Here is a 72,089-nt window from a genome sequence, read left to right as displayed (position 1 = left end):
GAGGAATAGGATGTGAAACGGGACGGGTGTCAACTTTTGGTTGCACCAGTTCACTCTCTTCATTGGACATACTCACTTGATTGTCCATAATTCTCCCACTTCTTAAGGTTGTCACCGCATTGACATGTTCAATTGTGTGACCTTTCGATGAAGAATGAGTCTCCACAACATATTGTTGCTTTGGTGGTGCATTCAAAGGCATCTTCCCTTTCTCTCTAGCATTCAAAGTACTAGCTATTTGCCCGACTTGAGTTTCTAGCTTAGCAATGGATTGGGAATAGGAATGAAGCAATTGAGTGTTCGCTTCTAAAGTGCCTAGAGCGGTCAACACTTTTTCCTCAAACGCGGGACTCCTAGAATTTTCTTGGGAATACGATGATTGGTTAGGGAAATGAGAATTAGAGAATTGATTTCCATGTCATGATTGAAAAGAAGATCTAAAACCTTGGGAACCTTAGCTTTGCATCGGTGGTGGAACATACTTGTTTTGAAAACCACTTTGGGGAGGGTTTGAGCCTTCACCTTGGCTTTTCCAAGAGAAGTTTGGATGGTTCCTCCAACTTGAATTGTAATGAGTGCCATAGGGATTATTCCCTTGGTTGACAAATGTAGCATTGACTTGCTCATGGTTTTCACTTGGCACATGTCCATGGGGACAATTGGAAGTAGAATGTAAAACACTTGAACAAGTTATGCAACATTCATTAGATGCATAATGAGAATGGTTAGGGGAGGAAGACATTTGATTCGCCAAAGTTTGATTAATCAAAAATTGATCAAACCTTTAAGATAAGGATTTTATCTCGGCGGCTATATTGTTGGAATTGTCAACTTGATATATGCCGGCATTCTTCCTTCCACCTAGATTTTTACCATTTTTAGAGGATAAAGATCTATGCATTGAATTCTGACTCATATTTTCATACAATTGCCACACATCATCCTCATGCTTATCAAGATAAGAACCAACCATAGATGCATCAACCATACCCTAGTGACTATCCGGTAAACTTTTAAAGAAATATTAAACTAGTTACCACTTAGGTATGTCATGATGTGGGCACTTCCTAAACAAGTGATTAAACCTTTCCCATGCATCATGAAACATTTCCCCATCCCCTTGAGAAAATTCACGAATGGAAGTTCTCATGGCATTGGTCTTCGAAACCGGATAGTACTTCTTCAAGAACTCTTGTTGCATTTCTGCCCAAGAAGTTATTGAAAAAGGTCTAAGATTGTCGAACCAATATTTTGCCTTGTCTTTAAGGGTAAAAGGAAAAAGTTTGAGTCTTAACACTTCTTCTGGCAAGTCCGTGTATTTCACGGTGGAACACACTTTAAGAAACTCATTCAAATGCTTATAAGGTTCTTCACTTGGAAGTCCTAGATATTTGGGAAGCATTTGAATGGTTTGTGGTTTAATCTCATAGTGATGTGCTCTAAATAGGGGCAATTGAATGCAAGTGGGTGCATTATATTCATTAGGCACATAATGGACTCTTAAAGCAATGGGAGGATTCACAACTGGTAGTGCTACTCAAACACCTTGATTAACTTGAACCATGGGAGGTTGTGGAGCAAAAATTAGCCAAGACATTCCCAATGGAATTTGGCCTTGTTGTTGTGGTGGGATGAATGGTCTTGGCATGCCTAATGGTACTTGAATATTTTCATGATGCACATTAGGGTGGAGGATGCCTTGTTATCTATGTGACTAAGGTCCTCCACGTGGTCGTCATTCAATTCCTCCATTGGTGAAATAGAGTGATATGAACTACCTCTTCCCCTAGGATTACAACAACTGATTCAAGATACAAATTAAAGAGAACAAGAGTAGGATTCAACGACCTATGACCATGTATGCACTAGAAAAACAAATAACAAGCAAATAACAATCACTTCGCCCCCACAACAAATCAATCAACAAACATTCTCCACATACATTGGTCCAATACTCCCATATTTGAACAATATGCAAAGTAAAAGTAAATTGCCACCACGTGGGCCGATGATTTAACTAGAGATTGAGTTAGAAAGATCTCACAAAGGGTCCTTAAGCAACTTCAATTCATTTTCAATTTCCAAGCCTTGCAATGCTGTGCAAATTTTTAGATTTCAGCTCCTTTTTGCTTTTGCTTAGCTTCACTTGGCTTCCTTGCTTCCTTTACTCTTTAATTCTCTTTGCTTGACTCTCTTAGCTCAATGCACCTAGCCAATCAAGAACAAACACAATAAGTAACAAAAAAGAAAATAAAGTAAAGACATGATCAAAAGAGTACTAATTCTTATTTGCTTCAAAAACACGGCGCTGCCAATTGAATCCCCGGCAACGGCGCCAAAAACTTGGTGGTTATCGCGGGCACCAACATTTAAAGATGCACTAAGAATGTAAGTGTACAATGTAGCCAAGTTTTAAAATTATAAAAGCCACTACTACCTCTAACTAAAAATATAGATAGGGTGAGTAGGGATCGTCCGAAGGGATTGTGGGCGTGCTTGTAATGGAAACAATGTATAGGGTTGGTAGGTCAAATGATCAAAAGATGGTTTGTTTGGTTGATTAAACTACAATGCAATTGAAATTAAAGCAAGTAAAAGGTAACAATTTAGAATGTAGGGAAAAATATATAGAGGAGAGGACTTGGGGTACTAGAGCTCACCACTAAGCTTGACTTCACTAGACACTAGCAATTATTGATCAATGGGGGAAATTGAATTGTAACTTTTGTGTGTGTGTGACATTAATTGAAACTAGGCATAGATGGCAAATAAGTATAGATTGTCTAGCCAATTCAAATGGAAAGCATAACCTATCAAATGAGACCAAAATCCATTCAATGAAACCATAATTTATGCACACACTACTATCTAAAAGCATGCACCATTTGCATTCATAAGTATAGAACACCAAGGAACAAGAATAGATTGTCCATCTATCTATGAATCTAAAGCCACTACACTACATCTACACTAAAGATATGGAAATTAAACTAAGTAAGCTAAAGGTGTGGGATAATGCATCAAGAAACAAGTGTGAACCATCAAATAAATTACAAGAATATTCAATTAAGCACTATGTTATGACCATCTCTAGATTAATTTCATCCATACATATAAACATACATAAACTCCATTAAATCTAGAGAAAAGCACATGAATCATCCATTCTAGCATACATAGACATATGGTTAGAAGTCAATTAAAAGAATTAATCCACACATATTAAGTAAAAACTACAAGATATATATATAAATCTAAGATCAAAACATTTATTATAAGTAAATCCCCAAAAATATACAAAACACTAGGTCTAGGAAGCAAACTTAGGGGCTACTCTAGCCCCAAGTAGATGTCTAGTCACTCATTGAAGTAGTCATCTAACCCTTAAAGGTTATCTCCATGGTAGGCATAACCTCCTTCTTGATGGAAACCCTAGAAGAATGAAAGAACTCCCAAAGATGGGTAAAAGCTCTCTAGTCTCTAGCCTCCTCTCTAAGATATGAGATATGATATGTGTCTTGAAGATATGTTCAATCTTTCAAGATATGTGTAAAAATGGCTCAAAATCCTTATATATGAGGCTCAAGTGTCACACCCAATGGTCTGGATTCGTGCACTAAGGTCCTTGCAACGATTGCACTATGAGCCAACTTCTAATGAGCTAGAATTTATTTTATTCCAGACTTGAGGAGGTTCGATCGATCGAACTGTGTTGAGATCGATCGAACATTGGTGAGATCCATCGAATGCTACAGAGATCGATCATCCTTGGCGTGCCTTTTTGAATAAAGACAAATCTCTGAGATATTTGGGATATTTTAGGACAGAGACAAGATTGGTAGGTGGGGTGGTAGGTATGGATAAGATCGAATAATTTTGATTTATCTGAGAAATGTTGGATCGATCGAAGATGGTGAGATCTTTTGGATAAAAACAAAGGCTTGAATCCATCTTGATATGTTTAGATAGATGTTGCTCTGATCGATCGAAGGAATGTTGAGATCGATCGAACTTGCTGATTTTTCACACTTTGCTTCTTTTTGCTTCCACTTTGCTCTTTTCTTCCATTCAGTTTGAGATAACTTCTTTTAAGCTCTTATTTAGCTGAATTAACTTATTTTTGGGATAAGTACCTAAAAAGGGCAATAACATGAAATTAGTCTATGACCGAAAAATGTGATAGATAAAGGTCCTAGAATACCTAAGCTTAAGGGATTTAATTGCGCACGTTTTAGAATTAATCAATTATGCTTATGCTTAATGGGTTGTTTTACAATTTAATTCATGCTTGTAGGTAGGTAGACAATCTATGCTTGATTTGATATTCCATGGCTTATTATTGCAAATTCCATGATTCTCTAGATTTATGTGTATTACAATTGTTACTAATTTGATGGATCATGCTTAGAATTGATGGGTTGTGCTACACTTAGTTTATTCATTGGTTAGGTAGACAATTTATTCTTGAATTTGATGGTCCATGCTTAATATAACAATTGGTAGTCGCATTTTGTTCACAATAATGTTTTCCCCAAATAGTTGAAAGTGTGTGATTTGGTGAACGAGCTTGGTGGCAATTCCAATGCACCCCAAGACCTCACTTCCCATCTCTTAAATCCCTAACTCAACTTTGTTTATTTTAATTGCATTTTAATTAATTGAATTTTAGTGTAATCAAAAATCAACTCTCCTTTGCAATCATTTGATACATTAGAGTCAAAGTTAAATTCCAACACGTATACTCTCTTGGGACGATCCTTTCTCACTCATACTATATAGTATAGGTATTAAGAGGTTTATAAATTAATTTCCAAACTTAAAGTGTTGTACATTATTTTGTGCACACGGTCGGGTCACATCAATACTTGATTTGATATTCCATGGCTTATTATTGCAAATTCTATGATTCCCTAGATTGATTTGTGCTATAATTGTTATTAGTTTGATGGGTCATGCTTATAATTGATGGGTTGTTCTACAATTGGTTTAATTGTTGGTTAGGTAAACAATTCATACTTGAATTTGATGGTCCATGCTTAATATTGTAATTGGTAGTCGCATTTTGTTCATAAGAAGGTTTTCCCCAATTAGTAGAAAGTGTGTGACTTGGTGAACGAGCTTGGTGGCGATTCCAATGCACCCCAAGACCTTACTTCTCATCTTTTAAATCTCTATCTCACTTTAGCTTAATTTTATTGCATTTTAATTAATTGTATCTTAGTGTAATCAAACAACCAACCCTCCTCTGCAAACATTTGGTACATTAGAGTCGAAATTAAATTCCAACACGTATAATCTCTTAGGACGATCCCTTTTCACTCATAATACATAGTATATGTGTTAAGCAGTTTATAAATTTAAAGTATGATGCCCACTTGACATTAATTTCCAAACTCAAAGTGTTATGCATTATTTTGTGCACACGCTCGGGCCGTATCAACACACTTACAACACTCAGTGCATTTACAAGGAAAACCATCTCAATAAGGAAAAACCTTAGTTCTTAGCCTTAGCCAATAAAATCTCTACTTGTTGGATGCAAATAGTTATACACTCACCTATCTCAATGTCATGCCCCTAGACCGTAGTCCGGATTGTGAACACAACACACAAACAATCATAGTCTCAAAATAATAATAATAAACTATCCTTGTAACCTATCTCAACCACACATCCACCTATTTATTTCCTTTTACATAAACAAGACTGAAAATTAATAGATAAGATGCAAATATTACAACATCAAAGTTTTAAAGTCCGAAATAACACTTATTACATGCCAGAAATATTCTTAAGAAATATAAGACAAAACATAAACTATTATACGGAATATAACAAAACAATACAAGCCTCGACTCTGTCTACAGCTGAGGAGGAACACCCTCCACACCATCCTTGCTATGCCCTGAAAAGATGTGAATAAAATAGGAATGAGCAACCACAGCTCAGCAGGAATTACTTAAAGCACACTCCTTAATACCTCCGTGAATCCAAACAAAGAACGGAAAAAAGATAAAGGGATCATACAAGCTCAAGAGAAGGCAATATATCATATGAGATAATAAAATGAAATGTCATGTAATGCTAATGCCAATGCTAATGCCACTGACACCTCTCACCTCCCAAAATCCCATTTTCATCACAAATAGTTAATGTAATCCTTCCAAGGCTGCTCCCCAGTACCGCGAGAAGAGAGTTGGTCATCTATCACTGATACAAGGCCACTCCTTGTGATCATTTTAGGGCTCTAGTGACACAACTACGCGTAGAGCCACTCCCTACGTCTCCTCTAGATTCCCATTAACTGTACAGAGAAGGCAACTCCTTATCCGGTTTTTGAAGTCATTAATTCAATTCCTTTTTCTTTTCCAAACCCACGGATACAAGGCACCTCCCTGTTATCCGATTTTTAAAACCATTTAATGAAACATTTGCACTTTCCTTTTCCTTCCAACATCACCCCCATGCTCATGTGAGATGCATATACATTTATATAATATGATATACATATAATGAAATAAATATGGAAATCTCAACTCATATACAATATCATGGTATTGCATTTTAATCCACACCCAAGCATGGTAAATTAACAGGCTAAGTAATCCATGGTTGTATAAAATAAGAAGCATGCCTTCTAACTCACATTTACCACATAACAACATATACAGTGCTTAATAACATTTCAAAAATCAAATACTAAACTTCCCATATCATAACAACCAATATTCTAATTTTCAAGTAGCAGCCTATGTTTACAAGGTCATAACTTTTTCCACAACTGGAATCTGAGGCTGAAATTGGTATCATTGGACATCTTGTTTCAAGGTAGTCAATTTAGACTCAAAAATCACTCAATTTGGATTTAAAATGAGGAATTTGTGGTCAGTTGAAGTTCAGGTCGCTGTGTAGGAAATTCTACAGATTACAGTGCAAAACTGGCAGCCTATGTTTATAGGGTCATAACTTTTTTCCACAGTCGGAATCTTAGGCTGAAATTGGTATCGTTGGAAATCTTGTTTCGAGCTAGTCAATTTAGACTCAAAAATCGCTCAATTTGGATTTCAAATGAGGACGTTATGATCCTTTGAAGTTCAGGTTGCTATGATTCCAGAATTGCGAAAAATAAGTAGCAGCCTATGTTTTAAACACAAAACACATAGAATTGATTCCTTAAAGGTAAAGGGTGTGAGAGTTAAGTAATCCTACCTCAAAGAAGCTTGAAACTCAGCAACAACCACATCTTTAAGCAACCTAAACGATGGATCAAAGCTTTCCAAGATAAAAAAAAAAAAAATGAAGAACACTTCCTTCATTGTTTGCAACCAAAACCCTCTTCTTTTAACACCACTTTCCAAACCCAGCAATAAATGAATGGACTTAATTTTGATATCAAAAGAACCGTCACTACCCAATGAACATTTTTCCTTCACAAAGCCCCATCAAAATCCCAGCACAAAGCTTCCAAAATTTAGCTTAAAAAGTATTACTATGGAAAGGAAATAGAAAGCACAAAAATTTGATTTTATAGAACTGTTTCTAGGAACAAAACAATAGTCATACTATATGTTATAAAATGATTGGATATGGTGCAACCACATACACCGACACATGTCATCCCCTCCATGGATTAAACCCAAAATCATATGAAATGACTCAAAAGTCCTTTAATTTCCTACTAAATACCATTGATGCCATTTCCATGATAAAAGTTAAGAATACCCTTTCACAACTAACCAAATGCCAATTATGCATTTTGCATAGTAAAAATCTACTTTGCCCTTTATAAAATTATCAAATACCATGTATTCCATTTGTAAAACAAAAAGTCCATAATGCCCTTTATGAAATAAACAAATGACATTTAATTAAAATTAAACTCATTTGCAAAATAAATCATAATTTTTGACAGTAAAATAAAATGCATGAATGCCAACATGTCCGAAAAATGATTAAAATGCCAAAAATGCAAGTCCTCACAGTCTCCCCAACATACAAGGATTTCGTCCCCGAAATCAAGTCGTACCTGGGGAAGAAAACAAACTCGGATACGCAGAACGAACATCCTGTTCCCATTCCCATGTAGCCTCTTCAACACCGTGATGTCGCCACAAAACCTTCACAAGAGTCATCGTTTTACCCCTTAACACTTTGTCCCGAGTGTCAAGAATCTAAACGGGTCCCTCCTCGTAAGAAACATCCTCATCAATATCAGCATCAACCCAACTCAATACATGTGATGAATCCGGCTCATACTTCCGTAACATCGAAACATAAAACACATTATGGACCCTGTCCATTTGTGGTGGCAATGCCAATCCGTAAGCCACCTCGCCCACTCGATCCAAAATCTCAAATGGCCCAATGAAACGAGGTGACAACTTGCCACTCTTTCCAAACCATAGCAATCCTTTTTGCAGAGAAACCTTAAGAAACACGTGGTCTCCCACCTCAAAGGACAATAGTCGTTTCCATCTAGCTATGTAACTTTTCTGTCGGCTCTGAGCAGTCAACAACTGCTGCCGAATCACTTAATCTTTTCAGTGGTTTCCAAGACAATGTCTGGCCTTAAAGCGGCTGTCTCCCCCACCTCAGTCCAACAAACAGGAGAACGACAAGGCCTACTATACAATGCCTCGAAAGGAGACATCTCAATGCTCGACTGATAGCTATTGTTGTAGGCAAACTCAACAAGAGGTAAGTGGTCCTCCCAACTACCACCAAAATCAAGTACATAGGCCCGAAGCATATCTTCCAAGATTTGGATAGTACGCTCCGACTGGCCGTCCGTCTGCGGATGGAATTCCGTACTAAAATGCAACGGTGAACCAAATGCTGCATGAAGCCCTTCCCAGAACTTCGATGTGAACTTGGCATCCCTGTCCGAAACAATGGACAATGGAACCCCATGCAATCTGACAATCTCTCTGACATACAATCTGCCAAGTGCCTCAGCAGAATCTGTCACCTTAACAGGCAAAAAGTGAGCGGTCTTAGTCAACCTATCAATAATGACCCAAACAGACTCATTACCTCTCTTTGACCTCAGAAGTCCTATCATAAAATCCATAGCAATACATTCCTATTTCCACTATGCTACTGGCAATGTTTGCAACAAACCTGCAGGTCTCTGATGCTCTGCCTTTACCTGCTGACAAGTAAGACATCTAGCAACAAACTGAGCTACATCTGCCTTTATCCCATTCCACCAATACTGGCGTTTCAAATTATGATACATTTTAGTACCACCTGGATGCACCGTAAAATGAGAAGTGTGAAACTCCCGTAACACATCCTCCCGACAAACCGTAGGAACCACAAGCAAACCTCTGAACCATAAACCACCATCTGTGTGTAAAGTCCAGTCCTTTACTGTGTCCCCACCTGAAATCAACTGATGAATGGCAGCTAAATCTAAGTCATGTCTCTGTGCCTCAATCACCCATGTAACAAGAGTAGGTTGAACCACAAGACTAAACAGAAAAGTTGTCTCATAACCAATACTATCATCACAACACTATAATCCCATCTTTGCTAGATCCTCCAACATCTTCCATTTCTGAATAGCCAACCCAGCCAAAACTCCATGAGATTTCCGGCTTAAGGCATCTGCTACCACATTCGCCTTACCCGGATGATACTGCAAATTAAAATCATAATCTTCCAAATACTCAACCCATCGCCTCTGTCTGTTATTCAAGTCCTTCTGAGAGAAAAGGTACTGGAACTCTTGTGATCCGAGAAAACCTCGAATCTCTCACCGTACAAATAATGCCTCCAGCTTTTCAAAGCAAAGACAATTGCTGCCAACTCCAAGTCATGAGTGAGATATTTAAGCTCGTGAATCTTCAACTGTCTAGATCCATAAGCCACTACCTTACCACCTTGCATCAACACACAACCCAAACCATCCCGAGATGCATCACAAAAGACAACATAACCCAAGCCACGCTCAAGTATCACTAATACTAGAGCTGTAGTCAATCTAGTCTTCAACTCCTGAAAAGACGACTCACAAGCTTCAGTCCAATCAAATCTGATCCCCTTTTGGGTCATCCGAGTCATAGAAGTAGCTAAGTGAGAGAAGTCCCTCACAAACTTACAGTAATAACCTGCTAAGTCAAGAAAACTCTGAATCTCATACACATTCTTGGGACGTTCCCAATCCAGAACTGCTTCTATCTTCGAAGGATCAACTGAAACCCCACTGCCTGAAATAACATGTCCTAAAAACTTCACCTCTTGTAGCCAAAATTCACACTTTGAATACTTGGCATACAAATGGTGCTCTCTTTGCATCTGTAACACTATCCTCAAATGAATCTCGTTATCCTCCCGAGATCATGAATACACAAGAATGTCATCCACAAACACTACCACAAACTGATCCAGATATTTGTGAAAGACACGGTGCATCAGATCCATGAATGTCATTAGCGCATTCGTCAAACCAAAAGGCATCACAAGGAACTCATAATGACCATACTACGTATGAAAAACTGTCTTCAGAATATCCTCATCCCGAACTCGTAACTGGTAGTAACCAAATCTCAAATCAATCTTGGAAAAGCAAATAACTCCCCTCAACTGATCAAACAAATCGTCAATCCTTGGTAAAGGATACTTGTTCTTGATGGTTGCCTGATTCAATTTCCGGTAATCAATGCACAACCTCATAGAACCATCCTTTTTCTTTGCAAACAACACTGGAGCGCCCCATGGTGAAACACTAGGCCGAATAAAACCCTTCAGCCTCAAATCATCCAATTGTTTCTTTAATTCTTCTAGCTCTGCTGATGCCATATGATACGGAGCCATAGAAATTGGCGCAGTACCAGGCATCAAGTCAATCACCAACTCAACCTCTCTTCTAGGTGGTAAATCTGGTAAGTCACCCGAAAACACATCCAATAAGTCACAAACAACTGACAGATTAATTGTCCCCATATTACCATCTTCTTCAGATAAAATGTTAGCTAAGAAGAAAGCACAACGGTCCCAACCACGAACACCATAACAAGCTGAAACTAGGGAATCACCCCGATCTCCCACAAACACAAAACAATCTCCCTCCAGCGTACACACTGAAACTCTACCACTAAAGCAATCAATTATGGCATGAAAATGATGATAACCAATCCATTCCAAGAATGACGTCAACCCCGTCATCTCAAGAATGATAAGATCAAAACAAAATCCTACTTTCGAGGCAACTGTGAAGCGTCCCGAACAACAAGTATCACTCAAGCTACAACCAATCCCCTTTTCTGTCAATGTCCTGACATTGTACATTTGGGCTGGATATGATCCAAAATGTTCGGCTGGTCCATATGGCCATCCTATGCCCAAACAACAATAACAATATCACTAGCCCCCCTTAAATCGAAGCATAAGTCACTAAGACTCACTTCCAACATGAATTTTAATTGAAAACTTCTCTAACATCATAATCCAACTCTAGACTCCCTAATCATTAATCACAACTAAACATTCCACCATTATGTACGCAAACGCTCACATGTGCCAAACACTAATCACTGCACCCCTAAACTATGCCGCATTGGTATCACCTCATAATATAAACCCAACAAAGTCCAATGAGGATATCTGACCACTATAGAGGTACCACGCTACTCAAAACCCATAAACCACTAATCGTCTTATCCCTATAACACTCAGTCCAGAAAACTGATCTCTAGTCCCGATGCAAAAACAAATGTACCCTTCACCATTAAAGGTCCCGAAAATGACTCAAGAACAACTACAAACATACAACCCTGGGATACTTCTTGGCCTGTGAACTTCCAGCCTGAACCCCAGGCTGTTGCCTCGATCGTTGAGAAGACATAGCTGCTGCGGTGGTGGTGGTGGTCTACATCCAAACTGTGCTATGGCCGACCTAGACGGCTTTTACTATGCACCTCGACCACTACCCAAAACCCCAGCTCTCCTCAGATAATCTCTAATTTGTGGCCTTGCTGACCACACTCAAAGCAAACTCCAGTATGAAATGACTACGGATACTCCATCTTATAGTGCCCAAGCTATTGGCATCGAAAACAGACAACTTCACTCCTACCCAATCCCGATAGCACAGGAGTCAAAGGAATAGGTCGCATTGGCTGCTACCCTCCAGACTGAGATAGACCACTTCTCTGTCTTTTACTAGACTAGCCTTCTGTCACTGAACCACTACCTATTAAACAGGTCGTTCACCCTCCTTTACAGGTGATGGTACATCCTCTAGTCTCATGGGAAAAGACGTTAAACTCTCCCCAACATATCTAACACTAGGCTTCTCTCCGAGGCCTTCCAATGCCTGACCCTTCTAACGAGGCGGCATACTCAAATGAAATTCAAGTCAATAATATGTCACTATCCACAGTCCCAAACTGACTTATAGGAATCAAAACCTTTAAACACATAGCATGCTTTATCATAATCATATAAACACGTAATCACATATACACAGAAGCATGCTTGCAAGGCTAACAGATAAACAAGTAAGCATATAAGACAATGCAAACCCCTATACACACAGCTGTAGACAGACCTCTACCCGTCGTCCCTAGGTTATAGGAACCATGCTCTAATACCATAACTATCACGCCCCTAGACCGTACTCCGAATTGTGAACACAACACACAAACAATCACACTATCAAAATAATAATAAATAAATAAATAAAACTATCCCTGTAACCTGCCTCATTTATACATCCACCTATTTATTTCCCTTTACAAAAACAAGACTGAAAATTAATAGATAACATGCAAATATTACAACATCAAAGTTTAAAGTCCGAAATAACACTTATTACATGCCATAAATATTCTAAAAAAATATAAGACAAAACATAAACTATTATACGGAATATAACACAACAACACTAACCTCGACTCTCTCTACAGCTGAGGAGGAACACCCTCCACACCATCCATGCTATGACCTGAAAAGATGTGAATAAAATAGGAATGAGCAACCACAGCTCAACAGGAATTACTTAAAGCGCACTCCTTAATACCTCCGTGAATCCAAACAAAGAACGGAAAAAAGATAAAGGGATCATATAAGCTCAAGAGAAGGCAATATATCATATGAGATAATAAAATGAAATGTCATGTAATGCTAATGCTAATGCTAATGCCACTGACACCTCTCACCTCCCAAAATCCCATTTTCATCACAAATAGTTAATGTAATCCTTCCAGGGCTGCTCCCCAGTACCACGAGAAGAGAGTTGGTCATCTATCACTGATACAAGGCCACTCCTTGTGATCATTTTAGGGCTCTAGTGACACAACTACGCGTAGAGCCACTCCCTACGTCTCCTCTAGATTCCCATTAACTGTACAGAGAAGGCAACTCCTTATCCTGTTTTTGAAGTCATTAATTCAATTCCTTTTTTTTTTCCAAACCCACGGATACAAGGCACCTCCCTGTTATCCGATTTTGAAAACCATTTAATGAAACATTTGCACTTTCCTTTTCCTTCCAACATCACCCCCATGCTCATGTGAGATGCATATACATTTATATAACATGATATACAGATAATGAAATAAATATGGAAATCTCAACTCATATACAATATCATGGTATTGCATTTTAATCCACACCCAAGCATGGTAAATTAACAGGCTAAGTAATCCATGGTTGTATAAAATAAGAAGCATGCCTTCTAACTCACATTTACCACATAACAACATATACAGTGCTTAATAACATTTAGAAAATCAAGTACAAAACTTCCCATATCAAACAACCAATATTCTAATTTTCAAGTAGCAGCCTATGTTTTAAGGTCATAACTTTTTCCACAGTTGGAATCTAGGGCTGAAATTGGTATCGTTGGAAAGCTTGTTTTGAGCTAGTCAATTTAGACTCAAAAATTGCTCAATTTGGATTTAAAATGAGGAAGTTGTGGTCAGTTGAAGTTCCAATCGCTGTGTAGGAAATTCTGCAAATTACAGTGCAAAACTGGCAGCCTATGTTTACAGGGTCATCACTTTTTCCACAGTTGGAATGTTAGGCTGAAATTGGTATTGTTGGAAATCTTGTTTCGAGCTAGTCAATTTAGACTCAAAAATCGCTCGATTTAGATTTAAAATGAGGATATTATGATCCTTTGAAGTTCAGGTTGCTGTGATTCCAGAATTGCGAAAAATAAGTAGCAGCCTATGTTTTAAGCACAAAACACATAGAATTGATTCCTTAAAGGTAAAGGGTGTGAGAGTTAAGTTATCCTACCTCAAAGAGGCTTGAAACTCAGCAACAACCCCAACTTTAAACAACCCAAACGATGGATCAAAGCTTTCCAAGATAAAAAAAAATGATGAACACTTCCTTCATTGTTTGCAACCAAAACCCTCTTCTTTTAACACCACTTTCCAAAACCAGCAACAAAATAATGGACTTAAGTTTGATATCAAAAGAACCCTCACTACCCAAGGAACATTTTTCCTTCACAAAGCCCCATCAAAATCCCAACACAAAGCTTCCAAAATTTAGCTTAGAAAGTATTGCTATGGAAAGGAAGTAGAAAGCACGAAAATTGGATTTTACAGAACTATTTCTAGGAACAAAACAATAGTCATACTATATGTTATAAAATGAATGGATATGGTGCAACCACATACACCCACACATGTCATCCCCTCCATGGATTAAAACCAAAATCATATGAAATGACTCAAAAGTCCTTTTATTTCCTACTAAATACCATTCATGCCATTTAAATGATAAAAATCAAGAATACCCTTTCACAACTAACCAAATACCAATTATGCATTTTGCATAGTAAAAGTCTACTTTACCCTTTATAAAATTATCAAATACCATATATTCCATTTGTAAAACAAAAAGTCCATAATGCCCTTTATGAAATAAACAAATGACGTTTAATTAAAATTAAACTCATTTGCAAAATAAATCATAATTTTTGACAATAAAATAAAATGCATGAATGCCAACATGTCCAAAAAATGATAAAAATGCCAAAAAATGCAAGTCCTCACACTCACTCTCTGACACACCTTTGTACAAGATGAAACACTAACTTTCACAGCCTCTACACACACACTAGTAACACTAAATGCATACTACACTCCCCTCTTCCACAACACCCGTGCTTGGACCAAATGAGCACTCACAGCTCACAACCAATACATAAAAAGGTAAAAAAAAAAAAATTAATAATAATTAAGCTATAATACAATATCAGAGTGAGAAATAGGCTTAAAGTATCAACACAGGCACCCTGTTATCATTGTGCTGAAACTAGTGTTTGAGGGGTAGAATAGGAATTTCATGTCCCACAAACTCAGTGATGGAATCCATAACCTTGTATCTTCATTTCAGTCATGCTTAAAAGATAATGAAGGTGAATATAGTATATATATACAAATACTGCTCAACAACAGGCTCTGTTCTGTCGAAACTTCAAAACTATGGTTTCACAAGGTTAAAAATTGTATTAACCTTAATATTATGCAAACCTCAACTTTAACAGCCTTGATTCAGCTATAGAAACTTTTAAGATGATAATAATGGAACTCACTGCAAGATATAGTGATAATAAGTTCATATCAACAAGTTAAACCAGAAAATAAGCTGATACACAGGTCTAAGACATCAAAATCAAATGCAGCTAAAAGATGGTCATAAACATGCTTTCTATAGATGTAAGATGTGAAGTTACACTAGTCTTAACCTTGTACAAGCACCGCAACAAGCTCAAACCAAACTTAGGCCTCTAACACAGCTTTCGCACCAACAAAAATCACATCTATAGGCCTCCATTTGATCCTCTATACTTGTGAATTCTCTGAATGGATTTCTGAGCTTTAATTAATCTTTCATCATAACATATAATCTCAAAAAAGTGTGTTTATATTCAGCTGTTTAATTCACTTTCACTGCAGCTCGCTTTTAGGGTTCACTCAAAAGTTTAAACCCTAGAATGCCTATAGCAGCATATATATAGTACTTTATCAATACGAATCATATCTCAAAGAGGAAATGTATGTGCCACAATTATCCAATCATTAGCCATAGATAATATGTAATTCCCTTGTGAATGTACTATTATACCTCTGCCACCTTTACAGAAAATATCTTCAATATGCATGCTCATTGACAGCCTTGTAAAAGTATATGTGACGGCCTAAGTTTTCCAACCTTGTGCATCAACGACGAATTGAAAGTTGACCCGATAACGGATCCGAAATGCGGAAGCAAAACATAAATGAGGTCTATAGAGATATCAATCATCCCTAAGACACCCAAGTGACTTTCCATGAAGTCACGAAACTCAAAGAGAATGAAAGTGGAAACAAAGGTCAAAACGGGCAAAATCCGTTAACTAAGGGGCAAAATGGTCAATTCACAAATGAGAAGAGAGATTTGACTCTAACCAAGTCAAATGAGGTCCATACAACCTAATCCAATCATTTCACAATATTCTAAAAGATCTAAGAACTTTGGCCAAGAATCCCACAAAAAAACCCTTTCCCGGTTTAAGTGAAAACTGACACTATCTCACTAAAATATGAATAACTCCCATTGTGTTTTTAATATGAGAATGGCATTGGTACCATTAGAAAGATGACTCAAAATCCTTGACTTTAGGCTCAAGAATCACCCCATTTGAATTAGAAATGAAGAAGTTATTACCATTTGAAGTCGTAACAATAATGTTGAATGAAAATCTGGAAGGCTGGTGTAGGAGGGCTATTTCAGTCAACTAAAATGGAGTTTCGGACGACCTAACTGGATAAAAAATTTTCTAAAAAATATTTTTGAGGGGAGGTTACTTCGGTAGACTGAAATAAGGCATCGGTCGACCGAAATAGGCCCAAATAGTGAAAATGGCTACTAGAACAAGTGTTTTACTGTGCAATGAAATTTCCAAAAGCCATCAGTTGACCGAACTAGCATTTTGGATGACCAAAATGACTCAAGATGGTGCTGAATGACCTGTTATGCATAAGAAATGTTAAGGCTTCACCCAAGCCTCAAACCCTAACACGAAATTGGTCTAAAAACAAGATTTTAAGCTATGTAAGTATGCCAACAAGTGTACTTTAAGTATTGAAGTGTGTTACAATGGCCCATGGCCTCATTACATAATGTTTACTCCAACTCACATGCCAAACCTCAAAATTAGGAAAATTACATTTCAAATATAAGACATGGAATTTAAATGCATACACTTGAACTTTAAAGTTTATGGCCTTCGGCCTCAAATCATAGATATCAAATAAATTACAAAAGGTGTACTTATGTACACTTTACATATATGGAATCAAATATACACATTTTGACATACAAGGTTACGAGTGGTATTTCGAGTCAATCTTTACAAGAATGGAAGTCTTCAAGTCCACAAATCATCCAAGCATAATGAGAGTCTCAACTTTAATTTCTGTACCTAAAAATTTTCCCCACTACGTGGGTGAGTAACATAAAGCTACTCATAGGAAATGTGCATGCATAAACCTAGCATTTTACTGTTCATTAAATTGATGTAAATCAATACATATGGTCCATGCAACCTAGCGTCTACATCAAAGGTGAGACTCAGGGAGCATCCTAAGCTACCTTAGATCATTTCTAGCATTAAACACATCATTCATGTAATTTCAATAACATAGGAGCATGTTATACAAAGCAACATGATGTGGATTCTCAAAATTATCAACTTGAAATCTAAAGTGCGAAAACAACTAAATATAACAATTTAGTATGATTAGAATTTCTAACACAATACATCAAGACATAGATTCTCAAAGTTAACAACTTGAAATCTAAAGTGCGAAAACAACTAAATATAACAATTTAATATGATTAGAATTTCTAACACAATGTATCAAGACATAGATTCTCAAAGTTATCAACTTGAAATCTAACACTACAAGAAAATTAACTTTTTACCACGGTGGAAAACACTTTCTACCACGGTTTTGAACCGTGGTAGAAACAGCCGTGATAGTAAGTCCTCTTTCTACCACAGTTTCTCACCGTGGTAGTAAGTCCTCTTTCTACCATGGTGCGGAACTGTGGTAGAAAGTCCTTTTCCAACCGTGAAGTCATTCTTTCTACCATGGTTTTGTATCGTGGTAGAAATTAAATTTTCTACCATAGTGCAGAACTGTGGTTGAAAAAGAGTTTTCTACCACGGTTCAAAACCGTGGTTAAAAGTGTTATATAATTTAAAAAATATATATAAAATAGTGCAGCCCTCACGAGGCCTTTTTTTTCCCTACTACCAGCCTTGCAAGGATTCTAGAAACAACCACTAAATAAATTAAAAATAGCGTCATAACCAAAATAACTTATAACTAACCATTAACATCTTATATATATATATAAATATATATATATAACCAATTCCAAAACATTGTTTTATACAAAAATTAACCATATACAAATTTCTAGCTTCTTATGCCACACCAAAATAAAACAAAAATTCTTATATTTTCTTGCTCTGTTTTAGTCTCTTTCTTCCATTACATATATGCAACTTCTTCATGAGCCATACAAAAAATATAACGCCAACAAAAAATGTAATGGCAACTGCAATCCTAACTTTGACCTACAAAGATGTAATAGCTGAAGTTAGAGAATATAAAGCAAGTTGTAAAGTTGTCAAAATTAAACCTAGCAAATCAAGCATTATAATAAAGGTACGTTGAAAGATCTACTCTTTGTATTAACTCAATATCTTGGGTCATTGACATCCCGTCACCAAAAGAAATCATGACACCATATTCAAACATTTAAAATGAAGAAGACTGATTTTATTTCTTTCTTTCAGAACATATATATTATTTTAGTTAATTAAATATTTATGTTTGGCCTCCCTAGGCCCTGCACATACCCAGGAGTCAGAACCCATATTTTACTAAGCCAGGTGTTGGTACCTTAGCTATGGTTTGAGGTTTGAACTCTATAAAATTCACATTGTATTTTCATTTTTCTTCTCTTTTGGTTGCTTAGCAACTAACATACATAGCTAGGAAAGAAAAAGAACTCATAACTGGTGACCATTAAGTTTGCAAGCTTAGTACTATGCCTTCTCTTTGTTTTGCATGCCCTCTGGAACTCCTCTGCACATGTTCATCAAGGTAGGCAGTTTAATTTCTTCTCCAACAACTCTTTTTTTTTTTTTTTTGTGTGTGTACATAAAACAAGCAGACTATGACAGGTTCAGGTGTATAATTGCTCTTTTCACCTCTTTTTGCAGGTATGATGATTGATGGAGTTGGGTTAACGGCGACTACTAAAAATTTTGCATCTGCTCAAAAGGTACCTAGTCTTGTTATTATATGTGTGTGTGTGTGTGTGTGTGTGTGTGTTTTAGTATGCTAAAAGTTACATATCTTTTATAAACTTTGATAACCAAGTGTAAATGTGATTGAACAGGAATTTTTGGACAGAATTCCTGCTGCTGCCGCTAGGAAAATGGGGATTGGAGGAAGGAAAATGGTAGTAGATAAAGAGACTACAAAGATATCAGGTGCAACCTATTCTTCCATAAAATGTTATGATCTTGAAAGGAAGGAAGATTTGGATGTGAAATGTATAGTCGGTGACAAAAGTAATATTCTCAAAAAGTTCAAATTGGATGGTTTTGTAGCTTCAAGTGCTGATTACCATTTACCAAAACACCACCCTCCTAAGAATAACTGATTGAGGAAAAAAAATTGAAAAGAAAAGAAAAGCAATTACTATGCTTGGAAGATCCCCTTTTGTTATTAGAAATGTTCTAATTAGAGCACAGTATATGGGAAATATCAAACTTGTATATATGTAATGCAAGTATCTCAATTTCTAGAGGAATTGACTCACTATAATGCTAAAGGTGCTCTGTTTTAATTCCATTCTTCAGTTTCATTTCTAAACCTAGTAGTGTGCTACTTGGTAACATATATATATATACCAACTCAATCAAGATGTTTGTTTTCGGACAAGGTCCATTCGCTAGCTTATGTTTCCAACTTTTTTATTTGGTTAATTAGATGCAGCAACGGATACAAATGCTTCAAATACATCACTTAAAGACCTCAATATGGCTCGATTGATCAAGTCTCTCTCTCCCTCTCTCTTACTATTTGTCTCTTGATCTTACACACGCACTTGCACTCGTTCACATAGGTCTGCAACTCAATTTATTTTTCGTACTCAAACTGAGGGTGTTGCAAATAGATGTTTTATGCTTCTAAACATCAAAATCTTTCTTAAGAAGATGGATGCATTTGTTATGTGACCTCACTAACATTGAAATCAATGTTAATGTTTTAATGACAGAACAATAGCCACATGTTGGAGCCAAAGACATCGAAATCTGCAAGCTTGGGAATTCCAGGGACTGAGCCAGTCCATTTCCGAAATACCAAGACATACTACTCTCAAGTTTCAACTAAAGCCGGTCATGGAAGTTCTTCAAAGAAACAAGTCTCTCGAGAGCCTATTGATGGTATTACTCATACGGATGAAGCACAGAGACTTCTAAAGGCCACCCATGAGATTGTGACACTGATACATATAGCCTTTTACATATTAACTGTAATGTAGAAAATGGTCCTTATTAGCAAAACTGGAGAGAAATGAAGTACATAAGGAGATTTAGGAACTTAACGCTAAAAAGTTGACTAAGGAATTCACACCTGCAACACCAGAGTTGGGTTATGTATTCGGGACTCATGATTCTACCTTACTGGTTCTCTTTTGTTTGCAATAATTACCAAACCATAAATAGCCATCGTCATGATCTCTCCATCTGCGATTTCTAGTAAGAGTTTTGGAGATCATTCCTAACAGATGGGGTTGATGAGAAAATTTGGAGTAGTTTATTTTTATTTTTTATTTTTATTGATTTGAATAGACTAAAATTTGGATTTGAACAAAACTTTAGTTAGAATACAAGTTTTGGAAACTTAATTAATTTTTTTGTTCTGTCAATTGAGAATGTTTTGGAAACTTAATTAATTTTTCATAGGATTTACAAGTTTTTGAATTCTAAATTTCAATTATTCTTGGTGGGTGTTTTAGATAGAATATAAACATGAATTAAAAAAGCATTAACTAATAAAATTTGTGCAATAAAGTATGGTTCTAATAATAGATGGAAAGGTTTCAAAATTTTCAAGCAAAGACAAACTACTATTCCATGTAAAAGTAAAAAATTTAAGTAAACTACTATTCCATGTAAAACTAAAAAATTTAAGTAAAGGTATAAACAAGATATCAACAACTTCTCCTCCACAACAATCAATCAAAACCTCCACATACGATGATCTCATACTCCCATGCTTTCAACATTTTACAACAAGAAATAAAAATGGCCTCCACACGGGCCGATGTACCAATAAGGTAATAAAGTTCAAGATACACCACAAAATTGGTCACTTAAAGGCACGTAACCCCCCTAAGTACGAGTATAAAAAGCATTAAAATTGTGTAGTCATAAAAGAATTTTATCGCACATAAAGACCATATAACTTACAATATTCACATACACATGTATGCACACTAGAAAAAATGTACATGCAATGCAACATAAATGTATAACTTTTGGATACATAATAAATTCTATTTCCATTTATATAACAAGATGGTACTCGTTCATGAATTTTGTAGGAATTAACTCAAATCCCTTTTGGAATGTTTGGTGGAAACAATTATATTCCATACATTGATCGAGTGATATATATAATTTGGTAACAACCACATATATATACATTAAACATACATATAATTAATATGGTGGGATCTATATATTCTTCCTGAATTTATTGAAATGAAGAACACTAACACATCATAGATCAGTACCATTAAAAAATGTGATAACTATAGGAGACATGCATTATATAATCATCCAATACTTTATCAAACTTGATATCCTTATCAAAGATAGATGAACAATAAAAGATATATAGCTATATATATATATATATATATGATGCATGATATGTACAAGGAAAGTATGTATACTCACAGGAAAAACTAATTTATACAGTAAACTAGATAAGTGCACAAAAAAAAAAAAAAAAAAAAAAAAAAAAAGATTTCCTATCTACTGCTATCTGGAAGCACACTAGATTTTTTAATTTTGCTTTAAATTCAAGAAGATTATGGGTTTTGAAATTCATGAATTTTGTGTTTTCGTAATCAGTGAAATATCTTCAGAAAACAAAACTTTTGAATCCTACAAAGTCCACAAATCCGAACCATACATAAGATTCTAATTGTTCATTTTTTATCCAGTATTCTATCAATTTTAGACAAAGCATCATACTTTTAAAGGAAAAACTCTAATTGTGAACAACCATTATCATCATAAGGAATGAAACTAGTATTTCCTGCCAAAAAAAAAAAAACTACAACCAATCACACAAAAATTTCAGCCAACGGTAATCAGCATCAGCAACATTTTCATTATAGTCAAAATTAAGTGAAATCCCACTATAGAAATTTAATTTGAATATCAAAGTATGAAAAAGAAACAGAGACTCTGTATATGATAACAAAGCCCTAGGACAATTGTAACATTCATCACAAATATATACAATCGTGAAATCAAGAACAACCCATATCCTCCAAGAAAATGGTATAACTTATTAGGCAAACAAAAATGGTCGTGCATGAGTAAAATTATTGATCACCAAAACACACGCATACACACAAACAAGAATCGAGAACATAGAGAAAATGCGGGAGAGTACCTAGAGTTTTATGGGACCCCCAAGGCGAATTGTAGCCTTTTTCTGTTCAAGCAACTGAGAATCACCCACTACACCCTCTGACGAATCCTTTGAGGCATCAAATTACTCCATTTCAGTTTGATTCCTCTTCCTGCTACAGCACCACCAAACCCTACACACAAAATATTGATATATAGGCTCGCATAAAGATAAGCATAGCAAATGAAAGATTTTGTATGATAAAAGTATAGAGTTTTTATACGTATAGATATGTTATTAAGCTTTTTATTACCAAAAAAATCAGCTATATATATAGATATATATATATAATCTTATGCATGTATAGATGTATGGGGCGAATCCCACCAAATTAACCACTCTCTCTGTTAGAAGTATGGGGCGAATCCCATACCATACCTATTTGAGTATCAATTTGATGAAAATAACAGGGGATGAAAATACAAACCTCAATTCATTTCCTTCAAATTTAGGGCTTCGAATGAGAGAGGGAGCTAGGGTTAGGGCTTAGAGAAAGGGGTGAATCCTTGTTCAATCTCAACGCCAATCAGCTGTGACGCTATCTTATCTGCTCTAACGCTGCGCTGACTATCGATTTAACCCTCAGTGGCTTCGATAGAAGGGTTGGGCTTGGAGAGAAAGAGGAATGACGGCTTGGACGGTCTGAGAGAAAGGGGGTGGCTGGCTTTCTTTTCATCTCCTTGCTCTGCTTTCTTATCTTCTTCCTTCTCCGGCGGCTTCTCCTCGACAGCAAGCGACGTAGGAGCTTCCTCTTGCGTCGCTGCCTCCGAATTGTGAACCAGATCGAGAAAGGGGTGGCCGACTTTTGACATATATGTTTGTGTTCTATAACTGTGTGGTTTCTATATATGTGAGCAGTATATATATTTTACATAGATATATATTTTTATTGACACTAGTGGGAATAAAACCTGCCAAAAGGTAAGTAAAAAAATTTCACTTTTCTACACGGTTTTAAAATAACCGTGATAGAAAAATCCACCTAAATTACTTTAAAAATAATTTACCTTCTACCACGGTGATCAAAATAACCGTCGTAAAAAGACCCGCCGAAATTACTAATTCACTTTCTACCACGATTATAAAAATAACCGTGGTAAAATCATATACTTACTACCACAGTTATTTTTAAACCGTGTTAAAAGAATATACTTTCTACCACGGTTATTTTTAAACCGTGGTAGAAAGACCTGCCTAAATTTCATTATAACCGTGGTAAAAGAATATACTTTCTACCACGGTTATTTTAAAACCGTGGTAGATAGGGTCTTCTACCACGGTTTTTTTAAAACCGTGGTAAAAAACTGTTTTTCTATAAAGTGCAAAAACGACAAAAGTGGGTCATGACACCTAACGTCTATGTTCCAAATGAATTTATAGGATCATTCCTAAGCTACATTTGAACATTTAAAACATAATGTACTTAAAAACATCAAAGTTTGAAATGATTCATTGAAGATCATAAAAACATAAATGTACTTAATAACATTAAAAACATGCTATGACTCATTCAAAATCATAATGCATAATGTACTTAACAACATTAAATCTTTAACAACCAAAATCACAAGTCACAATTAAACATGATTGTTAACTTGAAATTGAATGCGAAATCAAATAATGGAAGACTTGGACATCACGTCTTAGAATGTACCAAGAACAAAACAGTTATTCTGGGCATTAACCCACTGGGAAGACCACCCTAGTGCGTAATAAGCGCCGAATATTGCATATTCAAGTGCCCTTATTTGCATTAGTTAAGTCCATTAGTTGATCATATTGTATATATTAGCTTCATTTGCATGTTTTTGTTTACTTTCAGGTTGGTTCCCCAAAGATAGTTAAAAGTGAGGCTTTGATAATTTCTTAAAGAATCAAAGCATGCTGTTGCCGGAAGCCTTTTTGCCAAACCAGTGAACCATTAAACTCAAGGTTCTCTCCACAAAAAGTGTTAAGAATGATGATCGCGTCATCGGGCCGAGCCAAAATCATGTCAAGAAGCAAAGTGGTGCTCAGCAGCCTTGCGGGCTCCAATCATACCTTGTGAGCGCCCTCCGATGGGTCTAAAAAGTTTCCATTTTTGCGGAGCCCTGCCATGCACTTCTGGCCCCCACCAAGTGCTCCAACCAAACCACCCTGACACCTCGCAAGTGCCCGCCCTGCGCTATGGGCGCCTGCCAATCTGCACACAAGAGGTCGTGGGCTGCTTCATTTCACCTAATGTTATCCCCTTGATTCAAGGGATTACTCCGCACTTCTCTAGGGATTTTAGGCCACGAATTTAGAGTGGTTGGAAGGCTATGGTTGCTTATTAGAGGCTTGATGCATTGTATTAATCATATCTCATATTGTAAGGATTTCTAGAGACATAAATATTGAGTTCTAAAGGGTGTGTGTGTATTGTGGCTCCTAGGTGCGAAAATAGAGGGTAAGATCACATCTTCTCCTTCCTCCTATGCTTCTATGGGTAACTAACTTCCTTTCTAGGGAGGTGATGAAGCCCTTCCTTGTAAGCATGCCTTAGTTTGGTTTAATTTGGGGGATGAAATGTATATATGGTGGTTTCATAATCTAGAGCTTTGCACTTAATGTAATGGATCTAAATTTCTATAAATGATTATGTTGAATCTATTATCTTGTCTTAGATTGTACTTTCTCATGATTGTATGGCATGCATTTTTATAGGGACAATAAAAATGAGATTGTGAAATGGTTTTAATGGCATGTTGTTTAAGAAGTTTGATAGTCCATAACTTAAGGCCTTCCTTTGAGGGATTATTCTTGGTTTTTAACCTCATGTGCTATTATCATTTGATTAAGGGTTTGATAATCTTTAACTTAGTGAGCATGTCTAAGGCTACACCCTAGTTTAGGTGGTTCAAGCATGTAAAACTTTGATAGATTATTCTTACCTCTTGATTTCATAAATTTCTTAAAGATAATATAGCAATCTTATGTTATTACATATCATGGTCATATATACATGTTGTTCCCCATGTTAATCACAAGCTAACATGTTAATAGGGTCGGTAGTTGATTCACTTCCCTAGCCCTCTCTACCTAAGTTTCCCTCCTTTTAATCTCCTTCAATTTATTATTTTATGCACATTTTAATTCCAAGACCAAGTGACAAACCAAACAAAACCTTACATCTCTATCATCAAACCAAGTGACTTTAAAGACCTTGGTTGCCATAAACTAGTAGTCCTTGTGGTTCGAATTACCCCTATAATAGCCCTATTTTACAATGATTTGTGCTATTGCAAGGGTTGATTATTATTGGTAGACATTTATCAACCGACCAATTTTTGGCGCCGTTGCAAGGGACCGCAAATGGTTTTGTAACCGAGGTTTAAAGATTAACTTTGGTTTGATTGTGAATATTGTGTTTTGTGAATATTTTCTTATTTGGTTTTGGTGACATTGTGTTTTAAGTATTCTTGTGAGATTCTAGGGACTCAAAACTTGCCGAGCAAAAACTAAAAATATTATAAGTCTAGAGGACTCTAGGTAAGTTTTTTTTTTCGAAAATCTAGTTTCAAAATTGTGAATATCTTGCATGTGGTTAAATTTGAGATATTTGATTGTGAAGCCCTTGTCGAGGCTATTCATGTTTTACTATTTTACAAAGCATCAGTACTTGTCGTGGCCATTTATTTTATGTCTTGTTGATAATTGAGGAGAAAGGGAACATTGTATGTGAATGTTATGGTGAAGAAGTGTTGTACTTATTGTGAATTGTATTGTTGATCACTTGAAAGGACTCTTAGAAGAAACCTTAGGGAATCCGAAAATATAAGAGGAATTGAACCTGAATTTAATACAATGGCCAAAAATGAAGAAAAAGTTGGGAACGAGGGACTCAATAATGATAGGGCTGAAATTCCAAATGTGGTACCTATGACTCTTAGGGACCATTTCATCCCTACCACTTATGCTTCTCCTTCTTGCATAGCGATGCCAAACATCGATGCAGCCCAATATGAGATCAAATCTAGCACAATTTAAGTGCTTCTATCCTTTCACGGCTTTGAAAATGAAGACCCTTATAAGAATCTTGATGAGTTCCTTGAAATCTGTTCTACCATCAAGCTTAAGGGCTTCCCTGAAAATGCACTTCATCTTCGTCTTTTCCCATTCGCCTTAAAAAATAGGGCAAAATATTGGTTGTACTCCCTTGCTGCAAATTCCATCACTACATGGGCACAATTGCAACAAGAATTTCTAAAAAAAATACTATCCGGTGAGTAAAACCAATCAAATGAGGCATTTTATTCTTAGCTTTTCTCAAATCGATTGGGAACAACTCCATGAGACTTGGGAAAGACTACAAGACCTCCTTAGGAAATGTCCGCACCACCTAATTCCAAAATGACAGTTGGTGCAAGCCTTCTATGATGGTTTAACCGAACCACATAGACTCATGGTTGACTCATCTTATGGAGGGATGTTCATGCCTAAGAATGCGTGTGACAAACCTGAAAAATACGAAAGGTGAATAGTGTCACAAAAGTAAAAATGTGAAAATGACTCGATCCTCAAAGGAATTCGTCAATCCACGGAAAAGAGTCTCGGAAACCATCCCCGAGCTCTCAAGATGACACTAAGTGACGAGAAACCGAACTCAGAAAGGAAAAGATCAACGGAAAAAAAATATCCGTGAAAATTTGAGAAAAGGAAAGGAAATAAAATGACCGGGTCATTACAACCTTCCCACCTAAAAAAGGATTTCGTCCCCGAAATCCAGCCCCAACAAAACAAAAGACGGAACCAGGATAACTACGGAGTACATTTCCGAGTATCCCACACAACATGCTACAAAAGCAATCCCATAACTGAAAGACAAAGTGCAAACCAATGTCATTCGCACCCATGTGCGCACGATAGGACAACCTCTCAAAAGGAAAGTGACCACTCAGCCACACAACAAGTCAAAACTCATATACAGAACTCAAGGACAAACAAAGGAACGTAAGACCCCAACCGTAAGCATCCCTCCTGACGAACTACCATACGGATCTGAAAACAATCACCAAAAGAACTCCAAAATAACCACGTATCAAATCAAGGTACCGAACAAGGACGACATAGCAGTATGAATAGCGACCAGGATTTGCCTACGATGTACTCAAATGTGTGGTAGCAATGACAGTACCTAGTGCCCGCCCACACTTACTAGTCAGTAAGGTAGCATTGACGGCAACTAGCACTTGCCCACAACATACAACTTTGTACGGTAGTATGACAGTATAAGGCACTAGTTCATAACCTGCCCCCACTAGGTCTACCCATGAAACCTCTTGATATAAATGACATCAATGTCAAAAATGATCAATACCAAAAGCACTACGGAGGCCAGACATTTTGTGAGAGTTGAGATATGGTCCAAGGACGTCCGGCCGGACCATCCTGGCCATCCCAAACTCTGACAAGAATGCCATAGGTACCGCTATGCTTGAAGCCTTAAATCCCCAATACAACAAAGCTGACAACTCCAATGTTTCAAAATACTTCCATAACAACATCAATCAAGAGTCCCAATCCTAAAAATAAGTCAAAACATCCAAAAACCAAAATGAATCTCATTACAAGACATTTCATTGAAAGTCCTACATATCTCCCTAAAACAGATCAATTACAAGATCATACCGTAATCAAACATTGGATCCATATCCCTATCATGGATAACTAAATCCTCAAAATATAAGTCCACTAAGTGGCACATACATCAAAATCCTGATAACTAAGGTCACAAAACAAATCTCTCAAAACCGTGCTTGGCAACACCAAGCTAAATCATAATTCCTCAATTTCCATTGATCCATAAACAACTACTGGAACTACGATTCCTCAAAACCACGCCTAGTCATAACTAGGACGGGAAAACTCCACAAATAAGCCAGATCCAACAATGATCTTTTAAAACTCCTCCTAAGAGTCGACCACATCCAGGTCTCCAAAACTGAAACAAGTCTCCAAAAGACATTCTCAAAAGAGCATTAAGCTCACCTTATGAATTAAACAAATCCTCAATCAAATGAACACAAGTCCTTATAAAATGATCTCACACCAATCCACTCACTCTGAGCACCTCAACCCGTCAACAACCACGGTAAAAACTCCCCAAGGGAAGACACGAAAGAAAGGGAACCATCAGTACTAAAAAAAAGAACAACACCACGACTCCATCTCTGAAATGAAAGACAACAAAGTCAAAGACTTCACCCCCTACATGGAAGTAAGTTGACCAAAATCCATCAATTCCTCACCAAGGACTCAAGACAATGATAGTGATCCTCACGGACCAACCAACCCCAAAACAGTGCACAACGCAATGAAGAAAAGAGACTCATTCCTTGTGAGGTCCCTAACACGAACTAGAAAAGAGAAGAAATCATATCCTCCCACAAATGTCAACACGACAACCACAACAAGGGAAAAAAAGGAAGAACCAAATATAGAAGTTATGCATATGACAAGGAATGCAACTACCAAATAAATAAATCTACTCACATAGATAAAAATCAAGGGTACATACAGCAAGTCTCCACGTAAGCACAATATCATATCACTAAGGCACAGTAACAACATGGCATATCTAAGCATATAAGGAAGGCATGCTAATGCCACACAATAGAAAGCAATGTGGACACACTTCTACTTACTCATGCATCACAATATCATAATTTATACTACTAACATAGTACTAAACGAAACTGCAGAAGATAAAAATGAAGCAATAATGAACCCTATGGACATCGTGTCCTAGAATGTCTAGGTAAAAGGAAAGACTAGTCCTAGCCATAAACTGTCTCCGAAAACTAATGAGACCACAACTTGTCTCAAAATAAACGTGAGCCCTTACCACAATGGTAAGTCTCAAACAATCCATCCTCGAATCTAGAGGTGACACTATAAGTGGCACTAACAGTGCAATGCTCTCACTACCTGAAACATCAATCAATCGACTTGATCCCAAAAGCATCATCACACAAGGAGAACTCAAAGAAAAGGGTAACTATAGCCATACCAACAACAACCAAATCAATCACTATAACTGATCCTCAAAATAAACATCATCATCATCGTTCAAAAGGACAACACCTATCACAACAAAACCAACATTGATTTCATCTGAACTGCACTTGTAGTTAGCCAGTGCAATAGCATGACAGTGCCATGCACCCACCCACAAATATACCCGCCCACAAAAATCACAATCCCAGAGGAATCATCCCGAACAATCAAGGATCCTAAGAGGTCCATAACCTCATCATGGCCCAAAACCAACAAATCTAGCACTACGGCAACACCAAATGACTCACCACACGAGAGCCTAGACAAAAGGTGTCTCACCAACTACCTCAAAACCAATGCTAGGTCTACAACAACCTACACTACCACGAAACTGTGACTACAATCACCATCAACCTCAACTCGTGCCTCAATGACCAATCCTGTGTCATGCCGAATATACAACACAGTTATACATATACAAATCTAATCTTGCATACATCATATGTCATGCTCTTTATATTAGAATAAAATCATACTTAAACAAACAGCATACTACGTATACCACATAAGCACATAAAAATGTTATCAAACCAAAACATGTTATCATGGAGCGTATAAGCACATTGAGCATGGCAACATAAGCATGATATGCACCCAAAACCCGTCGTCTAAGGTATTCAAACCTAGGAGCTCTGATACCACCTGAGACAACCCTGAAAAAGACGAAAGGTGAATAATGTCACAAAAGTGAAAATGTGAAAATGACTCGGTCCTCAAAGGAAGTCGTCAATCCACGGAAAAGAGTCTCAGAAACCATCCCCAAGCACTTACGATGACACTAAGTGATGAGAAACTGAATTCAGAAAGGAAAAGATCAACGAAAAAAAAAATATCCATGAAAATCTGAGAAAAAGAAAGGAAAGAAAATGACCGGGTCATTACAATGTGGATGAGGCTTGGACCTTACTCGAGAATTTGAGTGAAAACTCATTGCAACATAATTCTTGTAGGACTCCAACCTCAACTAATGCCAAGAACACCAATCTTTGTTAACCAAAGACAATGAGGGAAAAATCTTCTCAAGTGGATGCCATAGCTCACAAATTCTATCAATTAATGGCACCACATCTCTCTCCTTCCTTGTCTCAAAATTCAGCAAATGCGGTGTGTACATCATGCACTAGCCCATTCCATCTCTCGGAAGATTGCCCCACACCGGAGTAATTTCAAAATAACAATCAAGAGTAAGCAAATGCTATGTTTTCTAGGCCCGAAAATAATCCTTACTCCAATACCTACAATCTGGGATGGAGAGATCATCCGATTTTTTTGTGAAGGCAACTCGCCCCACAAAATTTGACATTTCAAAATCAAGGGCATCAAAATCAGCCCTCTTCTCAATTTCCAAATAGGCAATTTTAGGCCTCTTCAAGTTACCGTCCACCCTATAATCCAAATGTTTCTACTCCTCTTGTGTTTCTAATTGATGAGATTCTCGTTGCAAATAAGCAAATGATGGAATCCTTTAACAAGCAAATGTTAGAATCTAATAAGCAACTGTTGACATCATTGCAGTCCACTCTCCAAATGGTTTATTCACTTACTCAGTCAATAGCTAAACTTGAGAATTAAGTGGGACAAATAGCTAATTTCATGAACCAACTTCTTCGAAGAGATAAGGGAAAACTTCCCGCTCAACCATTTGAGAATCCTAGAGGTATTCATGTGATTGACGAAGCCCTTCCTCCGAGTGGGCCTACTCATGAACAAGTTCAAGCAATCACCACCCTTCGAAGTGGTCAAATTGTGGACAACAAGGTTGATGGAGGAAAAGATGAACAAATTCTTCCTCTCAAAAATCCAAATCTCATCTTATCTAATCCAAATTTCACTCCTGAAAATCTAAAGTCTAGCACTGAAAATTCCAAGCTTTTTACCCCAAATGTGGAGACTTCTTATGGGCCTAAGGCTCCGTTTCCTCAACGTCTCCAAGAGTTGACACATTTTGGGAACAAAAATTGTAAAATTCAGGACATATGGGAGGTCTTTAAGCAAGTAAAGATCAACCTACCTCTCTTGGATGCTATCAAGCGAATTCCTTCCTACGCCAAATTTCTAAAGGATTTGTGTACTCAAAAGCGCACTTCCAAAAGTCATTTACCGAAGAAGGTAAAGCTAACTGAACAAGTAAGTGCGATAATTCAGCACAACACCCCTCCAAAGTATAAGGATTCGGGTGCCCTGACAATCTCGTGTGTTATTGGTGACAACAAGATAGAAAGGGCACTCCTTGACTTAAGAGCAAGCGTGAACTTGATTCCTTATTCAGTTTACTTACAACTTGGGTTGGGAGATCTTAAGCCAACCTTCGTGGTCTTGCAGCTTGCCGATAGATCGGTCAAGCACCCACGAGGCATTCTTGAAGATGTCATCATCAAAGTGGACAAATTCTACTTCCTGGTAGACTTTGTGGTTCTTGACACGGAACTAGTCCATGATCCAAAGAAATATATTCTCGTGATCCTCAGTAGGCCTTTCTTAGCAACGGCTAATGCTTTGATAAATTGCCGAACCGGGGTGATGGATATCGCTTTTGGAAATATGCAAGTCAAACTCCATATTTTCCATACAACTCAACATCCTTCTGAATAGGATGATTGTTTTCTCATTGATGTGGTAGATGAAGTGGTCGAAGAATCTCTCCCCTTCATTTTAAGCAAGGATCCTCTTGAAACTTGTATGTCTCACTTTGATTTCGCAAACTTTGATATCAATCATTCCGTCCAAGAAGTAAATTCTTTGCTCGACATTGGTGCTATCATGGACTTTCCTCCTTGGAAAGTGCCAAGAAAACCACTTCCTCAACTTTCCACTACACCTCCGGTCCCTTCCTTGAAATCTCCAGCACAACTTGCGTTAAAGCCGTACCCGGTCTACCTCAAATATGTGTTTCTTGGTGCAAATAAAACTCTTCCATTCATCATTGCATTGGACCTTTTAAAGGACCAAGAAAATAGCCTCTTAGCGGTGCTACAAGTGTACAAAGAAGCTATTGGATGGGCAATCGATGATTTGAAAGGAATCGACCCTTCTATTTGTATGCATCGCATTCATATGGAGGACGACACTAAACGTTCTAGAGAGGTATATCGCTGGTTGAATCCAAACATGAAGGAAGCGGTCATGAAAGAAGTGATCAAGCTACTAGATGCAGGAATCATCTACCCCATCTCTGATAGCAAGTGGGTCAGCCCCACTCAAGTTGTTCCCAAGAAATCCGGCCTCACCATTGTTGAAAATTCAGTGGGAGAGCTCATGCCACAACACACCACCCCTGGGTGGTGTATGTGCATTGACTACCGGAAACTCAACTCTACCACTAGGAAGGATCATTTTCCACTTCTATTTATTGATCAAATCCTAAAGACACTTGCCGGCCAAAGCTACTACTATTTCCTTTATGGTTATTCCGGCTATAACCAGGTGGCAATTGTGATGGCCCTGGTTTTTAAGCTAGCGCGTCCTGTGATGAACCGAAGATTGACTCGTTAGCGGATCCAGATGCGGAAGCAAGAAATAAGTCAATGGTCTCCCAAGGCACAACACAGCTCTAATACACTTTGATGACTTTCCATTAGGTTGTGGAACTCAATGAGAACTGACGCGGAAGTAAAAGATCGAAAATATGACAAATAAGCCCCCAGGGGCAAAATAGTCATTTTACATGGAAATGATGTCCCTATAATGTATATTCTTCCTGAGACACAACTATGACTTCCCGTGAAGTCACGGAACTCAAAAGAATGTAGCGGAAATGAATTACAAGAAAACTGGACAAAAATAGCCCCAAGGGCAAAATGGTCATTTCTGAAAAATATAAAATCGGGTGCCACCGAGCACACCAATGGGAAGAAAATGAAAAATTAATCAAGTTAGACTCAAGAATCACTTGATTCGGAGTCCGGATGGAAGAGAAAAGTCAAAACAAAGTTTTGATGTCGCCGCGGCTGTGAATAGTAACCTGGGCAAAATGCTGGAATCATGTGCCGTTTTGAGGCACTAAACAACATTTTCTGGAAAAATACAAAGAAGAAACCCCCCTCAAAATAATTTTTCCAAGCTGAACATGTCAAAAGAAAATTTTTTTTGATGTGAAATCCCCAAAATGCCCTTACAATAGACTTTTTCAAATAGTGCAGCTATGCACAGGAAACCAGATTTGACGCGAGGTTTTCAGGTCCAAGATGATATTTTCTGGAAAAACACGATAAAGAAACCCTCTCCTAAAATTGAGTTTTCTTCCCGATTACGCATAAGGAAATGAAAAAAAAATACAATGTAAAATCTCCGAAATGCCCCTAGATCAAAACTGGACAAGAAGGCAAAAGTTGCTACAATACCTATCTATATCTGAGATCAAAAACGGGCTAGCAAATGAATTTTTCTAAAAAAACACAAAAAAGAAACCACTGTCGAAATCAAATTTTCTACCTAATAGCATAGGAGGAAATGAAAAAAACTCAATGTATGATGCCCAAAATGCCCCTTCATGAAATCAGGTCATGTGGGTTTAAAAGCTGCTAAAATACAAACTGAAAGCTGAACTTTGCGAGGGATTTCCAGTACAAAGACAACATTTTCTGGAAAAACACAAAAAAGAAACCCCCCCTAAAAACTCACTGTATGATGTCCAAAATGCCCCTTCATGAAAAAAAACTCACTGTATGATGCCCAAAATGCCCCTTCATGAAATCTGGTCATGTGGGTTAAAAAGCTGCTAAAACACAAACTGAAAGCTGAACTTCATGAGGGATTTCCGGTACCAAGACAACGTTTTCTGGAAAAACACGAAGAGGAAACCCCCCCCCCCCTAAAGTCACGTTTTCTAAGTGACCATGGGAAGACCGAAATTTATTTCTCGAAGGAACACCCCAAAATGACCTAAAATAAGATTATGCAATAAAAATATAAAATGAGTCCATAGGAGGCTCAAATCACCAAGGATGAGGTTTTTATTGAAAATGATTATGCACGCAAATGTAACTTACCCATTAGGACATGCTACAATGGTCTACGGCTTAAAAATCCCTCCCATGCAAAATTCGACCCCCCCCAACGGCCAAAAAGGCAAAAATGAACTAGAAATGGGAAATTTGAAAACTAAAATAAACAAATAATATTAAATTACCGTTTGGCCCTTGGTCACACTTCATGCATATTAAGTAGGTCCTAATGAATGTGCTCGTGCACACTTTGCATCACCCGATTTGGAAATGAACCCTTAAAGGCTCGAATTTTACTATTTTAGCTCAAAATGCAAAGTATGAAACTAAAATGCAAAAATGAAAACAAAATGGTGATTAGCCCTTAACCACACCTCATACATATTAATCAATGTTAGATAATGAATTTCATACCCGATGCACACTCCGGTGCAAAAATATCATGCTAAAACCCTAATTTCTCATATATTCTCATTAAAGTCAAGATTTCAACATTTATGAATATACATGAATTTCAAATATGTTTTGGCCCTTGGCCTCATATCATATACATAACCTGAGAATCAAAGAGTGTGCTTAGGCACATATTACAAGTTTAGAATCAAATATACACAATTTACAAATAAGGCTACAAATGGCTTTTCAAGCCAACCTTTACAAGAATGGAACGTTCAAATCCACAAATCATCCAAGCATAACGAGAATCTCAACCTTGATTCTTGTACCTGAAAAACGACCCCACTACATGGCTGAGTAACATAAAGCTACTCGTAAGAAATGAGCATGCATCGACCTAACGTTTTACAAAGTTATTACATTAATTTAAAACAATTCAAAAGGGTCATCCCACCTAACATCTATGTCAAAGGTGAGACTCAGGGAGCATCCTAAGCTACCTTAAAACATTTTTAGCATAAATCACATCATTCATACAATTCCAACAACATAGAAGCATGCTATATAAAGCAATAAGATATAGATCTTCAAAGCCATTGACTTGAAATCTAAAATGCAATAACAACTAAAGTGGGTCATGCCACCTAACGTCTATGTTCCAAATGAATCTATAGAATCATTCCTTAGTTGCATTTGAACAATATAGCATAGATGTACTTAACAACATCTAAAACCTTTAATGACTCATTAGAAATCATAATGCCTGAATGTACTTAACAACATCAAAACCTGTAATGATTCATTAGAAATCATAATGCCTGAATGTACTTAACAATATTAAATCGCCAATAACCAAAACCATAAGTCACAATTAAACATTGGTTGCCAACTTGGAATTGAATGCGAAATCAAGTAGTGGAAGACTTGGACAACAAATCTTAGATAAAACCAAGACCTAAATGGTTATTCCATGCATTAACCCGCTGGGAATACCACCCTAAGTGCGCACTACAAATGGGGAGAACTCATACCTCTCGTACTAGAGCCAAACTCTAGCCATGTCTCTATAACAAAGTCTGAAGTGACTCCAAAATAAATAAGTTAACAACTTATATACGAAATATATATAAAGCACGAAAGTACATTCCATGCACAAGTAGGTTGTAACCACACAGCTCATGCTCTAAATCCACAACTATTATAGGATGACAAATGTCGAATCTTTAGAGTGCGATTCGTTACGTGCTATAATAATATCACATGTCGAATCTTCAGTGTGCGATTCGTTACACGCTATAACAATATAATTCAATATTGAAAACATAAACTGAAGAATCTAATACAAGTCTAAAATCATGCTTTAAACATACTACCAATGTCAAACTCATGATTAAATCAATAATGCAATAGAAACAGAAATTAATCAAATAAACCAATTAATTTCTCTAAGTTTCAAATCTCAATCAAATGATCCCTAATTAACACATGTTAAACAACATAGCATGGTCATTTCATATATCCATTCAGAAACTTAATTAGGCTATGGAACAATAAAGTAGAATTAAATTAAATCATGATAATTAAATCTCTAACTTTTAAAACATCACCAAATGGTCCCAAATTAATATATGATAGTGTACAAGTCATGCTCATCAAAAATATCAAGTTAAAACTTAATTAAGCCAATGGAACCATTAAATAGATTTTAATTAATCTTTTTAATTAAAATCTCTAGATTTTCATACTCATCCAAATGCTCTGAAATTAAAGTATGTTAAAGAACATGTCAAGATTTAATTGAAAAGCATATCACAAGTTATTTCCATGCAAGGTATAACCCTGAGAATTAAACTTTTACCAAAGAAAATTATTAAATAAAATTTGCAATACTTTATCAAATACTCCAATTTTAATATATGTTAATAAACATACCAAAACCTAATTTACTAGCATGCCACAATTTAATTCTAAGTTGAATATCATCATGTGAATTAAATCTTAAACATAGAAATTAATTAGTTAAATTCTAAATTATAAACAAAAGCATGCAAACAAGTTGTATAAGCATCAATAGCATGCAAGACAACAAAAGTATAAACCTGTAACATCCCCTACCTCAATTTGAGATGAAAATCTCAAATCCCCACCGAAAGAAAAATGCTCTGAATCCGACGATACTTTGGGGTTTTGTCGGGGACAACGTGGTGAACAAGAATCCCAAGGAAGCCTTATGGCAATCATAACCTGAGCTCAAACCTGAACTCACAAAAATGGTCAGAAATGGGTTCTAAAAAGGGGGAGAGGTAGAACATGACGAGGCCTACGATAAACGCTAAGGCGTTAGTTTTTTTACAAAGGCATACAAGTGGAGAAGAAGAAAGAAAGGCGGCTGCACCTTGGGCTGCCATGGCTGCCAGCCATGAAGTGGAGAAGAAGACTGAAAAGTTAACTTTTTAAATTAGGGAAACCTATTTATAGAAATCTCAAAAAGTGCCCCGAAAGGGCCATGTCGGGTCCGAAAAAGTGAAATTTTAGCAGACGCGCTTAAATGGCAAAAATCCATGAACAAAAAAGAACCAAAATGATAAAATATGAGCAACGGAAGAAACGGAGTCAAAAACTGAGTTCTGAGCGGAGAGATATGCCCCGAACAAGTTCGGCGGCAACTAGGGCCAAAAACCCTAAAACCGGGGAAAAAGAACCAGAAGGGAATTCTAAGAGTATACGACTTGACGAAAAGTGAAAATGAATCCCGTACGAGGATCCAGTCTCAAAATAATGCATTTAGCAATAACTTTCATTAATTACACAATGGCCCCTCCAAAAAGTGAAAACTACACTAATGGCCTTGAATGAAAATATCTTCCAAAAATACTTTCTTAAAAACCCTTGAAATAAAATATCTTCAAAAGATATTTATGAAAAACAACCCAAGAAAAGAAAAAGATTTTGAAAAATTATGCATCCATGCCTCTATGGACACCGAGAGCAACCAGAGTACTTTACTGCAAAAGTAAAGTTACGTATTTCGTGGAAACCACTTAGAATGAAGATACGTGAAGTCTTAAACCAACTCCGAACACAAAAAGTGAGGTTATGCCAACAAAGTGACAAACGGGGAAAAGACAAAATATGGAAAAGGACGAAAAGTGAATAGTGTCAAAAAAATGAAAAATGTGAAAATGACTCGTTCCTTAAAGAAAGTTGTCAATCCAGGGGAATGAGTCTCATAAACCATTTCTAAACACTCGAGAGGATACTAAGTGATGAGAAACCAAACACCGAAAGGAAAAGACAATGGAAAAATTTATCCGTAAAATTTGAGGAAAAAAGAAAGGAGGAAAATGACTGGGTCATTACAACCTACCCTCCTTAAAGGGATTTCGTCCCCAAAATCGGGAACATCTGAGGAGAACAGAACTAAGACTGAATGCAAGGTCAAACCAAAGAACAGACCATAAGGTGCTAAAGGGCAACTCCAAAAGCCTGAAGGTCATCCGAAGGGACACAAAAATCAAGAACTAAGTGACACTCCCCAAACGAATCGGCATATTAACCCAAGGTAAATCATCGAGAGAATCCCCAAGACAACGATAAGTCAAATCATGACAGATGGCTAAGAATGATATGGCAGTAAGAACAATAGCCAGAACCCGCCCACACTTACTAGTCAGTAAGGTAGTATGATAGTATAAGGCACTGACATGCCCTCAACAGATCAACTTAGAAAGAAACTTTTCGATACAATTGACATCAATGTCAAAAATGATCATTACCAAAAGCACTACGGGAATAAGGCATCAGCGAGAGTTGGGGTAGCTAATCCTAAAACTCTAACAACAATGTCATTGGCACCGTTACACTTAAGGCCTTAAATCCCTAACGCTAGCGAAACTAACGACCCCCATATCTGAAAATGCAACAATAACAACAACAGTCCCGAATCCACATCCTGACGAGTCTGTGCCCTCAAGCCAATGGATTGGACCCACGAAACCAAAACCCTAAGCACACATCTTAAGTAGACCTATCCTAAGCTACATACAGAAGACAAAACATTGGGTTAAAATCCCTATCATGGGCAACTAAAACCTCAAAACATAAGTCTACGGCGTAGCTCGCTCATGACAATCCCGACATCCAAGGTCACAAAATCCCAACATAAATGCAGGAAAGATGAAACAATATAAACCAAATACTCACAGAGTATATGCTCGCAAAATTTAAATGATATAAATCAAATATTATCATAGCACTAAGCATAGTAAACATAAGGTAAACCAAATAAACCACCTATCACATAGAGGTTAAATGAATAGCAACGCGCTATACACCACCAATGGCACAAACATGGTAAGTAGATACAGTATAAACAATGTATCATATACATCCGCACACGGACTACCACATAGTCATAAATCCTAAACATGTTTCTAAGGTATGCCCGAAAGCAATGGAGCTCATAAACATATAAAAGTGATCATACAAATGGCAAATTCGTAAAATCAACAAAAATGAATGGAATGCCTCTCAAAAGACAGTATGCAAAAATGTAACAGAAAAACTGGATTAGTCGAATCTCTCATTACGAAGAAAGTAATCATCCACCAAACTAAGATACCAACGAGCTTTATAGGAACTCTACAGGATTCTATTAGAACCCTAACGTAATGCCCTAAGTCTCCAAGGACCAGGGAGAGAAATTAATTGTGCCAGTGTAATTAATTACACGAAACCACTCACATCCCAACCGTTGCATGTAAGAGCTAACCAAGGCAACACAAGAAAGATTCTAGATGAACAAACCCATCCAAATCCCGAAACCATCATCCAAAGAAGGCAAAACACAAAAACCTCGCCCATGACGCTAAGGAAGGATTCGAGTCAATCCTTACTCATCGTCCCATGAAGCTAGAAACAAAGACCTCAATGACATCAAGACCACTATGAAGTCCTAAGAGATGACACCAATACCTCCAACGCCACCATGACCACATCACAAAAAGATGAAAAAAAAATGAGACGAAATGGTGCCTCCGTGGCCTACGTTTCATCTCGCCAGACGGAGACTACAACTCTACATTCACATGAGCCCTAACGAGAAGACTCTCCGCGAGTCAAAACTATGACACTATATGCACAAAAAGGAAATGAGATTAATAATAATATGAGTTATTACGATCAAATGCAACTCACACTATGAATGTACCAAACACAAAGCAGGAAAGGGTATGTAACATACGGTCTTGCTAAAGTAATCAAAGAAAGCTGTTTAAACAATTAAGCACTCAAGCAAATAAGCGTACATGTCAAAAAAAGGATTCTTTTAAGCACATAAGCATATAAGCATAGAGACATGTCATAATTCCAAACATGTTATCAAGAAACACGTAAACATGTTATAATACCGAAACATGTTAACAAATAGCATATATACATGTATAACATAGCAACAAAAACGTGATATGCACCCAAAACCTGTCATCTAAGGTATTCAAACCTAGGAGCTCTGATACCACCTGTGACGGCCCTGGTTTTTAGGCTAGCGCGTCCTGTGATGAACCGAAGATTGACCCGATAGCGGATCTAGATGCGGAAGCAAGAAACAAGTCAACAGTCTCACAAGGCACAACACTCCTCTAATACACTTTGATGACCTTCCATGAGGTCGTGGAATTCAATGAGAATTGACGTGGAAGTAAAAGATCGAAAATACGACAAATAAGCTCCCAAGGACAAAATAGTCATTTTACATGAAAATGATGTCCCTAGAATGTATATTATTCCTGAGACACATCCATGACTTCCCGTGAAGTCACGAAACTCAAAAGAAAGTAACGAAAGCGAATTACAAGAAAATCAGACAAAAATAGACCAAGTGGCAAAATGGTCATTTCTGAAAAATATAAAATAAGGTGCTAGCGAGCACACCATTGGGAAGAAAGCAAAAAATTAATCAAGTTAGACTCAAGAATCACTTGATTTGGAGTCCGGATGGAAGAGAAAAGGTCGCCGTGGCTGTGAATAGTAACTTGAGCAAAATGCTGGAATTCGTGTGCCGTTTTGAGGCACTAAACGATGTTTTCTGCAAAAACACGAAGAAGAAACCCCCCTCAAAATAATTTTTTCAAGCTGATCATGTTGAAAAAAAAATTTATTTTTGACGTAAAATCCCCAAAATATCCTTACAACAGACTTTTTCAAATAGTGCAAATATGCACAGGAAATCAGATTTGACGCGGGGTTTTCGGGTCCGAGATGATATTTTCTGGAAAAACACAAAGAAGAAACCCCCCCTAAAATCGAGTTTTTTACCCGACTACATGGAAGGAAATGAAAAAAAATGCAACACAAAATCCTCGAAATGCCCCTAGATCAGAACTTGAAAAGAGGGCAAAAGTTGCTACAGTAACTATCCATATATGAGATAAAAAACGGGCTACCAAACAAATTTTTCTAGAAAAAACGAAAAAGAAACCCCACCCAAAATCAAATTTTGTACCCGACAAAGTGGGAGGAAATGAAAAAAACTCACTGTATGATGCCCAGAATGCCCCTTCATGAAATCATGTCATGTGGGTTAAAAAGCTGCTAAAATACAAACTAAAAGCTGAACTTTGTGAGGGATTTTCGGTACCAAGACAACATTTTCTGGAAAAACATGAAGAAGAACCCCCCCCTTAAAATCACATTTTCTAAGTGACCATGTGAAGACCGGAATTTATTTCTTGAAGAAAAACTCCAAAATGCCCTAAAATCTGATTATGCAATAAAAATATAAAATGAGTCCAGAGGAGGCTCAAATCAACAAGGATGAGGTTTTTCTTGAAAATGATCATGCATGCAAACGTAACTTACCCATTAGGATATGCTACAATGGTCTACGGCTTAAAAATACCTCCGATGCAAAATTCGACCCCCCACGGCCAAAAAGGAAAAAATGAACTAGAAATGAGAAATTTGAAAACTAAAATTAATAATTGATATCAAATTACCATTTGGCCCTTGGCCACACTTCATGCATATTAAATAGGTCTTAATGAATGTGCTCGTGCACACTTTGCATCTCCCGATTTGCAAATGAACCCTTAAAGGCTCGAATTTTACTATTTTAGCTCAAAATGCAAATTATGAAACTAAAATGCAAAAATGAAAACAAAATGGTGATTGTCCCTTGGCCATACCTAATACATATTAAATGAATGCTAGATAATGAATTTCATACCCGATGCACACTCTGGTGCAAAAATGTCATGCTAAAACCCAAATTTCTCATATATTTTCATTAAAGGCAAGATTTCAACATTTATGAACATACATGAATTTCAAATATGGTTTGGCCCTTGGCCTCATATCATATACATAAAAAGAGAATCAAAAAGTGTGCTTAGGCACACATTACAAGTTTAGAATCAAATATACACATTTGACAAATAAAGCTACAAATGGCTTTTCAAGCCAACCTTTAAAAGAATGGAATCTTCAAGTCCACAAATCATCCAAGCCTAACGAGAATCTCAACCTTGATTCCTGTATCTGAAAAATGTCCCCACTACGTGGGTGAGTAACATAAAGCTATTTGTAAGAAATGAGCATGCATCGACCTAATGTTTTACAAAGCTATTACATTAACTTAAAATAATTCAAAAGGGTTATGCCACCTAACGTCTATGTCAAATGTGACACTCTGGGAGCATCTTAAGTTACCTTAAAACATTTCTAGCATAAATCACATCATTCGTCCAATTCCAACAACGTAGAAGCAAGCTATACAAAGCAACAAGATATAAATTTTCAAAGCCATTGACTTGAAATCTAGAATGCGAAAACAACTAAAGTGGGTCATGCCACCTAACGTCTATGTTCCAAATGAGTCTATAGGATCATTCCTAAGTTGCATTTGAACAATATAACATAGATGTACTTAACAACATCAAAAACCTGCAATGACTCATTAGAAATCATAATGCCTGAATGTAAATAACAACATTAAAACCTGTAATGATTCATTAGAAATCATAATACGTAAATGTACTTAACAACATTAAATCGCCAATAACCAAAACCATAAGTCACAATTAAACATTGGTTGCCAACTTGGAATTGAATACGAAATCAAGTAGTGGTAGACTTCGACATCAAATCTTGGATAAAGCCAAGACCTAAATGGTTATTCCGGGCAGTAACTCACTGGGAATACCACCCTAAATGTGCACTATAAATGGGGACAACTCATACCTCCCACACTAGAGCCAAACTCTAGCCATGTCTCTATAACAATGTCCCAAGTGACTCCAAAATAAATAAGTTAATAACTTATATACGAAATATATATAAAGCACGAAACTACATTCTATGCACAAGTAGGTTGTAACCCCATAGCTTATGCTCTAAATCCACGACTATTATAGGATGACAAATGTCGAATCTTCAGAGTGCGATTCGTTACGCGCTATAATAACATCACATGTCGAATCTTCAGTGTGCAATTCATTACACGCTATAATAATATAATTCAATATTGAAAATATAAACTGAAGAATCTAATACAAGTCTAAAATCATGCTTTAAACATACTACCAATGTCAAACTCATTATTAAATCAATAATGCAATAGAAATAGAAATTAATCAAATAAACCAATTAATTTCTCTAGATTTCAAATCTCAATCAAATGATCCCTAATTAACACATGTTAAACAACATAGCATGGTCATTTCATATATCCATTCAAAAACTTAATTAGGCCATGAAACAATAAGGTAGAATTTAATTAAATCATGATAATTAAATCTCTAACTTCTAAAACAACACTAAATGGTCCCAAATTAATATATGGTAGTGTACACGTCATGCTCATCACAAATATCAAGTTAAAAACTTAGTTAAGCCAATGGAACCATTAAATAGATTTTAATTCATCATTTTAGTTAAAATCTCTAGATTTTTATACTTATCCAAATGCTCGCAAATTAAAGTATGTTAAAGAGCATGCCAAGATTTAACTTAAAAACATATCACAATTTATTTCCCTGTAAGGTACGGCCATGAGAATTAAACTTTCACCAAAGAAAATTATTAAATAAAAGTTGCAATACTTTATCGAATACTCTAATTTTAATATATGTTAACAAACATACCAAAGCCTAATTTACTAGCATGTCACAATTTAATTCTAAGTTAAATATCATCATGTGAATTAAATCTTAAACATAGAAATTAACTAATTAAATTCTATATTATGAACAAAAGCATGTATACAAGGTGTATAAGCATCAATAGCATGCAAGACAACAAAAATATAAACCTATAACATCCCCTACCTCAATTTGAGATGAAAATCTCAAATCCCCACCGAAAGAAAAATGCTCCAAATCCAACGATACTTTGGGGTTTTATCGGGGACAACACGGTAAACAAGAATCCCAAGGAAGCCCCAGGAAAATCACAACTTGAATTCAAACCCGAACTAACAAAATGGTTAGAAATTGGTTCTAATAAGGGGGAAAGATAAGGCACGACGAGGCCTACGATAAACATTAAGGCGGAAGACTTTTTACCAAGGCATGCAAATGGAGAAGAAAGAAAGAAAGGCGGCAGCCCCTTCGGCTGCCATTACTGCCAGCCATAAAGTGGAGAAGAAGGCTGGAAAGTTAACTTTTTAAATTAGGGCAACCTATTTATAGAAATCTCAAAAAGTGCCCCGAAAGGGCCCAACTAGGTCCGAAAAAGTGGAATTTGAGCAGACGCACTCAAATGGCAAAACTCCATGAATGAAAAAGAACCAAAATGAGAGAATATGAACAACGGAAGAAACAGTATTGAAAACTAAGTTCCGAGCAGAGAGATATGCCCAGAACAAGTTCGGTGGCAACTAGGGCCAGAAACCCTGAAACTGGGAGAAAACAACCAGAAGGGAATTTTAAGAGTACACAACATGATGAAAAGTGTAAATGAATCCCGTACGAGGATCTAGGCTCAAAATAAGGCATTTAGCAATAACTGTCATTAATTGCACAATGGCCTCTCCGAAAAGTGAAAACTGCACTAATGGCCAGAATGAAAATATATTCCAAAAATATTTTCTTCAAAACCCCTGAAATAAAATATCTTTAAAAGATATTTAAGAAAAACACCCCAAGAAAAGGAAAAAATTCTGAAAAACTATACATCCATGCCCCTATGGACACTAGGACCAACCAGAGTACTATACTGCAAAAGTAAAGATACGTATTTCCTACAAACCACTTAGAATGAAGGTACGTGAAGTCAAAAATCAACTTCGAACACAAAAAGTGAGGTTATGCCAACGGGGAAAAGACAAAAAAGGGAAAAGGACGAAAAGTGAATAGTGTCAAAAAACGAAAAATGTGGAAATGACTTGTTCCTTAAAAAAAGTTGTTAATCTAGTGGAATGAGTCTCATAAACCATTTTTGAACACTTGAGACGACACTAAATGATGAGAAACCAAACACTAAAAGGAAAAGACAACAAAAAAAATTTATCCGTAAAGTTTGTGGAAAAAGGAAAGGAGAAAAATGACCGGGTCATTACAACCTACCATCCTTAAAGGGATTTCGTCTCCAAAATCAGGAACATCCGAGGAGTATAGAACTAAGACTGAATGCAAGGTCAAACCAAAGAATAGACCATAAGGTGCTAAAGGGCAACTCCAAAAGCTTGAAGGTCATCTGAAGGGACACAAAAATCAAGAACTCAGTGACACTCCCCAAACAAATCGGTATATTAACCCAAGGTCAATCATCGAGAGAATCCCCAAGACAATGACAAATCGAATCATGACAGATGGCTAAGAATGATATGGCAGTAAGAACAATGGCCAGAACCCGCCCACATTTACTCGTCAGTAAGGTAGCATGATAGTATAAGGCACTAACATGCCCTCAACAGATCAACTTAGAAAGAAACTTTTCGATAAAATTGACATCAATGTCGAAAATGATCATTACCAAAAGCATTACGGGAACCAGGCATCAGCGAGAGTTGGGGTAGCTAATCCCAAAACTCTAACAACAATGTCATAGGAACTGTTACGCTTAAGGCCTTAAATCCCTAACGCTAGCGTAACTACTGACCCCCACATCTAAAAATGCAACAACAACAACAACAGTCCTGGATCCACATCTTGATGATTCTGTACCCTCACGCCAATGGATTGGACCCACGAAACCAAAACGCACAGATCTGAAGTAGACCTACCGTAAGGCTACATACAGAAGACAAAACATTGGGTCAAAATCCCTATCATGGGCAACTAAAACCTCAAAACACAAGTCTACGACGTAACTCACTCATGACAATCCCGACATCCAAGGTCACAAAACCCCAACATAAGTGCAAGAAAGATGAAATAGTATAAACCAATTACTCACATAGTATATGCTCGCAAAATTTAAATGACATAAATCAAATAATATCATAGTACTATGCATAGTATACATAAGGTAAACCAAATAAACCACCTATTACATAGAGGTTAAACAAATAGCAACACGCTATACACCACCAATGGCACAAACATGGTAAGTAGATACAGTATAAATAACGTATCATATACATCCGCACATAGACTACCACATAGTCATAAATTCTAAACATGTTTCTAAGGTATGCCCGAAAATAATGGAGCTTATAAACGTGTAAAAATGATTATACAAATGGCATGTTCGTAAAATTAAGAGAAATGAATGGAATGCCTCTCAAAAGACAACATGCAAAAATGTGACACAAAACTTGGATGAGTCCAATCTCTCATTACGAAGAAAGGAATCATCCACCAAACCAAGATTCCAACGAGCTCTATAGGAACTCTATAGGATTCTACCAGAACCCTAATGTAATGCCTCAAGTCTCCAAGGACCAAGGAGAGAAATTAATTGCGCCAGTGCAATTAGTTACACGGAACCACTCACATCCCAGCCGTTGCATGTAAGAGCTAACCAAGGTAACACAAGAAAGATTTTAGGTGAACACACCCATCCAAATCCCGAAACCATCATCCTAAGAAAGCGAGACACAAAAACCTTGCCCTGAGGCTCACAAGACAACTTCCCAGCTCCCTAAGGAAGGATTTGAGTCAGTCCTGACTCATCGTCCCATGACGTTAGAAACAAAGACCTCAATGAGATCATGACGTCAAGACCACTATGAAGTCTTAAGAGATGACATCGACACCTCCAACGCCACTATGACCACATCATAAAAAGATAAAAGAAAATGAGACGAAACGGTGCCTCCGTGGCCTACATTTCATCTCGCCAGATAGAGACTACAACTTTACATTCACATGAGCCCTAACGGGAAGACTCTCTGCAAGTCAAAACTGTGACGTTACATGCGTAAAAAGGAAACGAGATCAATAATAACACGAGTTATTATGATCGAATACAACTCACACTATGAATGTACCAAACACAAAGCAAGACAGGGTATACAACATGCGGTCATGCTAAATCAATCAAAGAAAGCTGTTTAAACAATTAAGCACTGAAGCATATAAGCATACATGTCAAAAAAAGAATGCTTTTAAATACATAAGCATATAAGCATAGAGACATATCATAATACCAAACGTGTTCTCAAAAAATACGTAAACATATTATAATACCGAAACATGTTAACAAATAGCATATACATACGTAAAACATAGCAACAAAAATGTGATATGCACCTAAAACCCGTCCTCTAAGGTATTCAAACCTAGGAGCTCTAATACCACCTGTGATGGCCCTGGTTTTTAGGCCAACGCATCCTGTGATGAACCGAAGATTGACCCAATAACGGATCCAGATGTGGAAGTAAGAAACAAGTCAACGGTCTCCCAAGGCACAACACACCTCTAATACACTTTGATGACCTTCATGAGGTCGTGGAACTCAATGAGAACTGACGCGGAAGTAAAAGATCAAAAATTTGACAAATAAGCCCCTAGGGGCAAAATAATCATTTTACATGAAAAATATGACAAATAAATTACCTTAAAACATTTCTAGCATAAATCACATCATTCATGCAATTCCAATAACATAGAAGCATGCTATACAAAGCAACAAGATATAGATCTTTAAAGCCATTAACTTGAAATCTAAAATGCAAAAACAACTAAAGTAGGTCATGCCACCTAACATCTATGTTCCAAATGAATCTATAGGATCATTCCTAAGTTGCATTTGAACAATGTAGCATAGATGTACTTAACGACATCAAAACCTGTAATGACTCATTAGAAATCATAATGCCTGAATGTACTTAACAACATCAAAACCTGTAATGATTCATTAGAAATCATAATGCCTAAATGTACTTAACAAAATTAAATCGCCAATAACCAAAAACATAAGTCACAATTAAACATTGGTTGTCAACTTGGAATGGAAAGCGAAATCAAGTAGTGGAAGACTTGGACATCAAATCTTGGATAAAGCGAAGACCTAAATGGTTATTCCATGCATTAACCTGCTGGGAATACCACCCTTAGTGCGCATTACAGATGGGGCGAACTCATACCTCTCGCACTAGATCCAAACTCTAGCCATGTCTCTGGAACAATGTCCCAAGTGACTCCAAAATAAATAAGTTAACAACTTATATACAAAATATATAAAAAGCACGAAACTACATTCCATACACAAGTAGGTTGTAACCACACAGCTCATGCTCTAAATCCACAACTATTATAGGATGACAAATGTCAAATCTTCAGAGCACGATTTGTTACGCGCTATAATAACATCACATGTCAAATCTTCAGTGTGCGATTTGTTACATGCTTTAACAACATAATTTAATATTGAAAACATAAACTGTAGAATCTAATACAAGTCTAAAATCATGCTTTAAACATACTACTAATGTCAAACTCATGATTAAATCAATAATGCAATAGAAACGAAAATTAATCAAATAAACCAACTAATTTCTCTAGGTTTCAAATCTCAATCAAATGATCCTTAATTAACACATGTTAAACAACATAGCATGGTCATTTCATATATCCATTCAAAAACTTAATTAGGCCATGGAACAATAAGATAGAACTTAATTAAATCGTAATAATTAAATCTCTAACTTCTGAAACAACCCCAAATGGTCCCAAATTAATATATGGTAGTGTACAAGTCAAGCTCATGACAAATATCAAGTTAAAAATTTAATTAAGCCAATGGAACTATTAAATAGATTTTAGTTAATCCTTTTAATTAAAATCTCTAGATTTTCATACCCTCAACAGATCAACTTAAAAAGAAACTTTTCGATACAATTGACATCAATATCGAAAATGATCATTACCAAAAGCACTATGGGAACCAGGCATCCACGAGAGTTGGGGTAGCTAATCCCAAAACTCTAACAACAATGTCATTGGCACCATTACGCTTAAGGCCTTTAATCCCTAACGCTGGCGTAACTAACGACCCCCACATTTGAAAATGCAATAACAACAACACCAGTCCCAAATCCACAGCCTGATGAGTTTGTGCCCTTCAGCCAATGGATTGGACCCACGAAACCAAAACCATAAGCAAATATCTAAAGTAGACCTACCGTAGGGCTACATATAAAAGACAAAACATTGGGTCGAAATCCCTATCATGGGCAACTAAAACCTCAAAATATAAGTCTACTACGTAGTTCGCTCAAGATAATCCCAACATCCAAGGTCACAAAACCCCAACATAAGTGCAAGAAAGATGAAACAGTATAAACTAAATACTCACATAGTATATGCTCGCAAAATTTAAATGACATAAATCAAATAATATCATAGTACTAAACACAATATACAAAAGGTAAACCAAATAAGCCACCTATCACATAGAGGTTAAACAAATAGCAACACGCTATACACCACCAACGGCACAAACATGGTAAGTAGATATAGTATAAGCAACATATCATATACATCCGCACACGGACTACCACATAGTCATAAATCCTACACATGTTTCTAAGGTATGGCCAAAAATAATGGAGCTCATAAACATGTAAAAGTGATCATACAAATGGCAAGTTCGTAAAATCAAGAGAAATGAATGGCATGCCTTTCAAAAGACATTATGCAAAAATACAACACAAAACCTGGATGAGTCTAATCTCTCATTACGAAAAAAGGAACCATCCACCAAACCAAGATGCCAACGAGCTCTATAGGAACTTTATCGGATTCTATAAGAACCCTAACGTAATGCCCTAAGTCTCCAAGGACCTGGGAGAGAAATTAATTGTGCTAGTGGTAATTAATTACACGAAACCACTCAAATCCAAACCGTTGCATGTAAGAGCTAACCAAGGCAACACAAGAAAGATTCTAGGTGAACACACCCATCTAAATCTCGAAACCATCAACCGAAGAAGGCAAGATACCCTGAGGCTCACAGGGCAACTTCCCAGCTCCCTAAGGAAGGATTCGAGTCAGTCCTAACTCATCATCCCATGAGGCTAGAAACAAAGACTTCAATGACATCATGACGTCAAGACCACTATGAAGTCCTAAGAGATGACACCGACACTCCAACGCCACCATGACCACATCATAAAAAGATGAAAGAAAATGAAACAAAATGGTGCTTCCGTGGCCTACGTTTCCTCTCGTAAGAAAATGAGCCCTAACGAGAAGTCTCTCCGCAAGTCAAAACTATGACGCTATATGTGCAAAAAGGAAATGAGATCAATAATAACACGAGTTATTATGATCGAATGCAACTCACACTATGAATTTACCAAACACAAAGCAAGACAGGTTATGCAACATACGGTCATGCTAAAACAATCAAAGAAAGCTGTTTAAAGAATTAAACACTTAAGGAAATAAGCGTACATGTCAAAAAAAAGGATGTTTTTAAACACATAAGCATATAAGCATAGAGACATGTCATAATACCAAATGTGTTATCAAGAAACACGTAAACATGTTATAATACCGAAACATGTTAACAAATAGCATATACACATGTATAACATAGAAACAAAAATGTGATATGCACCCAAAACCCGTCGTCCAAGGTATTCAAACCTAGGAGCTCTGATACCACCTATGACGGCCCTGGTTTTTAGGCTAGCGCATCCTGGTGATGAACTGAAGATTGACCCGATAGCGGATCCAGATGCGGAAGCAAGAATCAAGTCAACGGTCTCCTAAGGCACAACACACCTCTAATACACTTTGATGACCTTCCATGAGGTCGTGGAACTCAATGAGAACTGACGTGGAAGTAAAAGATAAAAAATATGACAAATGAGCCCATAGGGGCAAAATAGTCATTTTACATGGAAATGATGTCCCTAGAATGTATATTATTCTTGAGACACATCCATGACTTCCCATGAAGTCACGGAACTCAAAAGAAAGTAGTGGAAGCGAATTATAAGAAAACCAGACAAAAATAGGCCCAAGGGTAAAATGGTCATTTCTGAAAAATATAAAATCGGGTGCTACTGAGCACACCACTGGCAAAAAAGCAAAAAATTAATCAACTTAGACTCAAGAATCACTTGATTCGGAATTTGGATGGAAGAGAAAAGTCAAAACAAAATTTTGACGTCGCCGCGGCCGTGAATATTAACCTGGCCAAAATGCTGGAATTTGTGTGCCGTTTTAAGGCACTAAACGACGTTTTCTGGAAAAACAAAAAGAAGAAACCCCCCTCAAAATAAAATTTCCAAGCTGTCTAAGTCAAAAGAAAATTTCATTTTTGACGTGAAATTCCCAAAATGCCCTTGTAACAGAGTTTTTCAAATAGTGCAGATGCGCACAGGAAATCGGAATTGACACAGGGTTTTCGGGTCCGAGATGATATTTTCTGGAAAAACACAAAGAGTAAACCCCCCCCCCCCCCCCCAAAAAAAAAATAAGTTTTCTACCCGACTTCATGAAGGAAACGAAAAAAATACAATGCAAAATTCTCGAAATGCCCCTAGATCAGAACAGGACAAGAGGGCAAAAGTTGCTACAGTAACTGTCCACATCTGACATAAAAAACGGGTTACCAACGAATTTTTCTAGAAAAAAACGAAAAAGAAACCCCTCCCAAAATCAAATTTTCTACTCGAAAATATGAGAGGAAATGAAAAAAACTCAATATATGATGCCCAAAATGCCCCTTCATGAAATCAGGTCATGTGGGTTAAAAAGCTGATAAAATACAAATTGAAAGCTGAACTTTGCGAGGGATTTCCAGTACCAAGACAACATTTTCTGGAAAAGCACGAAGGAGAAACCCCCCCCTAAAAGCACATTTTCTAAGTGACCATGTGAAGACTAGGGGAAGGAAAACCCCAAAATTTCCTAAAATCAGATTATGCAATAAAAATGTAAAATGAGTCCATAAGAGACTCAAATCACCAAGGATGAGGTTTTTCTTAAAAATGATCATGCACGCAAATGTAACTTACCCATTAAGGTGTGCTACAATGGTCTATGGCTTAAAAATACCTCCGATGCAAAATTCGACCCCCACAAGGCCAAAAAGGCAAAAATAAACTAGAAATGAAAAATTTGAAAACTAAAATTAACAAATGATATCAAATTACCGTTTGGCCCATGGCCAAACTTGATGCATATTAAGTAAGTCCTAATGAATGTGTCCGTGCACACTTTGCATTACCTGATTTGGAAATGAACCCTTAAAGGCTAAAATTTTACTATTTTTGCTCAAAATGAAAAGTATGAAACTAAAATGCAAAAATGAAAACAAAATGGTGATTAGCCCTTGGCCACACCTCATACATATTAAATAAATGCTAGATAATGAATTTCATTCCCGATGCACACTCCGGTACAAAAATGTCATACTAAAACCCTAATTTCTCATATATTATCATTGATTTCAACATTTTTGAATATACATGAATTTTAAATATGGTTTGGCCCTTCGCCTCATATCATATACATAAAATAAGAATTAAAAAAGTGTGCTTAGGCACATATTACAAATTTAGAATCAAATATACTCGTTTGACAAATAAGGTTACAAATGGCTTTTCAAGCCAACTTTTACAAGAATGGAACCTTTAAGTCCACAAATCATCCAAGCATAATGAGAATCTCAACCTTGATTCCTGTACCTGAAAAATGTCCCCACTACATGGGTGAGTAACATAAAGTTACTTGTAGGAAATGAGCATGCATCGACCTAACGTTTTACAAAGTTTTTACATTAACTTAAAACAATTCAAAATGGTCATGCTACCTAACGTCTATGTCAAAGGTGAGATTCAGGGAGCATCTTGAGCTACCTTAAAACATTTTTAGTATAAATCACATCATTCATGCAATTCCAACAACATAAAAGCATGCCTTATAAAGCAACAAGATATAGATCTTCAAAGCCATTGACTTGAAATATAAAATGGGAAAACAACTAAAATGGGTCATGCCATCTAACGTCTATGTTTCAAATGAATTAATAGGATCATTCCTAAGTTGCATTTGAACAATATAGCATAGATGTACTTAACAACATCAAAAACCTGCAATGACTCATTAGAAATCATAATGTCGGAATGTACTTAACAGTATCAAAAACCTACAACGACTCATTAGAAATCATAATGCCTGAATGTACTTAATAACATCAAAACCTGCAATGATTCATTAGAAATCATAATGCCTGAATGTACTTAGCAACATTAAATCTCCAATAACCGAAACCACAAGTCATAATTAAACATTGGTTGCCAACTTGGAATTGAATGCGAAATCAAGTAGTGGAAGACTTGGACATCAAATATTGGATAAAGCCAAGACCTAAACGATTATTCTGGGTATTAACCCACTCAGAATAGCACCATAAGTGCACATTGTAAATGAGGAGAACTCATACCTCCCGCACTAGAGTCAAACTCTAGCCATGTCTCTGTAACAATGTCCCAAGTGACTCCAAAATAAATAAGTTAATAACTTATAGATGAAATATATATAAAACACGAAACTACATTCCATGCACAAGTAGGTTATAACCACACAGCTCATGCTCTAAATCCACAACTATTATAGGATGACAAATGTCGAATCTTCATAACACTATTCGTTACGCGCTGTAATAACATCACATGTCGAATCTTCAGTGTGCGATTCGTTACACGCTATAACAATATAATTCAATATTGAAAACATAAACTAAAAAATCTAATACAAGTCTAAAATCATGCTTTAAACATACTACCAATGTCAAACTCTTGATTAAATCAATAATGCAATAGAAACGGAAATTAATCAAATAATTCAATTAATTTATCTAGGTTTCGAATCTCAATCAAATGATCCCTAATTAACACATGTTAAACAACCACTACAACAAATACTGGTATTAGGGATAGAAATTTTAGCAAGAAAATTAAATTTGTTGCAAAAGGCTGCAATTTGTGACAAATTCAAATTTTGTTGCCTAATACGTATTTTTTTGCAACAAACTTGTAAATTTGTTGCCTAATGTGTAATGTTTTGCAACAAATTACGTGTTCGTTGCCAAAAACACTATTTTAGGAGACATATTCAGGATTTTGTTGCCAATTGTTAATTTTTTTTGCGACAAATCTCTATTTTGTCTCAAATTATGACTCTTTTGCCGACAAAAATATTATTTGTGCCAAAAAATTATACATTCAGTGACAAACAATTTGTTGGAATATTTTTTTTTTTTAAGACAAATGTTTTTGTTGCAAAAGTTATTTTTTTGTAACAAATCTCTTTTTTGTTTCAAATTGTAAAACTTTTGTCAACAAATATATTATTTGTTTCAAAAGACATAACATTTAGTGACAAATACTTTGTTACCAAAAAATACATCTTTAGGACCAATTATTTTTGTCACAAAAAGTTAATTTTTTGCAACAAATCTCTTTTTTGTTCCAAATTGTGAATCTTTTGTCAACAAAAATATTATTTGTTCCAAAAGACTTAACATTTATTGACAAATACTTTGTTGCCAAAAAATACATCTTTAGCAACAATTATTTTTGTCACAAAAAGTTAATTTTTTGCAACAAATTTCTTTTTTGTTCCAAATTGTGAATCTTTTGTCAACAAAAATATTATTTGTTCCAAAAGACTTAACATTTAGTGATAAATATTTTGTTGCCAAAAAATAAATCTTTAGGAACAATTATTTTTGTTGCAAAAAGTTAATTTTTTGCAACATATCACTTTTTTGTTCCAAATTGTAAATCTTTTGTCAACAAAAATATTATTTGTTCCAAAAGACTTAACATTTAGTGACAAATACTTTGTTGCCAAAAAAAAAATCTTTAGGAACAATTATTTTTGTCGCAAAAAGTTAATTTTTTGCAACAAATCTCTTTTTTGTTCCAAATTGTGAATCTTTTGTCAACAAAAATATTATTTGTTCCAAAAGACTTAACATTTAGTGACAAGGAGTTTGTTGCTAAAAAATACATCTTTAGAGACAATTGTTTTTGTCGCCAATTCTTAACTCTTTTGCGACAAATCTTTATTTTGTCTCAAATTGTGAATCTTTTGGCAACAAAATTATTATTTGTGTCAAAAAACCTAACTTTAGTGACAAATAATTTGTCACAAATAATCTATTTCTAGCTAATTACTGTAATTGCTAAAAACTTATTATTTATGCTCATGGACGAAACTATTCATGGCCTAACCTGAGCTATAGCAAAGGTCCAAAAAAAAATAATAATAATTAGTACTACTATTTGCTATCAGCCATTCAGCTCGCCCAATCCGTAGTAAAACAAAAAGGCCGAGCCCAGGAAACCAAAGTTACAAACAAAATTTATGGTGCCTCAAAATTGATAGGTCTATGGATGATGGCCACCAAAAAAAAACAAATTTAGGGCATATCATTTAACCTTGCTAATTGCCTCCAATCTCCATTCTTGTTCTCAACCCTTAAGATTTTTCTCCTGAATCAAAAGTTCAAAACCTATATGAAAAGGTCTGTTTTCAGAGAACTGTCTTTTATTGTTCTCTAAAAACTATTTTTATGTTCTCTAAATTATTGAGAACTATTATCAGAATTACAAACCAAGCAAGCTTAGGGTCTACTTAGTTTATAACTCTGAGAACAAATTTCTGTTTTCAGAAAATTAAAAACAAAAAACTGTACAAAAAATTCGGCTTGGTTAAGTATTCTGAGAACTGTTTTCAGAAAACTCAGTTATAAAGGCCTATTTTCGAATAACTGTCTTTTATAGTTCCCTGAAAATAGTTTTCTGTTCTCTGAATTCCAAAAAACTGCTTTCAAAGTTACAAACCAAGCATGCATATATTTCTCTATATCTTTCTCTAGTCTCTGCAACTACGAGAATCAAAAGTTCAAAACCCATATTAGCATATGCCGTATATCACTATATCAGATTGTCTCTAGTCTCTGCAACTTCTTTTCCATCATTGATCGCCCATTGTTCAAGTGAACTGCATACATCAATTTTTTTCTCTCTTACCTAACAAAGCATTATTGAAGAATCTTTATTTTAAAAACAAAACTACTTATGTTATGGAATTTAATGTCTTAAATTAATATATATATATATATATATATATATATATATATTGTTTTTTTTGAATGAATTTAAATATTTATAACTTTTCTAACAAAATGTTTTTACTTTTAGATAAATTTTGAATTTTGTTTTTCTTATTTTTCGCATAATGGCTAAAGTTAAAACATAAATTATATATTAATTAAATACATTATATAATTAAATAATTAAACGTGACAGTCTCTATAAATACATTTATTAGTAATAGCTAATAATTAAACTTTTTCAAACATTCTTGACAAATATATATATAAATTAATTACAATTTTATAGCAAGTCAAGCCAACTTCTCCATCATCGATCATTGAGTAAAGTTATCCCAAATCGATCAATCTATTAGCAAACAGTGATAGAGCCAATGAAGGCCTAGGGGGGGCACGTGCCCCGAGTTGGCCCGCACTCTATAATATATGTGGTAATTTCTTAATTTTTTTTCCATATATACAAAAAAAATTATACAGTGCCCCCCTTAAATTTTGTGATTCCTAAAATTATCTCTTTATTTTTTCGTATATATGGAAAAAATTAAAAAAAATTAAAATTTCTATAATAGAAGAGTCAAATTTCCTTTCATAATTAAAACTTTTTAATTTTTTCCTTTTAAAGTTTTTTCATTTTTCTACTTTTACTCTTAAAATTCTTCTTTTTAACGTGCATTTTTGAATAACTTTCTTCTTCTTTGTCTTTTGAATTTTACAGTTGTTATATATATATATATATCTATATATATATTCCATCACTGTTACCAAGTCTTCATCATCTATCAGTGAGTACGTGGCTGTTACCAAGTCTTCATCATCTATTATTGAGTACGTAATACGATTAATTGAATTATATCCATTACCTTTGGATTAATGAGAGATGATTTTATAAGAACTAATTTTTTTTTTTTGGTAATTGATATAAAAATAAAAAATAAAAAAAATCTTAAGACCTAGACGTCACCATGTAATATAATAATAATAAATAAATCGTTTGGGTCATATATATTCTCTTATAAGGGGTATTAATTATTATAGAGTTAAAATTCACTAAAAGCAGTATTGGCGCTAATATTTCCCGCCCCCAAAATTTTGGAAAGATATTTTTTTGGGCTTTAACTCAAATAACACTCCTAGGCAAGTATGCTCTCTCATAGCCTAAGGCAAATAAGATCCATGCCCTTGCTTTCTCTCTCTGCTCTCTCTCAAGAGGAAAATGGTGCCCTAGTTTTCTCTCCCTATATTCGGTGTCACTGAAGCCCCAATCCTTCAATCCATTCACAATCTCTTTGGTTTAAATCTCTCTTCGACCATATACACTTTATTAGCAGCCTTTTCAACCCAACCAAGCCAACTAGTCCGGTTCCTATCCATAGATGGAATTCGAATCTATTCAAGAAATACAAGATTTCACCACTCTAGTATCTCCCAAGCATTGCCTTCTTTGGTTCTTTCTCTTCCCGTGTTGATTGATTGACCGAATCGAGAGCAGAGTTCCAGACTTTCTTCCCTCAATGGAAAGGGGTCTCAATGCGTCTCTCCCGCAAGTTATCCAATACCTTTGATCCCCCCATAGATGGACTAATAGAAGGGCGTAGGCGACTCTCCTTTTAGACAGGGGAGTAAGCAGCAAGTGAACCTGGTCGATCAATCGTTGAAGTTCTCAAAGTCTTCAAGGTGCCCAAGCAGGTCTTTCTTTCTCTTAATATCTCTCGCTATATATATATAAATATATATGTATGTGTATATATATATATATATATATATATATATATATATATGTATGTATGTATATCACACACATACACAACCACACAAGCACATTCTCTATAAAGATGAGAATGATTTTTCTTGATCTTTTTGTTTATTTTGTTAATAAAGTTTTTTATTAGAGTTTTTGTTTATTATTATTATTGAGTTTTTGATTTTAGACTTAAATCTTCTTTTTACATTGTTACAATCCTATACTTTGATCTGCCATTCTGCCTTCCAGGAAGTAAGTGATGAAAATTTGAGGGAAAACCAATTAGAGTTTTGTTTTGTTCAATAAAATGCCATTACCTATAATGTAAGTAAGTATGATTGCCATTAGAAAAGATAATAAACCAATTTATAAAATCACTTCTGTGGAGGGAAAAATTTCCCTCCAATAAGAATAAGACACGTCACTATTATACAAATTTGCATTTAGGAGATCTCAGAAACCCATCCGAATCAAGCCCAAGTTACGTTGTGCTTTAACCCATTACCATTTATGTTGGGCCTCCAAGGCCAGACAAGAATATCGATCAGCCCAACATCACCACCGCTGAAGCTGTGATCCATTAGTCAAGTCACTTACACCAAATCGCATCCGGCCCAAGTATAATTAAATATGGCTCAGTCCTATTTAACAAAAGAGTCAACCCGGAAGGAAAGTTTTTATACAAAGCAAATTCTATATAGGAAATATCATACAATGGAAAGAACTCTATTTGTAAAGTAAGTCATATATGGAAAGAATTGGAGGACAAGCAACGCGAGTCCTACCATAATTCTACCAACTTTTGTGTATAAATAGAGGCCTAGACCTCCAATAAAGGGGCAAGCAATTCAATTATTCAATAGACACTGCTCTTGTTTATTCTTATTGTTTGTTGAGTGTGTTGTATTATTTTTTCTCGATCGTAATTGGTTAGGCGAAATTTTGCACCTACACTTTGGCGCCGTCTGTGGGAACCGTGTGCAAATATATTCCCACTCTTGTTTCACAGGTGAATCCTACAACTACCATCCAGAATGTTGAACGGAGGATCTTCAACAAATTAACAGATGGAGTTGATACAGAAGATGTGTGAAGAGTTTCTACACCAGTTTGACGTACTTCGTCAGGCAAACGAAGCAAGCGTGGCTCAGATCGCCTTGCTTCAACAGTAGAATAACACTCTGCAAATGATGATGGCTCAGTTGGCACCATCGCCACCAGTGGGTGACACAACAGCACCCCCTAATCAGAATATTCCTCCAATTACTGGACTTCCACCTAATGGGGCACAACCTAATGAGGCTCAGCCGAATGAGGTTCAGCAACAACGGAGGGCAAGATCCAAGGCTGCGGCTTCAGATAACGCCCCTCGTCGCACACAGGATGAGTAAGTCGAATCCAGCCATAAGCTCACAGTGTGGTCCAATGGAATCCCAGATGGTGCAGGTGTTCAGGATGCCTTTGATGAGAAAGGACTCCTGAAGATTCAGACACCTACTGAGATGGCTAGAGAACACAAAAATTCCTTGGTCAAAACTCTTTTCACTGATGATGTGTATCTGGTTGAGAGGCCCAAGAAATTTACCATGCCTTCTTTCACCCAGTTTGATGGAACGAGGGATCCTTCTCGGCACCTAGATCATTACACTCAAAAGATGGCTTTGGATGATCGTAATAACCCTTGGATGTGTAGAGTTTTTCCTACCAGTTTGATAGGAGCAGCACTAGAGTGGCTCAGGAATAGACCGCATAAGTCCATCCCGGATTACGTAACTCTGTGCACTATGTTCCTGGCACAATATTGCGGAAATAAGAAGCAAAAGAAGAGCATTGCTAGCCTCTTCACCGTAAGCCAAAAGAAGGGGGAAACATTACAGGGTTTCTTATCAAGATTCAACATAGAAGCCTCAGAAATAGCAGATTGTCATCCCGCAACTGCTATAGAGACATTTAAACTTGCGATGATTCAGGGGACGAAGTTCCACACTTCTTTAGTCAAGTATTCTCCTCCCGATATGAAGACTCTCAATGCCAGGGCCCAGATCTACATTCGGCTCGAGTAAAATATAGCCCACCGAGTGCAGCATGCCACCCTCGTCACGGTGGAGAACAAGCCTCGAGAAAGAATTCCAAATTCAAAGATTCAGAAAAGCCAACGTTCCTCAACGCCAATCACCCAGGCACCTGAAAAGAGGCAAAGGGTAGAGGAAGGATTTACACCTCTCCGAACTACCTTGGCCTGGCTCTTCTAAGAGAATAAGATGAAGTTTATAACTCCGCAGCCAATAAAGCAACCCCTGGAGCAAAGGGACAAAAGCAAGCATTGTGCTTATCATTGAGATTATGGGCATTCAACCAATGATTGCAGATCCCTCAGGCGATAGGTGGAGAATATGATCGCCAGAGGTGAGTTAGCGGATTACCTCATGACAAAGGAGTATGCAAAGCCCCACGAGGTCTATCCCCGCAAGGTGGAAGGTACGCAAGTAAAAGTCATTCATGCAATACATGGCAGGTCTAAAGATGATCAAGAGTCCGAGGGGGTATACAAATCCAGATTGAAGGTAGCCCACAAGCTCAGGAAGATATCCTCGGTCAATGTTATTGCTTCGGGTAGCATCAGTATTGGATTCGGAGATGGCGACCTATCCAGAGTTCAACTCCCCCACAAGGATCCATTGGTCATCAGTCTTTTAGTGGCCGATTGTATGATCAAGAGGGTTTTGATAGATCCAGAAAGTAGCGCCAACATTATCAAAAAGACGGTCTTTGAGCAGTTAGAGATCCCGTCATCATCTATTTGACCTACCTCCAACCCGTTAATGGGATTCAATGGCGCAAGAGTAGATCCCCTTGGAGTAATAGACTTGTCCGTAACCGTGGCGAAGAGGACTCTGAAGGAGAACTTTGTTTTAACAGAGATCCATCCTTCTTATAATCTCATCATGGGAAGAGGATGGATACACCAGATGAGAGGAGTTCCGTCCACCCTCACCAGGTGATGCGGTGCTTATCTCCAGACAGGAAAGAAGTGATTAATCTATGGGGCGATCAAGTCGCAGTGAAGGAATGCTATATGTTGACACAGGCTAAAGCAAAGAAGGTGTCTACTCAGCAGCAACCAGGTGTGGCTTCCAAAAATATACCCAAATAGCAATTACAGAGCCCTCTGCCCAAGTATCTTAAGGTAGAGGAGGAAGAGGAAATTGTGAAGCCCACCGAGGAGACCTTTGAAGTTGTGGAAGTTATCCTCGGCAACCCGCAAAAGCTCACTTATTTAGGCTCTTCATCCACGTCCGAAGAAAAGGAGGTGTTAATTGATGTTATTCGGAGCAATGCAGATGCTTTTGCGTGGGATCACTCGGACATGGTAAGGATCGATCCCTTAGTTTCCTACCATAGTCTGAAGGTGGATCCGGAGTTCAAACCGGTTAAGCAGAAATACCGAAGGTTTGCCCCCGAACACAATCACATTATAGCTGAAGAAGTGAACAAGTCGTTGCAAGCAGGTTTCATTCGAGAAGTATAATATCCACAGTGGCTGTCGAACGTGGTGGTCGTACAGAAGAAGAATGGAAAGTGGAGGGTTTGTGTAGACTATACCAACCTTAACAAAGCCTGCCCTAAAGATAGCTTCCCTCTGCCCAAGATAGATCAGATGGTTGATGTTACCACCGGCTACGAGAGGCTGACATTCCTTGATGTATACTCAGGATACAATTAAATTCCTATGAACCCTGAAGATGAAGAAAAAATGGCTTTCATTACAGAAATGGGGACTTATTGTTACAGTGTCATGCCCTTCAGACTGAAGAATGCTGGATCTACTTATCAACGTCTTGTCAACAAGATCTTTGACAATCTGTTGGGAAAGATAGTTGAAGCGTATATAGATGACATGGTGGTTAAAAGTGTGAAGAAGGAAGATCATCCGAAGTATCTCCAGGAAGTTTTTAATACCTTGAAGAAGTACAATATGAAGCTGAATCCATCTAAGTGCTCCTTTGTGGAATCAACAGGTCAATTCCTCAGCCACATAATAAATAAAAGAGGGATAGAGGTAAGTCCGGCTCAGGCTAAGTCCCTCATCCAGAATCGGGAACCAAAAAATCGCAGGGAGGTATAAGTTCTTACCGGTCGGATCGCAGCCCTCAGTTGATTTATATCCTGATTGTCAGATAAGTGCAAACCATTCTTTAAAGCTATAAGATCTAAGAATAAAGATATATGGGGACCTCAGCAGTAGGAGGCCCTCAATCAGTTGAAAGGTTACATGGCCGAACCACCAATTCTATCCGCTCCAAAACCCGGAGAGGTTCTTATTATGTATTTGGCAATTTCTAGTATAGCGACAAGTGCAGCATTGATTAGAAAGGAAGGAAAGAGGTAATACCCAGTCTTTTACACAAGTAAGACAATGACGGATGCAGAGACATGATATAGCAAAGCAGAGAAAATCATCTTAGCCTTGGTCTATGCCAAGAGGAAGCTTCGGCATTATTTTGAATCTCACAGCATTGTAGTACTCACCAACTATCCTATATGGGGTATACTCTCTAAGCCTGATCTATCTGGGAGAACCAAATGGGCTATCGAGCTTAGTTCATTCGATATAACTTATGAGCCGAAGGTGTCGCACAAGGGACAAGCCGTAGCAGATTTTCGTCTCGAATATGAAGACACTCCCGAAGTGGGAGCTTCGGGTCGATGGTTCCTCGAATCAAACAAGTGCAGGGGTAGGGGTTGTTATGTCAATACCCGAAGGCACCAAGTTGCAGCAGTCTATTTGCTTGAAATTCCCAGCTACGAGCAATGAGGCCGAGTACGAGGCATTACTTGCTAGTCTTTAATTGACCAGCAACCTCCAGGTACATTGTTTAAGGTTTTTAGTGACTCACAGCTTGTTATAAATCAAGTGACAGGTCAGTACCATCCTAAAGAGGAAAGAATGAAAGTATATAAAGAAGCTGTAGAGAACGCTACACGGGGATTCGATTAAATCGAATTCTGTTAGGTACCTCGTGTTGAGAATGCCAAAGCAGATCAGTTGGCCATAGCAGCATCATCCTTAAATGAAGATCTGACTCGGATTATGCCGATTGACGTCTTGGACGAGCCTAGCATTAATCCTCAGCAAGAAGTAATGGTGGTTCTAGTTATTCCTCGAGAACCATGCTGGATTGATCCATTGGAAGCCTACCTTAAGCATGGAATTCTTCCAAACCAAAAGCCCGAAGCACGGAAGCTCCGACTCACCGCAGCTAAATATGCCATCATTAATAATCAGTTATACCGAAAGTCATTTTTAGGTCCTTACCTGAAATGTTTAAGCCCTACTGAGGCTCTTGTGGTGTTGAAACAAATCCATGATGGAGATTGTGACAACCATTCTGGGGGCAGATCTCTTGCACATAAAGTTCTAACTCAAGGCTACTTCAGGCCGTACTTGGCCTGGAATGCAGAAGAGTATACTCGGAGATGTGACAAATGTCAACACCACGGTCCCATGAAGCATCAACCTGCTGAAGATTTGCATGCAATGGCAAATCCATGGCCATTCGCACAATGGGGGATTGATATGGTGGGCCCTTTACCCAAGACTATGGAACAAAAGGAATACGTGCTACTAGCTACAGATTATTTCACTAAATGGGTAGAAGCCGAGGCCTACTCAAGTGTGACCCATGAGTAGGTAAAAAGTTTCCTTTGGAATAACATCATTTGCCGGTTTGGGGTCTCAAAAGTTATTATGATGGACAATGGTAAGAACCTCAACAATAGAAGTAGAAGAAAATTCTTCGCTGAGCATGGAATTGTACAAAAGCTAGCTGCAGTCAGTTATCCACAAGGGAATGGACAGGCTGAAATAACTAATCGAACCATTTTTAGTTGTTTAAAGAAGAAGCTAGAGAAACTCAAAACGAAATGGTACGAGAATCTCCCTCAGGTGCTTTGGGCGTACCGAACCACACCACGGCGGCGCACGGGGGAGAGTCCTTTTGCCATGGCTTGTGGATCCAAAGCAGTGATTCCAACCGAAGCGGCGGTTCCAACCCTTCGGACATCCTTGTTGCTTGAAGGAAACAATAGTCAGCAGGTCGAACATAGTCTCAATCTCCTGGATGAAAAAAGGGATGATGCAGCAATTAGGCTTGCTTCATATCAGCAGTAGCTGCGCAACAGTTATAACAAAAATGTCAGATTTCGGAACTTTGCGGTAGGTGATTGGGTTCTGAAGTAAGAGACAGCTCATGTAAAGAAACTGGAACCTAATTTGTAATGACCCAGTCATTTTCAATCCTTTCCTTTTCTCGGATTTTCACGGATATTTTTTTTTTCGTTAATCTTTTCCTTTCTGAGTTCGGTTTCTCGTCACTTAGTGTCATCTTGAGTACTCGGGAATGGTTTCTGAGACTCTTTTCAGTGGATTGACGACTTCCTTTGAGGACCGAGTTATTTTCACATTTTCACTTTTGTGACACTATTCACTTTCGTCTTTTTCTCGGTTGTCACTTTGTTGGCATAACCTCACTTTTCATTGTCGGATTTGATTCTGGTTTTGTATGCATCCACGATATTTAAATTCCATACTATGTGTATTTTCACTTTTGTAGAAAAGCATGCTAAGTGCTTACTTTTCTTGTAAAGGGTATAGATGCATGACTTTTTTGTAATTTTCTAAACTTTAGGGGTTTTTGTGTAATTACTGTAAAGTAATTATTTTTCATCTTAGGGACCATTTTGCAATTTAATTTGGAAGATATTTTCAAAAAGGATTTTTTTGCAATTTTCGGAAAGTGTGACAAGTGTCACACTCTCATTGGTCCACTTGTTGTGATGTGTGTGGAAACACTTTGAGGCCTTGGATGAGGACATGTGGAGGGTGGAGATTTAACCACTTGTTGGCCTAGGATTGGTGCACTTGTTGGCTTGGATGGTTGACAAGTGTAGGCTTGAGATTTAGCCTAGGATGGAGCCTTGGATTTGTGACAAGTGTAGGATCACAATTTGATCTTGCATTAGTGTATGTGTGAGAGGTAGTGTAAGAGAACATAGTGAGTGGAGGATCTCTATCCCCTCCACTCACATTTCATCTTCATCATTTTTCATTTCCTCCCTCTTTTGTAAAGAAAACCCTAGCCTCCATGGATGGAGCCTAAAGCCTTAATCTTTGACCTTGATTTTTGAGAGCCTTCCATTGATTTCCAAGCTTGAACTTGGGAATACATTTTGTTCCCCTCATCTTCCTCTTCATAACCCTCGAAGGGTTAGCTATTTTGTGCTGATTTTGCCTTGGATTCTAGAGAGACACTTCTCTAGTGAGATAGGGAATGTTATAGGGTTATATGTTTGTTGTCTTGCATGTTTTTTATGCTTATACAACTTGTATGCATGTAGTGTATTAATTTGAGAAATTATGATTAATGGTAGTTTGCTTATAACTCATTTTAGACTTGGTAAATGGCATGGCCATGAGTTGATCTTTGATATATATTAATTTGGGTTGATTTAGATGAGTTTTCAAATCTAGAGATTAAATGGATTTAATTTGGTTTAAATTATAGTAAATTGTGTTTTGCTTGTAATCCATCTTAGACTAGATATATGGTATGACCATGACTTAGTGCTTGATATAAATTAATTTGAGATCATTTGGACAACTTTTGAAATCTAGAGATTTAATTGATTTAAATTAATTAAATTCTATTTGATGATATCTTGCTTATCTTGCACTATTGATTTGATATATGTAAAGACCATGATATGTTGCTTAACATATATTAATTTGAGATTATTTGAAATCTAGAGAATTTAATCACCTTGTTTAATTAAATTCTATCTAATGCCTCCATGGATCTATTAGTATTTTAGAAGTTGTTTCTATATTCAAATCATGGACTTGAATTTGTTATGTATTCACTTGATTGTGTTTTGAGCATTGGACAACTTTGTTGTTATATTTATATTCATAAGAACATGTTTTCTTTATAGAATATATTGATGCCATGTGTAGTGAATTGCACACTTTGTAATTGACATTATGTATGCCATTTTAGAATTGAAACTCTAAGGCATGGATTGTGTGGTTTTAACCTACTTGTGCATGGAAGGTGTTTTCACGCATTATATAAGTTATGTATAAGTTATGAACTTATTTGGTTTAATTTTGGAATCTTGGAACATTGTTAAGTTGAGATGGCTAGGGTTTGGCTCTAGTACGGGGAAGTTAGTCCTCTAAATCATTGAGATAGTGTGCACTTAGGGTGGTCTTCCCTTTGGGTTAGTGCCCGGAATAACCATTGAGGTCTCGGCAGAATTCCGAGCTTAGATGTCTAAGTCTTCCATTATTTGTTTTCGCATTCAATTCCAAGTTAACAACCATGTTCATATTGTAACTTGTGGTTTTAGTTATTGGCGATTTTGATGTTGTTAAGTACATCTATGTATATCATTTTAATGAATCATTTTGATGTTGTTAAGTACATCCATACTAAATTGATATATTTAGTTGATTTCACACTTTTAGATTTCTAGTTGATAACCTAGAGAACCTATGTCTTGATGTGTGGTATTAGATATTCTAATTATGCTAAATTGTTATATTTAGTTGATGTTGCATTTTAGACTTCAAGTTGATTACCTTGAGAATATATATGTTGTTGCTTTGTGTAAGCATGCTCCTATGTTGTTGCTTTGTGTAAGCATGACCCTATATTGCTAAAATTGCATGAAGGAGGTGATTCATGCTAGAAATGATCCTAGGTAGCTAGGGTGCTCCTTGAGTCTCACATTTGACATAGACGTTAGGTGGAATGAACCACAATAATTAAATCATGCAAACTTGTAAAACGTAGGTCGATGCATGCTCATTTCCAACGAGTAGCTTTATGTTACTCACCCCTACGATACTGGGGCATATTTCAGGTACAAGAATCAAGGTTGCGATTCTCGTCATGCTTGGCTGATTGGTGGACTTGAAGATTTTCATTTCTTGTAAAGGTTGGCTTGAAAAGCCATTTGTAGCCTTATATGTCAAAAAATGTATATTTGAATTTAAACATGCAATGTGTACATGAGTGCACTCCTTACAATGTATTTGACATGTATAAGATGAGGCCGGAGGCCAATGACATGTATTTGTATTCTATGTAGTTATGACTTCATGAAATATCATGAGAATATTGAAAAAAATGTTAAGTTTTGTCTCACTATGTTTACATCGGTCATTTTCGGGAGCCGTGGACCATTCCCGCGCGCTCAAAATCACTTATTATGTTTGCATGCATATTCGTTTCAGCCTAGAAGTGTATTTGGGGTCAAAAGTATGTTTGGTGCAAACTTACATTTTTTGCCGTTTTGAGCCTAAATTGAGCATAAGGGCATTTTGGGGTTTTCACTTGAAAATTAAATTTTCTTTTGGCATGGTTGTCTAGAAAACATGATTTTGAGGGTAGTTTCTTCTTTGTGTTTTTCTTAAAAAGGCCCAGAAAGTTCTCAAAATTGCATTTCAAGTTAGCATTTCAGGAGCAGCCTACAGGAGTTCGAGCGCTCTAAATGGGGAGTTCGAGCGCTCGAACTTTGGGCTAATTTCTTAGGGCAATTTTCGTGCACTCGAAGTCCTTGTTCGAATGCTCGAAGTACTGTTCATGGGTGTGTGTGTCTTGGTTTAGCACTACACCTCCGACTTCAATTCATCATATCTTCTTCGTTTTAACTCCGAATTGGTCCGTTCTTGAGTCTAAATTGATCGCGTTGAAATAAGCTTTCCAATGGTACTAATTAGAGCTTCAGATTCTTCTTCTGGCTTAAGTTATTCAAGTTTTAGTAAGGTAGTGTCTGTTTTTGGTTCGAACCGGGATAGGGTATCCCTTCCTTCGACTTCAAAACTTGTTATCTTTGCCGTCTGGACCCTGAATCAAGTGATTCTTGAGTCTATCTTTATTAATTTTTCATTGTCTTTCCAATGGTGTGTACGACGGTGGCACCCATTTCAGTGTGGAATGACCATTTTGCCCCTAGGTTCATTCTTTTCCCTTTTTGAAACGTTGCTTCCGCATTTTCTTCCTTTGGGTTTCGTGACCTTGTCGAGGGTCACATTGGTGTCTTAGAGGAGTGTTGTATCTCTAAAGACCATTGTTCTATCTTTTGCTTCCGCATTTTGGATCCGTTTTGGATCATCACAGGACACACTGGGTTGAAAAATCCAGGGTCGTCACATAATTGGACCGGACCCTACAGGGTTACTGAAGTAGTGGGGAAGGGAGCATATCATTTAGCTGAAGCTGACGGACATCCCATTGCGTGTCCTTGGAATGCAATACACCTTAAAAGGTATTTCCATTAGATAAGTTTGTCAATTTTATTAAGAATTCTTCACAAATAAGGCTGCGTAAGCCCACAGTCAGCCAAGCTTTTCTTTATTTTGCTTCTATTTGTTTATTTCCATAAAAATGGGGGCCATACCACCATTCTATGATTATGCAATTTTGCGTCGCATTATGCTTTAGCAATTTTTATGCAAAGAAATTTTTAATTTTTATGCAAAGAAATTTTCATACTACACTGTGATTATGCAATTTTATGCTTTTATGCAAAGCAGTGTTAGAAACAAGTTATTAAAAAGCGTGCGTTTTGACCTATGGTAAAACTCTCTGTCCCACATCGGATAAAAATAGAAAAGAAATATGGTTAATATATGCGTAGTCCAATACATTTGGTTGCCAAGAAGGGAGTATCAATGGAGGAAAGTCTCCAAAGTAAACAAATAAGAAACTTCCCATCCATTGTTACTTGCTTTCTTGGCCTCCTATCATTTTTGAATCCTCGGCATCATGATGTTGTTTGAAAAGGAAAAAAAGAAAGAAGAGTATATATATATATATATATATGCAAACTTCTCCTCAGGCCCAACGCCAAGGAGAAACCAACCCGCCTCGGCCCTAAGTGTCCAGCTCGGCAAACCTTCCCTCAGGCTCAACGCCAGGGAGTAATTTTTTTGCCTCGGACCCTAAGTGTCCGGCTCAACAAAACCTCCCTCAAGCCCAGCGCCGGGGAGTAATTTATTCGCCTCGGACCCTAAGTGTCTGGCTCGGCAAACCTCCCCTCAGGCTCAGCGCTAGGGAGTAATTCATTCGCCTTGGACCCTAAGTGTCCGGCTTTGCAAAACCTCCCTCAGGCCCAGCGCCGGGGAGTAATTCATTCGCCTCGGACCCTAAGTGTCCAGCTTTGCAAAACCTCCCTCAGGCCCAGCGCCGGGAAGTAGTTCATTCACCTCAGACCCTAAGTGTCCGGCTCGGCAAAACCTTCCCCAGGCTCATCACTGGGCAGTAGTTCATTCGCCTCGGACCCTAAGTGTCTAGCTCAGCAAACCTCCCCTCAGGCTCAGTGCCGGGGAGTAATTCATTCGCCTCGGACCCAAAGTGTCCGGCTCAACAAACTTTACTCTCACGCTCATATTCACTGATTCTAAGTTCGGTAATATAAGCTACGAGATTCTCCCACGTCGAAAAACTACAAGAAGAAACAAGTATAAATATACTTGCTTCACACAAATCCATTTCAAGAAGGATTCCCTCGACGGTTAAATCACCAAAGGAAAAAATGATCTTCTATTATCAGATAAACCGTTAGAGGAGATCTCTTCCTCACATCTTATTTATTTTGCTTCGGACTAAAATAGATAAGGAACCTTCAGGCAGGGTACTTTCGCAAAAAGAAAAAAAAAATTAATAATAATCTCATCCAACAAAGTGTGTGCAATATCAGAGGCATACAAGCATACTCAGTCGAAGCAATGCAGCTTAAGAAATAAGGTTATATCATTCATGTTTACCATTCTCAATGTTGTTTCATTACAAAAGAAAAAAAGGGAAAAAAAGTTGCTCGATCCTACTTCCTTTTCGGATCAAACGGGGCAGATTCGAAAGCATCTACCACAGCTGGACTTGCAGGTGGAGGAATTGAAGGACCAGGAGTTATAGGAGTTAATGAGCTTGAAGGATCTTCCGGGTGAGCCTTCACCATTTCAGAAAAAAGCACCTCAGCCTCCTGAGCCTTCGGACCCTCATTGTAAGGGAAAGACACCCCCATGTTTACATTAAAGGCATCAAGATCCATTGTTTTGGGGCATGTGCCTTGATTGAAGCCGGACCGGTAAGCTTTTACACTCGACAAGCGCACCAAATTGGAGTAACGGCCTTACATCTGCCTCCCGGCAATGATGCAGGTGCTAAAGGCATCATTCAAATGCTGGACTTCAGCTTCCAGCGATTCAACTCTTGCATCAGAAGCAGCCAGACACTTCTTATAAACATCCTGAGCCTCATATGCAATTTGTGCATTAGCAATGGCATGGGATGCCTTCTTCTCTGAATTGTTGAGATCTTTCTCCAGCTTCTTAATAGAAAGAGACTAAGCCTCAGCAGTGGCACAGAGGGCCATAGTGTGATACAAGCCCTGCATCATGAGACAATAACTATGTAATAAAATTTGTAAGACAATTATGACAATGGAAACGAAGGAAGGAGCAAACATTTATGGCTTGAACAGGGGCAGATGGGAGTAGCTGCTCCAACCCCATTCTGCTAATAATTTCTTCATCCTTGGGGAGCCACATTCCCCGAGTGACGGCCAGCGCTGCAGATGGGTCAGTGATCATAGAGTCACCAACATGGAGGATGGACTTGTCAGCCCTCGAGAAAGAAGGATTCCAAGGTACCCCAGCCTCAGCAAGGACGTAAGCACTGACCTCATCTTCAGGGTTAATCTCTTCAGATTTCTTCCCTTTACTTTTTGGGTTAGAAGCACCCTTGGGTTTCGTGGTTGAAGAAGGGTTCAGCCTCGCCTTTTTGTTCAAGGGGACTTCATCAATCTCCTTTTCCTGTTCGTTTGAGCGCAATATAACCAACGGGGCACTCTCCGCAGCCTTCCTTTTCAAGGCCTTAGCCCACTGTTTTTCTTCGTCAGTCATAGGGAAGCTGTCGAATGATGGAAGTGAGAGGTCTATGAGATTAGCAGCTACAGCTCTTGAAGCAACTGCTTTAAGATTTGCAGAAGTAAGCAAGTTCTCAACCGAAGGAAGGTCGTTCCAAACCTGCCCTTCCAGGAAGGAAAGCCTCTTCTTGGCAGCCGAAGAAGGAAATGTTGCTGAAAAAACACCAAAAAACTTGTAAATATATCAAAAGAATAAGACTCGACATGGGAAACAACCAGAACAATCTTCATGAAGAAAGGATGGATGTTCTATACCTAACTTCCCGAACTTGCGAGGGATTGGGAGTTTGCTCGATTGGGGCACAGCCCATCTCCCTTTAACAATTATCATCCTCTATTTCCACTTCTTCTCAGAAGTAGGGAGGTCTGTACATATCCTTTGGTGTAAGGGGGAGGTGAAAAAGAAACGACCAGGTTCGGTCCCGTGCTTAGAAATGGAATAAGTAATTAGCAAGTCAGCCAGGGTCAGGTCAAGACTCTCCAGCCATCGGCGAATGAGGAGTGCCGAGATTACTCGAAGGAAGTTAGGGTTTACTTGTAGGGGTGTAATCCCTAATTTGTTAAAGACTAGGTAGTAAAAAGGATAAAGGGGGAACCTAAGAGCATTGAGATGCCCAACAGATAGGAGCAACTCGTCCTCTCCGACGCCCTCGCAGGCACAAAAATCAGCGC

General features: G+C 37.2%; 1 protein-coding gene and 1 long non-coding RNA gene across 3 annotated transcripts; one reads left to right on the top strand and one right to left on the bottom strand.

Moving 5' to 3' along the window:
- Window positions 1-5,658: 5,658 nt before the first annotated feature.
- On the bottom strand, window positions 5,659-23,579 carry LOC132278780 (uncharacterized). 2 transcript variants are annotated; one of them, XR_009471118.1, is made up of 4 exons: window positions 23,173-23,579; window positions 22,728-22,878; window positions 12,895-12,949; window positions 5,659-5,905 (listed from the first exon to the last, which is right to left on the bottom strand). It is a non-coding gene; the product is annotated as an uncharacterized LOC132278780 (long non-coding RNA). The 2 variants fall into 2 exon arrangements; XR_009471119.1 differs by lacking the exons at window positions 5,659-5,905; window positions 12,895-12,949 and adding an exon at window positions 18,459-18,595.
- A 37,238-nt stretch (window positions 23,580-60,817) lies between these two features.
- LOC132280230 (uncharacterized) lies at window positions 60,818-61,228 on the top strand. Its single transcript, XM_059782407.1, has one exon. The coding sequence runs from the start codon at window positions 60,818-60,820 to the stop codon at window positions 61,226-61,228; it is 411 nt and encodes a 136-aa protein (XP_059638390.1).
- Window positions 61,229-72,089: the final 10,861 nt, after the last annotated feature.

Source organism: Cornus florida, unplaced genomic scaffold (assembly GCF_030987335.1).
Source record: "Cornus florida cultivar Cherokee Brave unplaced genomic scaffold, ASM3098733v1 CherokeeBrave_3.0.0_Hap2_Chr10, whole genome shotgun sequence".
NCBI classification, from domain to species: domain Eukaryota; kingdom Viridiplantae; phylum Streptophyta; class Magnoliopsida; order Cornales; family Cornaceae; genus Cornus; species Cornus florida.
Note: the sequence above shows the minus strand (reverse complement) of the source record. Positions and strands in the feature narration are given on the sequence as shown.

What these genes read in the sequence shown, in the direction of transcription:
- LOC132280230 (XM_059782407.1), top strand. Translation starts at nt 60,818, where the DNA reads ATGATCGCCAGAGGTGAGTTAGCGGATTACCTCATGACAAAGGAGTAT.